At 41.4% G+C, this 66,953-nt stretch overlaps 1 protein-coding gene across 1 annotated transcript; it reads left to right on the forward strand.

Moving 5' to 3' along the window:
- The first annotated feature begins 17,145 nt into the window (after positions 1-17,145).
- On the forward strand, positions 17,146-44,375 carry LOC126384712 (shaker-related potassium channel tsha2-like). Its single transcript, XM_050035931.1, has 2 exons — positions 17,146-21,714; positions 39,919-44,375. Exon 1 carries the CDS (start codon positions 17,414-17,416, stop codon positions 18,854-18,856), a length of 1,443 nt encoding a protein of 480 aa, XP_049891888.1. The 5' UTR covers positions 17,146-17,413; the 3' UTR covers positions 18,857-21,714; positions 39,919-44,375.
- The last annotated feature ends 22,578 nt before the right edge of the window (positions 44,376-66,953 follow it).

Raw genomic sequence — 66,953 nt, forward strand, 5'->3', positions numbered from 1 at the left:
CCTCTTCGTTTGCGAGGACAAGGAGGGCGCGCAATTCCTTGTCTCTCCAGTTGCTCATCTTTACAGTGTCTGTCAGGTTTGTGTTTCCCTCTTGCTACTAGCTGCTCGCTAATTCCTGCTATCAGCTGTTTCCTGTTTATCCACCGCCAGTGGGTCGCACGTGCAGCGTCATCAACAGCTCCTCCCATGGCAGAAGGCCGCCTCAGCCTGTTTAATATGGGGTGCTGTTTGTAAAGTTTAAAAAAGTGTTGTGAATTTTTTAACGTCACCTTTTACCACATTTACAGCAATATTTCTTAACTTAGAAATATATTAAATAGTTAAATCTAAATATTAAATGTGGTACCTAAATGTTAAATGTTAAATCTAAATCTAAATCTAAATTTAAATGCTAAATCTAAATCTAAATGTTAAATCTAAATCTAAATCTAAATGCTAAATCTAAAAGGTAAATCTAAATCTAAAGGCTAAATGTTAAATCTAAATTTAAATGCTAAATCTAAATCTAAATGTTAAATCTAAATCTAAATCTAAATGCTAAATCTAAATCTAAATGCTAAATCTAAAAGGTAAATCTAAATCTAAAGGCTAAATCTAAATCTAAATGTTAAATCTAAATGCTAAATCTAAATCTAAATGTTAAATCTAAATCTAAATGTTAAATGTAAATACTAAATCTAAACGCTAAATCTAAATTCTAAATCTAAATCTAAATGTTAAATCTAAATGCTAAATCTAAATCTAAATGTTAAATCTAAATGCTAAATCTAAATTCTAAATCTAAATCTAAATGTTAAATCTAAATGCTAAATCTAGATCTAAATGTTAAATCTAAATTGCTGCCTGTAGTATAGGTCATAAGTCCCACACCCTCCATAGAAGGGACACTAACAACTCAAAGTACACGTCAAAGAAAATTTCTCCAAACATGTTTTTTGTTATTTTAGGTAGTTATTATCACGCTAATGTATGTTCAAGTGTTCATTTCCCCGGATAAGTTGGTTTTAATTCGTTATTTGATTCTATAAACACAGTCTGACCATCTCAAGCTTTTAATTTGGTACTTCCGTCGACCGGCAGTGTGAATTTGCATATTAGCTAAATATTTAGTTTCACCCAGAACATTTAGATTTAACATTGAGCATTAAGATTTAACATTTAACATTTAGGTGCCACATTTAATATTTAGATTTAACTATTTAGTATATAGATTTAACTATTTAATATATATATTTCTAAGTTAACAAATATTGCTGTAAATGTGGTAAAAGGTGACGTTAAAAAATTCACACACTTTTTTAAACATTGTTTGAAGCTGAATGTGGCAAAATGTTGATGTTATTTTCAGTGTGAGCCACTTTACAAACGGCACCCCATAGTTTAAACTTAAAGGGTTCCACCAATATGTCTACCCTACGAGGTGGAAAATTGGGCACCTCGGATCAACTCGCCAATCCGGCTCTGTGTGTCTAAATGCTTGCAGCTTGCCGGCAAAACGGCCCAACATTCGCCGAAAATCTGGCAGTGTAAAAGGGGCTATAGAGACGTTAAAGGGTGCCCTGTGTGTTGCTATGAGACACTGAGGGGCGTGATAAAGCGTTGGTATTTCACGACCTGGGAATGAAAACAGGTTGACATTTGCTGTCAGGAAACGTGATCAGCACAATCCATGATGTGGCGATGTCCTGTGGCCCAACAAGACTTTGCCCCATTGACTTACATGGCAAAAGAAAAAAGACAAGTCTATAAATCAGTGAATACTATTTAGTTCAATAGAATAATAGAATACGATTTTAAAAGTCTCGAAGAGCCACAAGAATAAATCATTTTATTCCCATTTAAGTTAGCAGAGCGCCAACCCAGAAGTAGCCAGCTCGCCATGTGGAAATCTTCAGTGCGCCTGCTCAGTGGGAACAATGTGGAACATCTGGGTAATTTTGCACCCATGAAATTGAGCTTTTTTGGCTTCATGCACCAGTGATCAGCTTTATTAGGAATAACCTGCGCCCCACCTCCAACACTGTATCCAGGTCTCTTTATACATCCATGGTTTCAACATATTCGCTAACATACAGTGCCAGCATTATTATTTTATTATAATGTTGGTCCAGAACCCAAAGATATTCAGTTTAAGATCATAAAAGACAAAGAAATGCAGCTAATTTCAACATTTAAGAAGCTGGAAACATTTTTTGTTTTGGCATTTTTGACCTTTAGGGTCCAGTGTGGAAGATTTAGGGGGAAATATTGGCAGAAATGGAATATTATATAATAAGTATACACAAACAAATGTATTTTAACCCAAAACATGATGTTTTTATCAAACCTAACTGAGCAACACATTTGCACTCGTCGTCAAAATAAACGCACCACATCGGTACAACAACAGGAATTGATGGGTTTTTTTTTTACTTCAATGTCAAACGCCCATGGTTGGGTTTAGAAAAAAAAGAACAGGGTTTGGGACGTGACCACCACTGAGAGTTGGTGTTGCTTTTTTGTCTTCATCATTGTAACCCACCCTTCTTAGATTTTTTTCAACCTCAACTTGTGTTTCCCCCTGACGACACACCAGTAAACTGTAAAAATATAAAATAAGTGAGCAAAGATAACAATGGAACAACAGTCTGTGCTCTGATAACCTCTCAGATCCTGCCATTCAGCATTTAGAAACAAACTGTACAAGTGTCGTCACTGCAGCTGTAAATAAACTACTTCAGCTCATCGCTGCGCTTCTTTATATGTGAAAACACGTCAGTGACGACTGGAAAAATGAGTGAAGTCATTGATTGTGATGGGACCTTCCTACAGTAATGAGAGAGCAATGAGAGTAAATCTTCTAAACTGATGTGATGTGATGGATTCTGCATCGACTGTGTAATTATGTTTCTCCACACGAGCTCTAATGTGCTCGTCGCTATTCTGCGGCTGTATTTGTGTTGGTGTCGGGGGGGAGGGGAGGTTATTCCGAGCTCTGTGTGTGTGTGTGTGTGTGTGTGTGTGTGTGTGTGTGTGTTTGTGTGAGATAGTCTGGCAGTTTCATCAACCATGCTAATAGAGTCTGGAGAGAGGTCACGGCTGCACATGTCTGCAGATGAAAATAACAGTATGTGAAACTGCTGTTTGCTTTTTGTAACGTCAGCAACACAAACTGAAACGTGAAGGTACGGTTCCTGCAGGGCTGCCAGCACACCTGTTCACAGCACATACACGGATGTGCTACTGTTTTGTCTCATCATACAGGAAAATCTTTAAAATCCTGAAAAATGTAAAGAAAATATGAAAAAAAAAAAAATAATGAAAACATTGGCTGTGGTTTCAGTTTTTAACCCAGCAGCCAGCGGTGTGAAACACAATGTTCATCTTCAGCAAATTAACCCTAAAACACAGTAATTAATATGACAATTAAGCAGACTAATGGGGTCAGACTATCTGACTTAAAATCACAAGTTAATTATCTCGTTATCTCAGGAGGACAGAGCTACTCTCTCCAGATAACAAATTAATGAGTTCAGCTTGAGAAAACAAACGGCTGTGTTAGAATTCTGTATAAGACACAATAAATCATGTTATTCTGAGATAATAAATTAATTTGATCATGTCAGCATGCACATGTCCTAAATAATAATAATAATAATAATAATTCAACTTCAAAATCTGAAACAAATTAAACCTGCACTCAGTGACATTTTGGAAAATATCATTTAATTGCATGACTTTTTCTTAAGTGCACACACGTGAGCGCGGAGCACAGAGAGGCAGTCAGAGCTACAGGCTACAGTGAGGCTAAAAACAGAGTTCAAATGACGTTTTTCCAAACAACTTTTTATGTCGGGCTGCAGCACACTTGGATCACTATGGATGAGCAGTATGGAGATACTTTGTGGTTTCAATTATGTGTTCTTGGACGTTAGTCTGCGGCGCCGTCTGCCATTAGGTGTGCTAGCCGCTCCCCCCGCCGATCTCTGCAAGTGATGTAAGGACTCTAAAACTTCACCTGAGCCTCCCTCAGCATGAGGGTGAGTAGATAATGGCTGAATTTTCATTTTTGGGTGCACTATCCCTTTAAGTGACACATTGGCAGCATTTCCTGCGTGATTGTGACACCAAACCTTAGTTTTTAAGAGACATTAGTGGCATTTTCAGACAATATCGTGTCACCAGTGGGGGTTTCAAGCGAGACATCTGCAGTGATTCCAGCGGTGATTATGCCACCAAAAGCGGATGTTTTTGAGCTTTGGCAACAATTCCAGCCAAGACTGAGCCACCAAAACTGGGTATTTTTAAGTGAGACATCAGCGTCATTTCCAGCCATGAAACTGAAGCTACTTAATGAGACCTTGGTGGTATTTTTAGATGATATTGTGCCACCACAAATGGGTGGTTTTCAGTAAGACGTCGGCAGCATGTCCAGCCGTAATTTTGCTACAAAACCCTGATGTGTTTAAAGAAGACATCGGCAGCATTCCCAGTTATGATTGTGCCACCAAAACTGGGTGTTTTTTGGCCAGACATTGGTGGAATATCCAGCCACGTTTTTGCCACTTTTTCTAACTAGACATTAGTGGCATTTTCAGTCAATATTTTGCCACCACAACTGGGTATTTTTCAAGTAGACACTGGCAGCATTTGTAGCCATGATTTTGCAACCGAAACTGGGTGTTTTTAAGCCAGACATCAGGGGCATTTCTAACTATGATTTTGCCACGAAACTTGGCGTTTTTTAAGAGACAGCGGTGGCATTGTCAGACAATATTGCGCCATCAAAACTGGGTGTTTTTAAATAATACATCAGCAGCATTTCTAGCCATGAATTTGGAACCAAATTTGATTATTTTAGAGAGACATCTGCAGCATGTCCAGCTGCGTCATTTCTAGCTGTGAATTTACCACCAAAAGCAGGTGTTTTAGAGTTAGTCATTGGTGGCGTGTCCAGCTGTGGTTTTGCCACCAGCACTGGACGTTTTTAGGCCAGACATTTGCGGCATTTCCAGCCATTATTAAAGCAGCTGTGCGAAACTTTTTACCATTTATAAAACTGTCCCTAGTTCGTATCACCCCCCCTTGAAGAGCCGCATATTTATTTGAACCCAACAGCGACAAAAAAGCCTTTCTCTATATGGCTATTTAGCGTAGCCTCGGTCGGGTCGGACACAGCGGAAGTCAGCAAACCAGAATACGGCACCCGGAGGTGGAAGAAAGTCTGCACACCCGCAGCGGCCCGCAGCCATTAAACCACAGAAGAAGAAGGAGCCGTGTTTACAGAGAGTGTTCTTCGAGTAAGCGGTACGCAACGGGCATTGCTGAACACATAACTGTTTTACCAGACGTATCTATAAGGACTTGGTTGTACTTTCGATGTCATGGCGGATAAAGAAGGAGCACCATCTAAAAGAAAAAGAACAGAAGAACAGAAGAAGGCTAAACGGGACAGTGATAGGGCTCGAGCCCAAACACGTGTAAACCTCGGTCGGGCATTCACCAAGTGGAGAGAGCTGAGAGATTTGAAAGGTTTTAAAACTGATCCCGAGTTGGCCCTTTGCCTAATCGACAGGTATGTAATTTTTGTTTTTATTTAGACAATATACCGCAACTTGTTAGATGTTGTTTCACTTCAATATATGACGACATGGAAGTTATAAGCAAGCTAAATGTAACGTTAGCTGATGTGAACCGCTTTTGTCTAGTAACGCTACAACAAACGCCACAAAATTATCTGTGACTGTGACCATGAACACAAATATACAGCAGGCAGTTGTCCTCAGTTTATAAGAAATTCAGAGCTACACCAGAACATTTATGAACAGCTCTTACTTTACTACTAACTTGTGTGTAACGTTAGCATGTTAGCATGTTAGCGTGTTTCCACTAATTACTTTGACTGACCTAACGTTAGTAACGTTAGCTTTGCAAGTGAAGGCTGCAGGTAACAGCTTTGCTGTGTTAGGATTAGATCAGAACAGAAACACGACAGGAGAATTTAATTTTGCTGTTTCCACTAATTACTTGGACTGACCTGACGTTAATCCTCTCGCTCTCCAAAACAAATGCATGCGGTAATTGCCGATTGCAGTCAAGATTTTACGATTGAAGCCGAATGCCAGCTGCAGTCGGAATTTTACGACACCAGGCTGTGGGTGTCATACCGCTTCGACCAAAGGGGGCGCTATAATCAACGAAAACGTAAAGTTCCGCACAGCTGCTTTAAGCCACGAACCTTGGTGTTTTTTGACAAGACATTAGTGGTATTTTCAGACGATATTGTGCCACCAAAAGTGGGTGTCTTTGGCTAGACCTAGGTGGAATATCCAGCCATGTTTTTGCCATGTTTTCTAACGAGACCTTAGTGGCATTTACAGTCGATATTTTGCAACCCCAACTGGGTGTTTTTCAGAAATACATCGGCAGCATTTCTAGCTCCGATTTTGTAACTGAAACTGGGTGTTTTTAAGCCAGACATCAGGGGCATTTCTAACCATGATTTTGCCACGAAACTTGGTCTTTTTTAACAAGACATTATTGGTATTTTCAGATGTTATTTTGTCCCAAACAGTGTTTTTCAGTAAAACATAGGCAGCATTTATAGACATGATTTTGCACCCAAACCTTTGTGTTTTTCAAGTGAGACATCAGCAGAATTTCCAGCTGTGATGGATGGGTGAGGGTGCATTTTAAAGCCAAAACATGATCTTTTCATACCAATAACCAAGTGGTTTTTGTGCCTAAACATAACCAAATGTTTACCACAGCGTTGGAGCGTTGGTAAAATACGAAGAAACAAAGTTTTAACCAGGCCCCCAGGAAGTATGCCCAATTGTCGTGGCCAAACAGTGGAATTATGGCCGTCACGTGAGGCCCTGTGGCCCAGTAGATTTACATTGCCAAAGAGACATCTGTAAATCAGTGCATTCAGTGAAATGACTCGTTTTACTATTTGAATTTGATCCATTTGGTCCAACAACATTTGGAAAGTCTAGAAGAGCCACATGATGGAATCAATTTATTTCCATTCAAGTTAGCAGAGTGATGAACCGCAAGGCAGAAGTCTCTAGTGTTGCCTGTGGGCTGCACAGTGCAGGAATAGTGTCAGTCATCCAGGTAATTTTGGCAGCTGAACTTTTTTGACCTCCTGCACCCCAGTGTTATCACTGTATCCAGCTCCTCTTATATGGTTTCAACATACGTACAAATGTGACATATCTGCAGAAGTGCACTGCTGGTGTTAACAGTCCTCCTGAATTTGGGAGCTCATGGAGGCGACGTGGCTTTATGGTTCAGTAGTTGTTGCAGTTGTTAATAACAGTTGTTATCAGGGTGGAGTGGGAATCTTGCATCTGCATCCTGCTGATTACTCCACAAGAGCTGTAAACGTCACTGGCATATATTTGTACTCATAGCAGGTGATTAAAGTTTCTACTAAAGGAAAGACATTTTATTAATATTCTGCTTTTTGCTTTAACTTCTTCAGGAACTCCCTGAGATACTCTTACATCATCGAAATATACACCTGAGTCTGGAGCATCCTGTCTTTAGACCCGTGGATTCTGTACGGGACCTGATTAAACCCAATTACTCTCCTATTCCTTTGTACACTACCTGTGTGGGCACTTTGCTTCGTACCAGAAAATGGGTGTCATATTGGCGTGTGGGAGCCACAGCAGAACCAACGTGACTTTACGATTAACTGAGGAGCTCACTCTGAGGTCGTTGAAATATGGCGCTTGGGCAGTGACTTGCCGCGTCAGAAACCAGCGAAAAAAGGCGGCCTTTAATGTCGGCATGATATGCATCAGGTTGCCATTATAGTTTAACGCCGTTCGGTGGCGTCGGGGGAAACACGGCAGGACAGGGACGAAAACTGGGGCAGCGAATGTCCAACTGGCCGACTGTTGGTGTCCGGTAAGATCCAAGCCAAACAGACAATGCATGTAACAGGCTGAAGTTGACACGGCGTCCCAGAATGTCAACAACCAACACACCCAGGGTACCTTGGACGTCGTATGTGGACGTAGTTGGTCGGAGTGAGAATGTGTTGCACTGAAACATTACCAACATTAACTCCATGCCGGTCATGGCTTGGAGGATGACCATGTTTTGTTCTGACTCTTGGGACGGTCAGTTGGTCGACCCCAGACGTCCTCAGGGTCCGAGAAGGTTCATATGTCACAAGCATGTCAGAGATATATTTGGGTTCTCTGAGTAACAGGATGCCAATGTAAGGATTTTAAAACTGGACTAATGTGGTTACATTTCCTAGTTTGCCAAAGCCAAAGTCGTTTTAAAGGCAGACAAACAGACGACTGCAGTAATCTAACCTCCTGGAAATAAAGGAGTGGGTGAGCCTCTCAAGGTCTCGCTTTGACAGTATGACATTTCAAGTGGATCACCATTAACCGGCAGTACGAGCTGCTGTGTTTTGTTGTGGAGGGGCGGACGCAGCAGGAAACGAATCCATCACTTTGCATGCTGGGACCCTGGTAGTGAACCGTGTAATCTCCTAATGCATCCCCAGGAGACGAGTGATTCCTGACATCGGTAACATCTGAAGACAGTCATCAGGCAGACGGAGACTCACTCACATTACCGGAGCAGTCACCTTGACCCAGCTGGCAGCTGTGAGCAGTAAACAAACAAACAAATATCAGGTTGTTGTGATGCGTCTGGTTTTATACTCCAGGGTTCATGTCTCTGACTGTAACTGAGCTCTGAAGTCAACACTGACTGTTTTCTGTGTTTGTAACGGATTGGGTTTCATTTGATGTCAGCAAACACACACACACACACACACACACACACACACACACACACACACACAACACACACACACACACACACACACACACACACACACACACACGCTTTCACATGTAGCTGAGGGTTTTATTTTAAAGGGCTGTCGTCATTTTTAATGTTCACGCCCGTTTTTGCATCCTAACTGCATATTGTTATTTTCCTTTGTCATGTATGACAGTTGCTTTATTCTGTTTCTGTTGTTAATAAATCTACATTATGATGGTTAAATAAAGAAAAAATCAATAAAACCAAAACCTGTTTGTCTTGTTTTGTAGCCTGATCAGATGTAAAAGACTTTAATATTATTTAATATTATATTTACATGGTATACAGTGTTATCATTATCATCATATTTCTTGCAGCTGCAACAACAGCATGAGTTTACTGTCATACATACAGACAATATTTACTCACATATATATTTTCTTATATTCTCATATTTGCTTATATGAATTTTTTTTTACTTTTGCATTTACACATTTAACTACGTATTTATGTATTTTCTTATTTACATTTCAATATATATTTTTTACATATTTTATTTCATATTAACATATTTTCTTACTTAGTTCCTATATTTACTGACTTTAATATCTCACATATAAACTAAATTTACTCGTTCTTAATATTTACTCATATACATTTTTTTTAGTTACTTATGTTCTCACTTCCTATAAATTTATTTTATTACATATAATAAATATATTTACTGACATTCTTACATTAACTTAAATAATTATATATTTTCTTAACTTAGGTAGGATATATTTAGTTACATATTTACAGATTTTCTTACTTAGTTCTGATATATTTACTCACTTAAATATATTTACTGATATAGTTCTATTTTTATGTTCTTATATTACTTACTTTTATAATGATATATGTTTTTACTCAATTAATTATGTATTTACATATTTTCTTACTTATTTTCTAATATATTTACTCACTTAAATTTTCACATTTTGATATATTTTGTAATGTACATTTTGAAATTACTTACTTATTATCTGCCACATGCAGAGGAGTTAGTTCGGCTCATTTAACAGTACAAATGAAGATAACTGATGTATGCTCCAGACTGTATCATGTTAAAATACAGCACCACTGCTCTTTAATGTGAGTCATCTTCAGTAAAACATGAAAACACTTCTTTTCCTTCAACCTTTATTCCTGAAACTGATCCATGGAAACGTGTTTTCTTTCTTTCTCTGACTCTTCGGGGTCGTTACTGCTGTGCCGTTAATAATTATAGAGCGTTCACAGGTCTTTAATGAATCCAGACGTGTCAATGACTTCAATTAAAGATTAATGTCTCTCCTGCTGAGATAACAGCGAATCCTCCTGATGCACTGAGCCAATTATTCTCCACAGAGATATGAACGCCATTAAAATGAAGCTAAAGCTTCTAACTTACACAAAAGATTTTAGAAAACGCTTTTTTCTGGATCATCTTCAAAAAAATACAACAACTACTGAGACTTTAAATCACAGATCATGGCTGTCGGCCACAGTCTCGTCATACGTCAGCCTGTTAATCTTGAAGATGAAACCTCTTTTGTTTTTTCGGTTCAGATTTGACAGAGAAAATCTTCCCTCATGTGGCGGAAATTCCTCAGAGATTCTCATCAGCTCCCTGAAACATTAACCCAGTTTCTGGTGATTTCCCCGTCAGGAGCTGAAACTAAGACGACCCTCAGTGTTCAATCATTCAGTTAGAGGACACAGAGCTTTGAAATATCCTGTGAGACTGTTACAGGTTGCTAGAGATACAATCTTCGCACCAAACAGGCTGGAAACCTGATTTTTATGAAGCAATTTTAAATTAAAACCAAAGGGGACCACGGCCAGATGAACCTGGTGATGTTTTCTCAATTTCTCTCAGATTTCTCAGATTTTCTTGCTCATGTTTTGCACGTGTTTTTAGTCGCAGTGCTAAAAGCTCTCAGTGCCGCCATATAAAAAAGGCTAACATGGTCTGTTCTGTGCAACACTCAGTGAAAGCTAAATATTAATGCTTGTTTTGTATTCAAGTTTTGTCCCTCTTCCTCATATTTTCTTGACCTCACACGTCCTGATTAACCGCCGCTCACTGACTGGAGGTGTTGATGAATAACAACCAGCTGTCTCTCAGCCCACTAACTGTCAGCTGTCACATCACGCACTGTAATTTCACCTAACTAGATTCATTTAATTACACAGGACATGTGATGTTACAGACGTGAGGCTCCCTGCAGAGCTGCAGAGGAGGAGAGTCACTGATCCCGGACCAGTGTGTAGACACCCAGCAGCTAATAAAATGAAACCAATTAGAGTTAAATTGAATCACTTCGATACGTCCACATTCCTGTAACTGATTTAAAGTTTAATGTCAGATTTCAGCCGACACTGTTGGGATGTGTCCTACATTATGAGGCCGTGTCATGTGTTCATTTCACACCCATCACACTCAATGTCCTAATTTCACACTACATTTATAATTTAAAGCAGCTTTAGAGTCCATGTATGTTCACACTGTTCACTAAACTCACAGGTTTCAGTTTGTGAATTAAATCAGACGTATTTTGAGTCTGTCAATGGACACCTTTGTCTTAAAGTGCAATTTTCAATTTTCAGTCCAGTTGCGGGAGGAAAATGTTGGCATTGTATGTTTCTGTGAGTCACAGATACGTTACCTTTGTATGTTTCATACGTAAAACGTCAACCTGAAGTGATAATATATGAGCTGACTCTGTCATCAGGAGCTGGAGGGGATGTTGGACGACGTACATCTAAGTAAGACGTCCGCCAAGCTGCAGACCACCTTTCAGGACCAAAAAAACAACACAACCAGTAGATTTTTAGCGAGTCACTGCTGTGTTTCTAGCAGCTTTTCAGCCCCCAAACACGGAGATATTTTTTAAGGGATCTGTGGTTCTTTGTCGAGCAGCTTTTAAGCACCAAAACAATGTTTTTAGGGACCTACTGCTTTTTTTTCCTGCAGACTTTCAGCTTCTAAACTATGTTTTCAGGAACACGCGGCTCCTTTACCTGTGGCTTTTCCAGCCTCCAAACAGAGGTGGTTTTAGGGACCTGTTGCTGTTTTTCCAGCGTATTTTCAGTGCCCTTACAGTGTTTTTAGTGACTTTTGGCTCTTTTTCCTGAAGTTTCTCAGCTCCCAAATGTAGGTCTTTTTTAGGGACCCGAGGCTCTTTTTCCTGCAGCTCTTCAGGCCCCCAAGTGTGGGTCTTTTTTATGGACTCATGGCCTTTTTTCTGGCAGCTTTTCAACCTCCAAATGTCGTGTTTTTTAGGGACCTGAGGCTCTTTTTCCGTGCAGCTCTTCAGGCCCCCAAGTGTGGGTCTTTTTTATGGACTCATGGCCTTTTTTCTGGCAGCTTTTCAACCTCCAAATGTCGTGTTTTTTAGGGACCTGAGGCTCTTTTTCCGTGCAGCTTTTCAGCCTCCAAATGTCGTGTTTTTTAGGGACCTGAGGCTCTTTTTCCGTGCAGCTTTTCAGCTTCCAAATGTCGTGTTTTTTTAGGGACCTGAGGCTCTTTTTCCGTGCAGCTTTTCAGCTTCCAAATGTCGTGTTTTTTTAGGGACCCGAGGCTCTTTTTCCATGCTGCTTTTCAGCCTCCAATTGTTGGTGTTGTTTAGGGACCCGAGGCTCTTTTTCCTGCAGCTCTTCAGGCCCCCAAGCGTGGGTCTTTTTTGGGGACTTGTGGCCCTTTTTTCTGGCTGATTTTCAACCTCCAAATGTGGATTTTTTTAGGGATCCATTTGCTGTTTTTCCTGCATTTCAGTCCCCAAACATTGGTGTTTTTAGGAACTTGTTGCTTTGTGACCAGCAGACTGGATATTTTAAGCCACAACATGTTTTCCTAACCTTAACCAGGTGTTTTTTGTGCTTTAACCTAACCACCCAAAGTTCCAGCATATCTTCTACAAAATAATGTACAAATGCTTTGCAGAAACATACAATGTCAACATTTTTTTCCCCTGGCAAATGGTTGGAAATTTTCTATTATCAGAGATGATCATTCACTCTTCTTGTTGAGTCCATGTGATGTGGTTTCAAGTGCCGAACCCTAATGTACAGAGAAACATAAATGTTATTATTTGCTTTTTTGAAAACTGGCAACAGATATCATATTAAGACCCAAACCAACAACGTGTTAGCCCGAAGAAACTAAAGTTAATTCGAAGATGATGTTACATAACAGCTAACATGCTGCTGGGGTTCTTCAGACTTGTTGACATGTTCTTACTGTGATGTTTGCGCTCACAGCGACCCCGTGGCCTCCAGGATTAGTCATTTTTCACGTCAGACTCCTGAACATGTTCCAGAACTGTACAGTTAAAAAAACAACATAAATTATAATGACAGCAACAAGCTTGAGAGGGTGGGAAATCCCCTCCATACCCTGTGTGTATTTAAACTGGATGGCAGAGTATAATGGTCGCTGGTAATGGGACGCAGAGTATCCCAGTGGTGCTGGCATGTCAGCTCCCAGTGAACCATTCATAACCAACAGCCAGTAATGTCCAAAAACAACCCGAGGACCGGGTCATGTGTGGTGTCGTCCAGCAACTGTTCATATTCTCATGGATGATGTCAGCTGGCTTCATCCTGCAGCGTTCAGCCTGTGGACATAAAAACTGGAGGAGAGATGTTGACTACGACTCCCAGGGTGCATTTCACTGACAAACATCCAATCACAGTGGTGAGCTGAAGCTAAAAGATCACACTTTGCAGAGAAATTTGCTGCCGCTCTGATTCAGACCTCTGACCAGCTTCTTCTCCATAGCAACAGCAGCAGAGGCTCATGGGTGTTGTAGTATTTAAAGCCATCCAGTTCAGGCTGCTGCTGGTGGTGTAATGGTGTGGGGGAGATTTTCTTAGTACCAACTGAGCATGGTNTTTCCAGCACCTTGTTGAATCTGTGACACCAAGAATTAAAAAGGGGGTCCAGCCTGGTACCAGCAAAGTGTACCTAATAAAGTGGCCAGTGAGTGTATGTGTGTGTGAAGTCTCAAAACGATGTACGGCCTCATAAATCTGACCAAAAAAATAGTGCAAATGCGTCTAAAATCTAGTTTGAAGCAGCTGGTCTGTGGTTTCATTCACCAGAACTCTGCTTTATGGATGTTTTTAGGAATAATTAGATGAACTGGTTGGAACATTTTGCAGATGAATTGAATCTGAACTGAACACGACAGCAGGCAGCTCCATGTATCCAAACACATATCAGCAAAGCCAAATGGTTGCATATTAACATATTCTTCAGAACATGCTTGTATTCGTCTCCTGCTGCCGAGATTGAAATCAGAAACCAGTTTATTTCTGCCTGCAGAGTATCGTAGAGGAACAGAGCTGAAACTCCTCCGCTGCCCTTTAACTCATCATCTTTGGGAGCCAGACGTTTGTCAGATTAATGTGACATTTAAGGTTTAGCCGTGACTGTAACTGTGACACGAGACTGAATAAGGCGACCTCGCTGCAGACGCTGCCGAGCGTTTCTTTGCTCCGAGGCCTCGCAGACGTTCCTGCGGTCCAACAGGAAACAGAAACCTGGACAGAAACGAGGACGACGAGCTGCCAGAGTATACACCAGAGACCTGGAGTGACATTTAAAAACATGTGGACACAAGTATGAAACTAGCAACTGGTGTGTGTGTGTGTGTGTGTGTGTTAGAGGCAATGAGCTCACAGGATACAGGAAATGAGGTAGTGCCAGACTGCAGAGGTCATCTGCAGGCAGCTGAAGTCGGGTTTTCAGCATGAGTCAGACTGTCAGGAGCTGAATTATGATGAGGCGAACACACACGGGGAGGGTTTGAATAAGAGACGTTTAAAAGTAGTTTGGAAATGTTGCATCATTAATTTTTAAAGGCTCTGTCCTCTCTTTGCCCCCGTGGCCCTCTGATTGGGTAATGATCCATCAGAATGAGGAGTCAGAGACCTTTGAACACAAACCACTTAATGTAATCAGTACTGGACAAGTGAAACTATTCAACAGGTTCAAAGGGAGAGTCGACCCCCAAATCAAAAACATATTTTCTGTCTTACCCATTATGCTTTATCAGTCTGGATAGTTTTGGTGTGAGTTGCAGAGTGTTGGAGATATCGGCCGTAGAGATGTGTGCCTTCTCTCCAGTATAATGGAACCACATGTCACTCGGCTTGTGGTGCTCAAAGCGTCAAAACAATATGACTACCTCCACTAACCGTATCACTGCGCAGAAGGAGGTGTGCATCTACTCATGGACGAGAGGCCATGTTAGTAAGCTTCAGCCTCTTCTCATTCCCAGGGTGTTGAATACCATTAGTTTGTTACAGTACAGCCCTCTGCGCGTGATATTGAAGCCAAAGGCCCCTTTAGCGTCTTTATGAGATGCACTGGGCTTTCAGCTACATCCCATATAAACCAGTGCGAGGCAATATTTGACACTGAGAGCAACTGACATAGCATAAAGAGCAAGAAAGTCTGAGTAGGTTGGGAGGAAGGGGAGGTGAAAGGGTCAAACAAAAGCGGACTTTCATCCCAACTCCTCGTAAGTGGACCTACATGTCAAAATATGACGCATGAGTTACCCTCCTGCGTCACTTTTGGATGTTCAGGGATGCCGCATCAGTTTAAGCTTGTTAAATGCATTTAAATTGTGTGTGTGTGTGTGTGTGTGTGTGTGTGTGAAGCCTTACGGAGTCGTTGATGTCACATGTGAGTCGTTGACCCACCCGGCCATCATGTGTCTTTAGGGTTAGATGGGTCCAGAATGGGTGTTAAGTGGTCTGGGGAGGGATCCAAAGACTGCATTGTAAGTGGGTGATTAGTGGTGTTGTGGGTCTATTGTGATGCATTTTAAGACATTGCGCTATTCAAATATGCCGTCTGAAGCCTCCACATTGTGCAGAGAATTTGTTAATCATAAAACCATGCTCAAAGATAATGCAGCAGATTTCCCCCCCATTTTTTGTATGATTATTTACAAGACGAGACAAACTTTTGCACATGTTCTTCCCACTTTGCGAGGCAGTTTAGTTTTATTTTCCACTGATTTTGGAGTTTCTTAATGTTGAAGATTTGTTTTAATGAGGAGCGATGAAGCTAAATAAGATAACACAGGTTTAGTTTACAGAAAACAATCTCATTTTATTTCACATCTTGTGTTTTTATCAATAAAATGAGTTTTCATTTCCATGAAATAACAGAAACATTTAAGCATTTATAGTGAAAGATGTTGGAATGTTTTCATGCATTTGTCTCCTGGTATAAAAATATGTTCATTCCACTGGAGCTTAGCTCAGAATTCAATCTCCAGGTTTTCTGTTAAACTCCTGTAATTTCTGAATGACTCACACACACTGTATCTTCTGCTCTCTGTTGGTTAGAGATGCAAATCTGTTTTTTCCTTTTCATGTCATCTCTCTTTTTTCCCTCCTTTTCCCCCTGCAGCTCCCTCGGGCCATTCCATGGGAAAAGAAACTTTTCCTGCGGCCCTGAGAGAAATCCAGCTATTTTAGGAAAACACGTCACTGCTTTGAGCTGCAGCCCAGAAACTCTCCCTTCTTTCCATCATCCAGCTTTGCCCCCCCCCCCCTTGACTTGTTGCACAGCGCAGCAGTGTTTACCTTCCATTCAGAGACATGTTGCTTTGAAACCCAGCCTTTTCATGTCTCACAGAGAAGCAGCAGAGAAGAATATAGCTGTCTTTATCTCGCTTTTCATGCACAGTGCAACATGCCTGCAGCAGACAGAACAGAGGCATGACATATCCTGCAAGTCGTGCACAACTTGTGGAGCAGCTCAGCCGCGTTCAGGGCTGTTGTGGAAACGTCAGCAAGGTTTCGTCTTGAAACGGCTGCAGCGTGACATTGCAGAGCCTCTTTTTTGGTCTCTTTCCCCTTTATGTGTGTGTCATTTGTGGATGAAAGGATGGGTGGATGGAAGAAGGCAAATCTCTGAGCCACAGGTATTCATTTAGGATCAAATATGAATGAAAAACGACAATTTCTTGCATGAGAATCGCATGTTTTTGCACGAAATTTCTCGCGCTTTCTGCCCTCATTCATAACTGCATGTTCGTATTTGCAAATATCACATTGCATTTCACCATAAACAGCAGCTGAAGTGATAACCTTGAGACTGTGCCACGCTGGAGACAACAGGTTCATTACGCACGACAGTTTATGTGCACGCAAAGTCTCCAAATTCCTGACATTTCCTCCTGAAATCGTCATCATTTTGTGCATCTTTGTTCCTAAATATCTGGATGAGATTCATTATGAGCATATGTGCGTGCATGTGTGTTTTTATTTCCCCCTCAGTGAGAGAGCGTGCACACACACGTCAGCTCGGGGAGGGCAAAGCCTGCTTAAGATGCAGCGAATGTGACAGTCGAGCCGATAGTCCAGACTACAGCAGCGCGTGGACGGGAAAGGTGAGCGTGGTGGGGGTGGGGGGGCACAAAAATGCCAGTGGAACCAGCTCACCCGCAGACGTGACGCCGACACACCGAGAAAAAAGAGGAAGGCACGCGGAGACGCTCAGCTGGTTTCCAAATACGCGCGGAGGAGTCGGAGGGGGAACAGAGAGGACTGAGGTGCGGGAAGCGTCGCCCTTGTCTGGGGGGGAAAGATGACAGTGGTGCCCGGAGAGAACCTGGATGAGACTGTGGCACTGGCCGCGCTGTCAGCCCAGGATGTGTACGACCCGGAGAGAGCCGAGAACCAGGAGTGCTGCGAGCGGGTGGTCATCAACATCTCCGGGCTGCGTTTCGAGACGCAGCTGAAGACACTCGCCCAGTTCCCCTCCACTCTGCTGGGGGACCCGCGCAAGAGGATGCGCTTCTTCGACCCGCTGAGGAACGAGTATTTCTTCGACAGGAACAGACCCAGCTTCGATGCCATCCTCTACTACTACCAGTCCGGGGGGAGGCTCCGGAGACCCGTCAACGTGCCAGTGGACATTTTCATGGAGGAGATTAAATTTTACGAACTGGGGGAGGAGGTGATCGAGAATTTTAAGGAGGATGAGGGGTTTATTAAGGAGGAAGAGCGCCCGCTGCCTGATAACGAGTTCCAGCGGCAGGTTTGGCTCCTGTTCGAGTACCCGGAGAGTTCCGGACCCGCCAGGGGGATCGCGATAGTTTCCGTGCTGGTTATTCTCATCTCCATTGTGATTTTCTGCTTGGAGACTTTACCGGAGTTCCGAGAGGAAGCCAGAACGTTTGACGAGCAGCTGGTGGTGAACGGGACCGTGCGCGCAAAGAAGCCAAACCCGTTCACAGACCCGTTTTTCATCGTGGAGACGCTCTGCATCATCTGGTTCTCCTTCGAGCTGCTGGTCAGGTTCCTCGCCTGCCCGAGCAAGCCCGCTTTCTTTAAGAACATTATGAACACCATCGATATCGTGGCCATCATGCCCTACTTCATCACGCTGGGGTTGGAGTTAGCGGAGCACCAGGGGAACGGGCAGCAGGCCATGTCGCTGGCCATCCTCAGGGTCATCCGTCTGGTCCGGGTCTTCCGGATCTTCAAGCTCTCCAGACACTCCAAGGGGCTCCAGATTCTCGGGAAGACCCTGCAGGCCAGTATGAGGGAGCTGGGACTGCTTATATTCTTCCTCTTCATCGGGGTCATCCTCTTCTCCAGCGCGGTGTACTTCGCGGAGACGGATGACCCGGACTCTGGCTTCAGCAGCATCCCGGACGCGTTCTGGTGGGCGGTGGTGTCCATGACCACGGTGGGTTACGGGGACATGTGTCCGGTCACCATCGGAGGGAAAATTGTGGGCTCCCTGTGCGCCATAGCCGGAGTGTTAACCATCGCGCTCCCGGTGCCCGTCATCGTCTCCAACTTCAACTACTTCTACCACCGGGAGACGGAGCACGAGGAGCAGTTCCAGTACACGCATGTGACGTGCGGCCAGCAGCAGCCGCAGTTTGGAGAGTTCAACAAGAGCGACAGCAAGCCGTCTCTGTCCAAGTCCGACTACCTGGACAGCGATGACGCGGACTCCATCAAATACACCAACTGCAGCCCGCACAAAGCGTACACCGGGAAGCTCACCGATGTTTGATTTTTGACCCACAATTACGCATCAGTGGCGCGCTGAGGGAATCTTTCCGTGCCATCAAACATCCCGCGCTCTGGTTTGAGTTTAGGTTGGCGAGCTCCTTATTTCTGCCATCAAAGGGATTCATTTCATTCACAGATGGATTATTATGAGATAACTCACATTTATCCCCCTGAAACAGTCTTCCATTACGCGCGCCATGAGTCAGAGGGGAAAGCTTTGAAACGATCAGCCTTTAGCCAGTTGTAGCACTTTATTGTTGTTATTATTATTAGCCTGATGTTTCTCTTAGTAAATGCGTAATTTATTGCCACAATAATGCAGGTTTAAAGTTTACATTTGCTTTTCTGTCTATCTGAAGCAACACAGGACCAATTTAGTCTAAATATACAGACTGATGCAGGAGGCACATGGTGGCTGTTTTTGTTATGGTCCCGCGCGCGCGCACACACGCACACCTGTTATTTCAGCCTCATGTATTTTCCATTCACTCTGCATGGAGCTCAGTGGTGGATCAGATGATGTGCAGCAGGCTGGAGGAATCACTTATCCTAAAATTAAACTTCTCTGAGCAGGCTTCCGTACAAGTCGCCTAAATGTTTAAATGTTGCTTCAGGAGGTTAAATCCTCACTTTGTAGAGAGGCATTATGAAATCAGGTGCAGCTTTTCCCAAACCAAGAGCGCCACTGTGTGGATGAGGAGGAGCCCCGCATCTCTCCGGTGGATGCAGTTTCTATAGCAACCTTCCAGACTTTTCTGTATTGTCTGCCACAGGAATGAAAGGACGCAGGCTGAGGCTGTGGAGACGAGGCTCAGCGAGGCCACAAAACCACCATGTTGTGGAAGCCTCCATGTTGTTTTAGCTCACCAGCTGAATCCGACACACGTTATTTTAATCTCCAACAGTAAAGATGATCAAGTATAAAATATTAGCAGGCAGGTTTGTGACCTGTTGTCCATGCAGCTCAGTCACACAGAGAATATGATCCACAGAAATGAACTGGCTGCAACAAGCTGAAAATAATGAGAAATGTTCTTCACAAGTTCCCAGAAACACAACTGATGTTTTAAAATCGTGCATTTTTCAGATTGAAAAATCTTAAGGAGTTACAATAGGAAAAAAAAAAGGAAATCATCCTGTTCAATAGATTCAATGATGATATTATGGATGTTTCAGAGCTCGACTGATACTGACACTTATTTAATATCTCTGCTGATATTAGACATTTATATTAAAGTGCTGTGATAAAATGTTCTGACATTTTAGTGTTAGTTTCTTATTGAAAAAGTACATTTTGAACAGCAAAACTTATATAAACTAAACGAAAAACAACAAAATCTGATAAAAAAAAGATGCTAAAAATGATCAATACAACAAAGTTAAGTCACATTTTGGCGGTATTTGTTACGTATCAGTCATGTACGGAGGCTAACAAGAGCCAAGATCTGAATTTTTGGTATTTAAATTGTGATTTGAATTTCATGATTAGGTATTCATTCAGTTGCAGAAGAAGAAATGACAATGGTTTGAATTCTCGTCTTTGGAATTGCCATGGGTGATTTCAAGTTGTGAATATTATTTCAAAAAAACAAAAAAAAACAAAAAAAACAACAACTAGGGTTCACAGATTCAGATATGAATCAGCATTAAAAAAAATAAAAATAAAAAAGCTTTCAAGTTGCTAAAGGGTCATTCCACGGAATCAGTGCCCTTTAGTGTCCCAAAGAGGTAATCAGTCATAAAAAGCTTGAAACAATGAACAAATATGTAATTAAAAAAAATATAACTTTGCCTGTAATATAACATAAAATTAAAGTCAATTAAATAATGTTTAAAATATTTTAAACAGCTTTATACTGGTGAGAGTGAGGTTTTTGGCCTGTCCCTCACTATAATAGTTTTACTTCAGCAGGACTTTTAATTTGTAAAAATTAAATCTAAAAATCCAAAAATTAAATATTAAACAAAAACAAACAAAGAAACAAACGATAAATATGCAGAAATATGAACGTTTCCATTTCCATGACACCTGGGCTAACCCTTGTGATTTGATCAAAAGCTCCAGAACAGCAACTAAACTGACCTGTTTCTTGTCAAGCCTGAATGGGATCATTTAGACAACCAATCAGGTTACGTTCTATCAGTCACATGATCCAAGAAAGAAACATTTAGGAGTGACTGAATTAAAGTTTTTGAAATTACAAGAAAGAATAAAAATAGCGTCCAAACTACATGAACTCAGACAGATTTTGTTTTTTTATTAAAATATTTCAATACCATTAATTCAGTCATATTTAAACTTCAACATTAGGTGTTCAGCCACTTGCTAAAAATTGAAATTATTTTGACATTATCAGACAGCCAGTATCAGTCGAGCTCTGATGTTTTAACTTCAGATTATACTCAAAATACAAAATCATTCATTCATCAAAATCTGTCTCCAATCGATCAATAATTTCGTGCATGCCCCGATATTTCACAAACAAACTGATTCAGAACTCTATGATTTATTGCACAGTGAAACATCAGGTCACCTCCTGCTGAGTTTAAGTCTCCATAATTAGCCACGACATGAAAGCACCTTACTCATCTGGACTCAATGGACGAATCACTCAATCAAACCTGATGAAAACAAAAAGAGGAGTTCTTGAACAAACTGAGGGGATTAAAATGGTCCCAGCAGACGTCACGTGTTCACCGTCCTGTTGGATTATTAGCTGATGGATTGATGGATGGAGGCCTGATGGAGTTTAACTGCTGAATCATCAACACAGACGGATCGATGGACGGACGGACGGATGGCTCTTCAGCTCAGACGACCAATGGAATCAGTACACCGAGGGCTGGTCACACAGAGAGGTGAGTTCAACCTGAACATGTTGTATTCAGTCTGTATTTGTGTTGATGTTTCTACAGTCTGATAATGAACGACTATTTCTGTCTGGGGTTGTTTGGTCTAATTAATCAGGTGACATATTCATGCTTTTGGGTCATGAAGCTGCTGCATTGAAGGTTGTCAGAAGAAACACTGAAAGGTTTTCCACATTTAAAGCTGCAGTGATGGATTGTTAACCACCAGGGGGCAGCAGAACACTCTGAATACACAGCATTGACATGAAGGGAGAATTTTAGGGTCATCTGCTAGAAAACTGTGAGTGTCAAACACTTCATTTCTTGCGTTTGGGTGATTATTAATTTAATTTTGTCAGAATAAACGTCCTCTTCAACTGCCCTTTTTTTAGGAGTCAAATGCAAATATTGAGGGGGGCGTGTCCCCCATGAAGTCTACACCTATGATTATAAATTTTGTCTCCACTAACTCCTGAGTGAAATATCTGTCTCTTCAGCTGCTAACGTTTCACTATGTTCACCAGCTGGTTTCTAACTATCTGTCTGCTGTTTGCTGCTGAGCAGTTCGTGTTCAGTGGTCTGACTCATATTTTGCATGACGTCAGACCAAATATCTGCGGGTAGGAGGTGATTTTAACGGGAGATTTTGGGCGTCTTTTCTTTCACACAGGGGCGTAAATATAGCCAGTGCAGCTGCAGTGGGGCCCATGGGGTGGGGGTCCTAACTACTGTATAAAAAAACTATTCAATTAAATGATTAATTTCTTACTTTCTTTGATGGTTTTGTCAGATATGCAGCGATGATTTCTGGGTAATATTTATGTTGACGTGGTCCAATGTCAAGTCTCTATTTGATCATGTGACGTGGTGATAAATGCACAAGAGTGTGCACTGGGACGTGTCCTAACTTTCTTATGTTGCTGCTTTCATTACATGGGTTTTTTTCAGACTAATGGAAAAATAACACCCAAAGACACAGTCAGGTGCTTTTTAGTTCAGATTAATGTTCTGGAAATTATATGGAAAAATAAATGAATAAAAATTTAAAAATGAAATAAAAGAAATAAAATTAAATTAAATAAAAATCCAATTTTTAAAAATGCATATTTAATTAGAAAATGCTTCATCTGCATATTAAAACAAACAAACAAACAAAAAAAAAAAAATCAGAAAACTTGGAAAACGTCTTTCCATAAGACTTCATTACATGGGTTTTTTTCAGACTAGTGGAAAAATAACACCCAACGACACAGTCAGGTGCTTTTTAGTTCAAATTACTGCTCTGGAAATTTTATGGAAAATGAATAAATAAAAATTTAAAAATGTAATAAAATAAAATTAAAAGAAATAAAATAAAATAAAATTAAATTAAATTAAAAGAAATAAAATAAAATAAAAATCCAGTTTTTAAAAATGCATATTTAATTAGAAAATCCTTCATCTGCATATTAAAACAAAACATTTCAGAAAACTTGGAAAACGTCTTTCCATAAGACTTCATTACATGGGTTTTATTCAGACTAGTGGAAAAATAACATCCAAAGACACAGTCAGGTGCTTTTTAGTTCAGATTACTGCTCTGGAAATTTTATGGAAAAAAAAAAATTTAAAAATGAAAAAAAAAAAAAAAATTAAATTACAAAAAATATATATATATATATATATATATATATATATGTATATATATAATATAATATAATATAATATAATATAATATAATAAAAAATAAAATGAAATAAAATACAATTTTTAAAAATGCATATTTAATTAGAAAATGCTTCATTTGCATATTTAAACAAAAAAAAAAAAACAACGGATAACTTGGAAAACATCTTTCCATAAGACTCAGTGATCACTGATCTTTATTAGGATGTTTCTCAGTGAGACTTCATAAACCAAATGTTTGGAGCCACTGTAGAATCAATGCATTCTGCTCACAATCACAGGGACAACCTGCGTCTGTGTTCCTCAACTTACTTTTGGTACAAATCAATTTGTGAACATGCACCATGTCCGGTGATAAAATGTAAATTAACAGGGTTCTGCTGCAAAATAAAACAGAGCGTTAAGACCAGATAAAAATGGAGGAGCCACTTTCAGGCGCTCAGCATTTCAGTTTATATGAATCAACTGATCAAAGTATTGATCACCACACAGTGACCTCAGGCCTCTGGTCTGCAGCCTCCATGTAGCTGTTGGTGATCCAGCAGTGCAAAAATAAGAATACCTACAAGTACATGTGAGCAGTTATTGAGTCCAGTAGTGTCAAAAGTGTTCAACACAACACAGCATTAGAACTGTACACTCACTCACAGTGGTTTTTTAAGTGATGCTTTAAGGCTGCTGTTTTAAATTAGGAGCAGACGAGAAACACAGGATGCTAATTATTTAAAGAAACTATGATTCAACAACTTAGTGACATAAAAAAGGATCTGGTAAACTAGACAAATCCAAAATAATTTAAGCTGCAGTGCTGTCTTTATTGCAGTTTGTTCTCTGTTGATGAGAAACCTTACTTCTTCACCTTCACTGAGAGAAAAGAACAACAGCTTCCCTCCTGTAACAAACAGTGTTACAAGGTTATAATGTGTGCAGACAGATTTAAACACTGCAGTACAGCTGTGAGCCTGCAGGTGGCAGCAGCTGCTGCAGAAAGTCTGCAGCTGCTGGAGAAACACCACAGCTGGATCCTTCTGCTGCTGCAGACAGAAACTGTCAGCTGCAGCTGTGTGAAGGACAAACTGATCTGCGTTTATTCAGAACTTCACTGTAAATGTCTTTAAATTAAAACACAGTCAGTTTGAGCTCCTGTGAACACAGTGTGGATGTTACTGCACTATGATGGAGCACAGGCGTGCCTCAGGACGTAGAGTTAGTTACTTTATAACAGTGTCATATATTATACAGTATATGGCCAAAAGTATGTGGACACCTCTGTCTGCTTATAAAGTTTGTGCACTTTTGATCTGTGGCTGCTTCTTATAGTTTGAGCTCACTCCCTTAAGGTGCCTTCACACATAATCTCCTTATTTATTGTGCGTTTGGTTTGTTCAGGCTGACGTGAGATCTGACAGTCAAACTGATGTGGACTAAACCAGTGGTTCCCAACTGGTCCAGATTTCTGCTTCAGGGTCCACACAGTTGAATATGTTCAGTGCCATACTTGTGTTTGTCGCTAAGATAGTTTGCTCTTTCTGTCAAGAAGCGGTCTGTTATTCACTCACTCTACAGCAACAAACAACACTTCAAAATAAAAGCTCTGTGCTGGAAATTAACTACTTAAAAATAAGGTGTATTTTTTTAACAAACTTGATCAGTTGGGACCAGGCCAATCAAACTCTGTTTGTGGTACGAAAGCAAAGCAAAAGAAACCACGATGTTTTATTTATGGGTTTGTGATTTTAGCATGAAGAGTGAGATAACGTATGATACTAAATCTGCTGATCAAGGGTACTGAGGGAAGTGATTTTAAAGCCTCAGTGTGTAAAAATGGTGACATCAGCGGTCAAATTCTAGATTGCAGCGCTCACTCACTCACCCCTCCCGTCGGGTAAGTAACGGTGGCCTCGTAGGACAAAAAGCCTTGCGCAGACAGCAGAGCTTTTCGAGTTTTTCAGGAGTATCTAGCGACGAGGTGAATGTTTATTTAGGAATTTAAACCATGTTACGATATGTTATAGCTTACCAGTGAGATATATGTTATCTGTGTTTTATTTCTAATTGTTTTGGTAACACGAGAAAACATTAGCACAGTAATGCTAAAATAACACGTTTTATTGTGATAGTCACGGCACAGTGCGGCAAATATAGGCTGGTACGATTATAATATATGCGTTTCCAGAGTGTTCTTCCACAGGACACAGGAAGATGAGGGAGAGGGAGAGGAGGAAGACCAGGGAGAGGAAGGATGCGGTGCAGGAACGGCCAGGCGAAGAGGTGTGTCTCAGCTACCCAGAGGGAGGAGGAGGAGGAGGAGGAGAGGGTGGCAGCCGTCGCAGCAGCGCGAGAGTAAACAACAGATTAGGCTGTAGGCTAGGCTAACCATTTAGCTGTAGCTCTGGGATAACATTAGCCAAGGCTAGGATAGCGTTAGCACGTAAATGTAGCCGTCACTTGAACTTAGACGAGAGGGGAAAGTAGTTGCAAACATGAAGCCAAAATGATTTTAAAATATCAGATTGAATTACCTGTCTAGCAGAAAGCAGGCAACCTCTGCATCCCTTGTGAAATCCTTCTCCTTCAGGAGTTCTTTCCACCTGGAATAAGCAGCGCCGATATTCACTCGCGTTTTGTCCCGTCCTCGCTTATCTGATCTTTTTCTTTTATTTGGTGGCGTGGTTTCCCTCTTACGGGGCAAAACATATGTGTGGTCCTCCATTTAAAGTGCGACAGAATCATAAAAGTACAAAGCAGGTTCATGCAGAAGCGCCCCGGATTGATCTTCACCTTAACGTCTCCAGTGACGGCAAGTTCTAGGTAAACGCCAAAGGCGACGCGCGTATGTCCCTGTACTGTATTCAAATATGGCGACGCAAGAAGGCAGCCTCCAGCAGACCGCGCCCTGCCTGTGTATATATAGAGAAATCATTCTAAGCCTATGAGAAAGCTTCCATTTGTATGTGAATTGCATTACACTTTAGTAAATATATATTTATGAAAGCAATAGTTGATATTTGCTCATAAACAACTTACACATTGTAACTTTAAAGTTAAAACAGGAAGTGTTTGTATGACTTTAGTTTTGTCTTAAAAAGTGAAATGAGACGATCCCACAGTCACTGTCCCTCTACAACACACCTGTTGTTCATCTTGTCTCTACCTAGCTGCCATTTATAGCAGATGATGCTCCCTTGTTTTGCATCACTTAAAGTATATCAACACACTTTTTGGCTTTTCTTTGCAGTAATCTCATTTTGTGTTTTTATTGCTCGTTTTAGAGCTGTATATTTTTTTTATTCTGTATTTTTGTTCGATGTTGTGTGTAACATATGTTGCTGCCTGTCTCAACCAGGACACTCTTAATCTCAAGAGCTTTTCCTCTGGTTTAGTAAGGGTTAAATAAATTAGAAAAATAAAAAAACTATAAGTTGATGAGTTCCAGTCACAGTCTGGGAGAGTAAGAAAAGTTTTTAAAGCTCTTGTATAAAGTCAGTGGGAACATGAACAGAGTCAGATTTTTGCTTTTAGTCTGGTGGTTCAGACTTCAGCAGTTTAACTTGTGGTTTCTTCACAGAATTACTTTTTAATTCAACATTTTCCATATAAAACTCTAAAAATGGGCAACAGCTGCCTGTTTTATGTTAGGTGTTTTTCTCATATTACATGGTATAAATATTCCCTCTCTGGATTAGTTTCCAGAAAGCCCACTTTTAGACTAAAATGCTTTCAACCACATTCATTTTCCACAATCCTAAATTTAAACTGGTGTCAAAGTGACTCCCTGGAGGAGGAGTGAAGTGACTTCAGGACTTGAAGCCCATCAGTAACTTTCTCAAACTGTTTCTATGTGTAAAAGAAAACCTGCTGTCCAGCTTCTCCTCTCACTCTGCCAACTTGTTCTGCGGCTTTTATAACTTCCCTCAGACCAGCTGCTCGTCGTCTCGCTGACGAGGACTCGCACAGGTGCTGGGAATCAACCTCGTTAAGCTTCGTCTGAGACAGGTGGCACTCAGTGTTCACTTTATTAGGTACACCAAGATAAAATGAATTCAGTATGTTACAACAGTCCTGCAGTAAAGGTCATGATGTTGAGTTTGTGTTTGAACTGGTTTAGAGAGGTGGACATTTAACAGCTGTGGATTGTATATGAATGTTGGTGCATTACTGTTCACAGGACAGTGCATTTAATGCAGTTTATTTATTGTCTATCTACCAGTGTATTTGAATTTCATTGGTTCATTTGAAACATTTTAATCAATATAAAGCTGCAGCTCTTTGCATTATTATGCTAAATTATCTCTTTTAACTTGTCTCACTGATTTTTAAAAACAGTGGCGGAGAGGCAGAGACTAGAGTCAGTGTTTGTCGGCCTGTCCAGACAGATTAAAACACAAGTTATGAATGTGGGAGTGATTTCAGACTCTGATCTTAATGTTATTAGTCATTTTAACAGGCTCGCAAAAACATTATTTCATCTGAGGAATGCTGCCAAAATTCAGCCATGCTGAAATGCTGACACATGCTTTCATCACAAGCTGCTTAGATTATTGCAGCTCTCTTTTTACTGGTGTCCCTAAAAAGACTCATTCAGAAGGCTGCAGTCAGAGAGAGATCATATAACCTCTCTGTTTGCACTGCACTGGTTACCTGTATGTTTAAGAATTGATTTCAAAGTTACTGATCTACGAAGTCTTACACAATCTGGCACCTTCATATAGCAGCGACTTCCTTTCATTTTGTGTTCCGACAAGTTCCCTCAGATCTTCCGCTGCTGTTCTCTCAGAGGTTCTAAAGCCAGGATAAATCACACGCTTAAAATGCTATTTTTGTGGAGGCTTTACTGTCTTCACAATTTATTGCTTCTTATCTGTGAAGTTAAAGTAAATCAAAGCTTTGTTTCCACTGAGGGAAATGGTTTCATCTTACAGAGACAGACAGGAGGTCTGCGTCACCGCGACGTGTAGTTACATTTCTGGGGAGGTGCACGTCAGGTCCACCCATCTGACTCGACCTCTCTGCAGTATAAGAACATCACAGAGCCTTCCTGTGCAGCTCGCAGACCTTAGCTGTTTGTTTTGAGTGTGAAGGTGACGTGGAGGAAAAATAAACCATGTTCAGAGTGCGCTTTTGAACCACAGGCCGCTCCTCCACCTCACATCCACCATGTTACACTTACATAACAGACTGAGAGCAGCAGGCCTGACAGCTCGAACAAGCATCATGCTAACTGACTGTGTCCCCGCTGGGAGGGTTTTTGGTCAAAACCTCCTCCTGTGAAGTCACCCCCACCTCCTCCTCCCTCCTCCCTCCTCCTGCCCTGCATGTCCTCTGTGAACATATGCAGCCGGTGCAGGCGGAGGTAAACAGGTTTCCCCTTGGATGACACTGCTGCTGTTGACGGGGCAGAGTTACACTCTGACAGCTATTGTTAGCGTCTTTGTCACTGCTGAGGGAATCTGTCCCGAAGCCTCAAGTGGCCTGCAGTGAGTTACACCACCACCCCCCCAACCCAACCTCCACCCAACCCACTCCTTTTTCCACTTCATGAAAGACAAACAGGCACAACACAGCGTGGAGGTGGAGACGGAGGAAGGACTGCAGAGACAGAGGGAGGGCAGGGGTTAAAACAAAACACACGATGGAGGAGATTTAAAAACATCAGTATTTTTACGTCATATTTAAAGGATAAGTTTGGTATTTGTCAACATGGAGCCTGTTTCCCCATGGTCTGTGTCGAAGTGACTTATGAGAACAGAAATATTGAAGTTGGTCCAATATTCAGAGACAGGCTGTTATGTTACTCAGGGCATGTTTACACTGTCACTGTACGTGATGTGTACGTGTTGTTTTTGCCAGGTGATAGGCTCAGATTGTTAGTCTATAGCACTGTTGGGACGGGATTAGTTTTACATGGGCACGTGGGGTAATGTCACTTTACCACAGGACGTCGTAATATTAATGGCCAATTTGCACGGGATAAGAAATATCAGTAAAACTACTACAAGTGGGAGGGGTAAATCCATTCACGCACTGCCGTCCCCTCCTGTCGTCATGTGCGTATGACGTTGCTTCCTGTGCGTACCACACTCGAACACACTTGAATCGTGTTCGTCGTAGGCCCACAGTACCTGAGGTTTCACACGGACTTGTCCGACTGTGAAGTGCAAAACTGAGTGCTTCTTCAAGAGCCTCCATGCTTCAAAACTTGCGAAAAACCACTTGTAAACAGGATATGACAAAATATCAACACACATATTTACTGCTGGTCTATTCGCAGGGGATTAGTATTACTTGAGGTAATTGTCCGGGACCCTTTTACAGAAGGTAAAAGTCGCTGTAATCTTTACTGACATCCTGCGGTAATGATTACTGACATGGCACATTCGGACGGGACTAAAATCTCGGGTAATTATTACTTTACCCCACGAACCTGTGTAAAACTAATCCCGTCCGAACAGGGCTTAAGTGTAAAGAGTAAGATCCTTTTTGTTTAACCAGAAACAGCTGCAAAGTCATTGTTGCAAAACCCCCCAGACTCCATTTAAAGAAATTCATTTTATCATCATTAAATGCATTTGCTTGAGTGGCGACAGAAACAAAATAAAACTCAAAGAAACCATCTTGGTTTGTCTTTCCACTGTTCCAACAATCACCAACTCTGGTTTGGTTAGAATAAACTTAATTCACACAGTAAAGCCCTATAGAGTGCCGAAGTCACGCCCCTTCCTGTGAAGCTCATGGGACCTTAGATTGGAAAAAATATGAATGGCAGTGAATGAGGACAGAAATATTATCTTTTGGTCCTGTTTGAGTTGTGACGTGAAATCCAAATATTTCGTTAATGAATTTAAAACATAAATTTTAAGGTCTAGAAAGTCATACTTTGTGGTGAAACTGTTGAGATATAAGCTTTTGAAAAAAACGTAATTAGAAAGACTACACAGGAGGCGGTGACGTCATAGCTTTCGCTCGCTTCCTGCAGCTTGGAGTGACTGCAACCTGGCACAAAACACACAGACATCTTCAATCATAAATCGATTAATCATAAAACAGTGGAATTTCAGCGGGGAGGCCAAGCTGCAGGAAGCGAGCGAAAGCTATGACGTCACACACGCGACCTCCTCCTGTGTACTCTTGAGTCTTTCTAATTAAAAAGCTTATATCTCAACAGTTTTACCACAAAGTATGACTTTCTTGACCTTAAGATTTATGTTTTAAATTCATTAACAACATATTTAGATTTAATGTTGCAACTCAAACGGGAACAAAAGATAATATTTCTCTCCTCATTCACTGCCATTCATATTTTTTCCGATCTAAGGTCCCATGAGCTCTACCGGAAGGGGCGTGACTTCGGCACTCTATTCGGACGGGATTATTTTAACGTGGAGACGTGGGGTAAAGTAATTATCACCAGGGATTTTAGTCCTGTCCGAACGTGCCATGTCTGTAATCATTACAGATAATGTCAGTAAAAATTATGGCGACTTTTACCTTCTGTAAAACGATCCGAAGAAAACACCTCGGGTAATATTAATCCCATGTGAATGCGATCCTCTGTAAAAATGTATGTAAATATTTCATCACGTCCTGTTTACAACCATTTTTCCACTGATGGAGGCGCTTGAAGAAGCACTTGGTGTTGTCGGCAGTCGTGATAGCGAACATTCTTCTAATGATCGTATAGCCCTACGTGGGAGACCAATCAAAAAGGTTGAGAAGAAAGCACTTTTCAGAGCCACGAGACTTCTGGTTGTGTTAGGCAGGCCTAATATGAATCCATATTGCTAATGGTTGTGTACACTCAATCCTGATCATGGGCAGTATTTCATATTGGGCTAACCATTAATTATTATTATCCTTCAGCTGATGCTTACAGGAAGCAACGTAGCACGCACATGCCGACAGGGAGGTAACGCCAGAGCGCAAACCGAGTTCCCACTCCCATCTCTGGTAGAATTACAGAGATTTCTTGTCCCGTGCCCTTCGGATATTTATATTACAGACATCCTGTGGTGAACTGACATTAGTCCACATCCCTATGTAAAACTAATCCCGTCTGAATAGTACTTTAGATATAAAAATATATGGGATGCACTGACTTACTGGCCTCAACCTATCACTAAATAAGATGACATTCACTGATGGCAGTGGTTGATGTTTTTGTGTTGTCTCACATCAATTTTGCACAGGTTAAAAATCAGGACTCAAGACTAAAGGTGTCGTGTCACCCTAGGGACGATAGAAAAAATGTCTGGGACAAACAGAAATCTCTCCCTGTATGCAGACGGGTCAAAAGAACGCAGTAAACGTGCTATCGACGCGTCACAGGAAGCGCCCTATTGTTTCCCTGATAAGGCTAAGTTTGTTCTGCACCCTCTTTTCTCCAAACATACCTTTGCTCATTGTGTCCAGAAAGTTCTGTTTTACCTTCATCAGTCCACAGGACTTGTTTCCTAAAAGCATCAGGCTTGTTCAGATGTTCCTTTGCAAACTTGTGAGGCTGAATGTTGTGGTGAGGACACAGGAAATGTTTTCTTCTGATGACTCTTCCGTGAAGCTCATATTTGTACGGGTGTAGCTGAACGGCACTAATTGTTGCAGTCAAATGATGGTTTTGATTTTCCTTCCTAACAATCTACGAGCAGCTGTCTCTGAAAGTTTTTCAGCTTGACCTCCACAGTAGTCTTCTCCTGCTTTGTGGGCATCAGTTATTTTAGTTGTCCGAGTGCTGGGCAGCTGTTGAGAGGAGCCCATGGCTGCTGATTGTTGGGACAAGGTTTCATGAGTCAGTTGAAACTTACATCACCTGGCCTTTCCTAACGATGACTGGGAACAAGCCAGAGCCCTAACAAGCTCATTAAGGTCTGAGAGCTCAAACTTTTGCATGGTGCTCCTTTCATTCTTATCATTATTATTATTATTATTATTATTTAAAAAAAAAAAGCATGTTGCATCTTTAACTTCATGTCTTTCTTCTACGTAATAAAATTTCACAGTAAAAGACATTTTGACAATACTGTTGTTCTGATTGGTCACTGAGACATAAAAAGGTGCTGAACCTAATTTGTAACTGAATTATAACATCTGTCTCCATCTGGTGCACAAACTTAAAATATCCTGCTGATGGACAGCTGAGAGTCTGTACTGAAGATAAGAACAGTTGTGTGTGAGGAGTGATTGATAAATCTGTGAGAATCAGCTGTTATCGGTGGCGTCCAGCTGTGATTCAACCTGCAGTTCAGTCTCCACACGGCTCCATGTGACACGCTGGAGCAGGTCGGAGGTCAGCGTTATTTAAAGACACTTATGTCACTTACACTTGATGAATTACAGTCACGGGACCTTGAGCCGCACAACACTAAACCATCAGTGACAGCAGCTGCTGAGCGGCAGTCACCATGGCGACGGGATCACAACATCCACATAACATAACATGATGCTGAGGTGTTTGGACTGTTTACATTGTTGTTGTAAGTCAGGAGCCAGAGTCCAGCTGTTTTTCTTTTCATGTGTGTGTTCAGTGTAAGCATGTGGAGGAAACATGATCACACACAGGTGACACTGATCAGATATGTATTGTGACTGTTACCATAGCAACAGAGGATACTGGATTCTGATTTGCTGGAGCGTTTGCTTTATTTTCTGTCATCAAGAGATTCACTCTGACAGCTGGGAGGCTGCTGGTTTCAGCTGCACCGAGGCTACAGCTCCTCCTGCTGGTCGGAGGAGAGAATTATTAAGGTTTATTCTAAGGTTGCACACTTATGAAGTTATTGCTGCTACTGTATTGATATATTCAAATATTCATGGTTTATGTTATGTATATTAGAGCAGAGCCCTGTACACCCTCCACTGTATGTTGCAGTTTTCTCCCAACTGTTACCTTTCGTCCCTTTACATAGTCTGATGAATCACATGTCATTATTGTGTGTGTGTTCAGGTGTGTGGACTGAGTTAGAGGCCGGCTGGATATTAAAATAAATATGTGTACGGTCAGGATCAGGTTTTGGCCGAAAGACTTAGCAGTGTGTGGAAGCGTAGGCTATAATAACTGGTACTGAATAAATTAAGTGGATTATTGTAACAACAGGATGCATCGATTTGACTGATTTAATTTAATGTGAAAAACACACGTAAGGTTGCTTTGCTGCTTCACAGTGACTCTGGTACAATAAGGTATTCGTTTTAACCATTTTCAAACAGATGCACAGTTCTGTGTAGTGTTTACCACTGTGGACTGCGTCTGTGGAAGGAAAGTGGGCAGTACCGGAAGTCACAGTGAGCTGGTGTCCAGCAGCAGCAGCAGCAGCTGTGTAACAGCAGCAACCTAAAGTTTGCTTATCTGGAGGGGTGTTGGGGCTGTCCGGTTCCCTGGAGCTGGGGTTTGTGTGGCTGACTCCAAGCTGCTGCGGCCACTAGCCCCTTTTACACTGACAGATTTTCTGCGAATGTTGGGCCGTTTTGCCGGCAAGCTGCGAGTGTTTAGACACACAGAGCCGGATTGGCGAGTTGATCCGAGGCGCCCAATTTTCCGCCTCGTAGGGTAGACATATTGGCGGAACCCTTTTGGTTTAAACAGACCGAGGCGGCCTTCCGCAACGGGAGGAGTTGTTGATGACTTGTGGGAGGAGCTGTTGATGACGCCGCACGTGAGACCCACTGGCAGTGGATAAACAGGAAACAGCTGATAGCAGGAATTAGCGAGCAGCTAGTAGCAAGAGGGAAACACAAACCTGACAGACACTGTAAAGATTCTCCCTGAAATTGGCCAAAGTCTCTCGTCACTGGCTAGATTTTCTAAAGTCTAAAAATGGAGGCAAAAGAAGGTGCAGAAGTCCACTTGAATTACAATATGCTCAAAGCCCTGTGAGGCCAAAATAAAAGTGCCGACCTCAGCTTTAAAGTCAGGTTATGATTAGTTTAAAGTCGGGTTTGCATCAGGGTAGGTTCAGGTCACGGTCTGGTTAGGATCAGGCTTGGTTTGTCACTTTTTGAGGATTTGGCGTTCATTTCAGGCCTCTGCAAAGTGCTGCAGCGGTACAAGCAAGATAAAATACACTGACCCATGAGGTCATCAGAAAATCATTTACTTGTGTCATTCATCATTTTTCAGTAACTCCACAGCTGGTGAAATGTGGCAGTCTGGTGAAGGTTGTAGTGCACAGTGGAGGGTTCACATTGGTTTGAACAAAGGTTTATGCAGCTGAGCGGCAGCAGGATAAACAACATTGTTTAACTAACTGAAAGAATTAATTAAGCACAACACCCTGCAGAGTGACATCAGTCAATTAAACCTCATCATTCCTGTTTCTGTGGCTTTATATTGATTATTACTTGATGTCCCCTTTCCTTTCCCTTTCTGGAGAACAGTCTATTTTTAGTGGTTACTACATGAAAAACTGTGCAGCCATGCTGAAAGATGCCAGCTGATAATACCTTGTATCTGCTGGAGTGAAGTGAAGCTCGACAAACTGCAGAGAGCAGTTTCTACTGGGTTGTTATACAAATGACATGCGGTACACAGCTGGTTGGGCTGTTTCTGTTTCTGGTCCGGATCACCGTCTGCTGCGTTGTCTTGTTTCAGCTCATCACGTCCACTCTGCTCAAGATTTTTATAGTAATATTATTTCCCACCAGCGTCTGTAGCTGACAGCTGAGATTAAACTGGGCCAGTAAAGTGAGTTTCTGGCTGGATTAAAAAAACCTCCTGTGGTCCCTGGAGGTTTAATCTCAGAGGGCCCCGGCTGGTGACAGTGCAGTTTGGTACAGGTGTGATGTGTTTCCTGTGTTGGTGCTGTGGCCTGTTGTAAACACGACAATGTTTAGAGTCCAACACGGTCTCAAAGCATCTTCTCCTGGATGTAATAAAGGAGCATCTCACAGCATTTCAAGGTCTTTGGGAAACAGAAATTCAAAATCAAAAGTATATTATGTGTTTATCCCAAAAAACAACTTACTACTGGCCAGTATACTGTCATTTCTAAAAGTTAAGTCTTCTAGTTCTTGGCTGACATGTTCACATTTTCACCATCTGCCCAACAGACGTCAATTTCCGATATTCATGCAGGTGTTTGTGTGCGTGTGTCAGCTGGGAGATGAGCAGCAAATTCATCATGTTCCACAAGATCTCTTTGCCTTTTAGTGTGAGGAATACTCAAAGTAAACTCACAAAGTGTCAAGACAACAGACAGAAAATACAACCGCACACCACAGTGCAAATGCGCCGCGGTGTATGCAGCCTGTTCCAGTCGCTCCTGCTTACTTTAACTTTGTTTTCAACTTTTTTCCTCTCTTCTTTATCTTACTTGTTCATCTTTATCTCTTGTTTCCATTCATGCTGTATTTCTATTTCTACTTCGCACGGAGCATTGGAACAAAAACAATTTCCCCCCGGGGATTAATAAAGTATTCTGAATCTGAATCTGAATCTGAATCTGAAAACAGGCCGAACAGGCCCAGGTCCAGGGGCCCAAAGTGTCAGGGGCCTTCGTGGCCTTCCAGCACATTCTCAGTCCAACCGTGTCACAATCACATTTTGGTCATGAACTTTCTACGTCTACATAAAACGTGCAAGGTACCCTGGGTGTGTTGGTTGTTGACGTTCTGGGACACTGTGTCAAGTTCAGCCTGTTACATGCATTGTCTTCTTTCAAGATACACATCTGTTTTCACAGGAAGTTTGCATCGGTGCAACACCACGAATTGACGTTTTTTTTCCTTCAACAACAAACACACATGGTTGGGTTTTAGTCTCGCCCACCAGACAATCAGAGATCTCCGCCCTCTGATAGTCTGGGGACACTCCTTTCTAAAGTGTGTTTAACACACTGGAGAAAACGGCCGGCNGATTTACTATTGGTTCTGCAACGTAGGGAGTTTTTTAAACTCTGAAATTATGTCTGCCCATCTAAACACAAAATCAGGGAGAAAGTCATCAGTCTTTAGTTAAGCAAAGTGTCTAAAGACTGACTTGTGAGTCTAGTTGGGTTTAGGAAAAAAGAACACTGCTCTCTGGGGTGAAAGTCAGTGTTTGTTGGACCCATCCACCACCTCTCCCACCAGCCCTACTCTGACTTTCGCCACCTTAAATTTCATCCTTGTCCCACCATGTTACCCCCTGACACCAACGGGTGCAGTTAAACCTTAACAGCAACCGTCCGGGTATCATGCCGACATTAAAGGACGCCTTTTTTGTTGGTTTCTGATGCCACAAGTCACTGCCCAAGCGCCGGATTTCGATGACTTTGGAGTGAGAACAGGTTTGTAAAATGTGACTCAATTACCGACCACAAATACACTCAATATTACCACAAAGAGAGGAACTGCAAAGAGACACAAAATAACCACAAAAATGAGAACAAACACAAAGAGACACAAAAAAAACGCACAATGACACCTGTCAAGTTGCAAAAACATGGATGCTTCACACGCATCTTCCCCTCGGCAGCACAGATCTACACAATCAGCACAGTTTCAAGATAAATGTCAGATTAGTGTCTGATCTGACCTCTGCTGATGTTGAATAATGGCCAGAAAAATGTTTTTGCAGAACATTATGATGTCACAATGAAGTTGACCTTTTGGATATATAATGTCATCCCTTCATAATTTTATCGTATTTGACATTTGTATGAAATTTTTGTTATAATTAGTGAATGAATTCTTGAGTTATGACCAAAAACATGTTTTGTGAGGTCACAGTGACCTTTGACCTGTGACCTGTGACCACCAAAATCTAATCACTTTTGATTTAAGTGTATATTTTTTATTTTCTATTTTGGCGTGAACTAGACTTTAATGCCATACTGTTGTTTATCATTGGTTTTTATCTGTTTATATTTTTATCCTCATGTTAAATGTTCCTTTGTTTTATTGTTTGAATGTTTTTGTAACACTAACGCAGGGCATCTATGCAAGAAGATTTTTTTTTGCCTTAATTACTCAAATATTAACTTTTTTAAAACCCAGTTGCATTTAACTTGTGTGTTTTTATGATTTTGGTTGTGGACTGAGGTAGTGTACATGTTGTGTTACCTTTGAAATCAAAGGTTTATTGCTGCTCTGTTGAAAAATGAAGTTTCCAGGGTTTATATAAAGGATATTTACTTGATTAGAAATCACTGCTTTTGTCTGAATTTCCTACAAAAAATAAATAAATAAAAATAATCATTTGGTTCTCTGGCACTATTTCATACAACCTGATATTTACTGTAGTGTCCCCTGCTGCTCAGGCTGCAGTGACCCTTTAACATTTGTTTGCTTCTTGTTGTCGGTCGACGTCTCGGTGTATGACAACAGCTCGGCTGCTCTCAGTGTGCACCATCGAGACAGAATAAACAGGAAGTGATGGCTGCTGGTTTGTCCTGTCCTTGGCTCTGCTTCCTCAGCATGTGACTATAGTGATGGAGATGGCCTGGAGTGTGAGAGAGTGTGTCTGTGTGTGTGAGTGTGTGTGTGTGTGTGTGTGTGTGTGAGTGTGGGCGACGCAGACACTGGGCAAGTAAAAAGAGACGTATAAAGATGTCAGTGTGCAGATTGTGAGTTCAACATGATGACTTGTTCACAGCGTGTATGTTCAAGTGTCAGAGTTTCCAGATCCAACGCAGTCGCCAGAAAAAATGTTGGCACTGCACGACTCTGCAGAGCACAGATATTTTACATTTATAGCTTGTTATGTAGCAGATACACTGGCGCTTTATGTTTCAACAGAGCTACCTGTCAAGATACTCCTTACTTTCTTCCTTGTCCTTAATGTAAAAAGTTGGGTCAGGGGCTTTTGTGGTCTGCCAACTATTTTACTATTTTACTCACCAGTGTCACAATTCCAGAGAGTTTATTCTTGGATGTGCAGGTCAGATCACTGTACCAGACATGAAGGTGAAACATTAAACACTCTCAACCATTGTTTGGTACACCAAATCTAAAATCTGCTGACTAACACCAAGGCCGCTAAGTTTCCTAAGAAGATAAAGTTGCTGTGAGCATCTCTTGAAAATATACTCAATACTTCCAGAGATGCTGCAGTTAGGTGCGATAACGTGACTGGACAACCAGGTCCCGCTCCAAAGTCGTTGAATACTGACGTTTGGGCAGTGACTCATGCATCTGACACCCGACAAAAAAAGCCGACCTTTCACATTGGCATAACACCCCCTGGTGTAATGGCACCAGGGGAGATGCGGTCAGACAACAACATAAATTAAGGGGGTGAAAAGTCAGAGTTGAGCAGGTGGGAGGGGTGGTGAATGTGTCCACCAATCATGGATGTTCACCTGGGAGGCCAGTGGTCACTTCCTGTATGAATGTAAAGCCAAACCCTGTTCTTTTTTCCTAAACCCAACCACGTGCGTTTGTTGTTGAAGGAAAAAAAAAACGTCAATTCGCAGTGTCGTGCTGACGTAGTGCTTTTATTTTGAAAGAGACTGTATCCAAACTGTACATTTCCTGTGAAAACAGAAGTGTATTTTGAAAAGACACAATGCATGTAAAGGGCCGAAGTTGACACAGTCCAGTCCATTTTATTTATATAGCACATTTCAAAAACACGAACTTACCAAAGTGCTGCACAAAAATACACATACAGAATATACAGAAATACACATACAAAATATACACGTCATAGATACGGAAGCGATACAGACAGTACAGCAAGCTCAAGGGATAAAAAGACACAGAGACAGGTTGGTGTACTCGTCAACCACAATCAAAAGCCAAGGAAAACAAGTGGGTCGTGAGGCGCGACTTAAAAGATTCTACAGTGGGGCCATTTTAACATGTGTAGACAGGTCATTCCATAGCCCAGGGGCAGCTACCAAGAAGGCGCGGTCACCTCTCGTTTTCAAACGGCTTTTTGGGACCACCAGCCGCAGCTGATCGGCCGACCTCAGTGACCTTGAGGGGGTGTACACTTTAGGAGGTCGACGATGTACTGGGGAGCTCGCCCATTCAGCGCTTTAAAAACAAACAATAAAATCTTAAAATCAATTCTAAACTTGATTGGAAGCCAATGGAGGGTTTTGAACAAGCTGCAAACGTGCTAGGGAGGCCTGGTTTAGCCCCACATACAGTGCGTTGCAGTAATCCAAACGGAAAGCACAGGTCTGATTTTGGATACAAGCCTCAAATGATAAAAACTGGACTTCACTACAGCATTTATCTGCTTATCAAGTTTAAGAGCACTGTCTATTTTGACGCTGGAAGTTTAGCGCCATCCATGCCTTAATACCCTTGAGACACTCAAACAGGGGCATCAGGGAGCAGTTGTTGAGCCTTTTGACGGGCAAGTAAATTCGGGAGTCGTCTGCATATATGTGTTAAGCGACGCCATGTTTCTTTAAGATAAGGGGCAGAAGATACAGAGAAAACAAAAGGGGCCCCAAAATAGAGCCAGTGTCCCAGAGCGTCAACAACCAACACACCCAGGGTACATTGGACGTCATATGTAGATGTGGAAAGTCCATGAACAAACGTTGATATGTGACGAGGTCGGAGTCATTTTCATCCCGAATGTGAAGAATCAATACTTTACTATGTTTTCTTTTTGTTTTCCAGGTGCAGAACGATGAGCCACACCTCCACCTCGTCAAACCAAAAGAGTACGCCATCCCTGCTTCCCCCGCACCTCCTCCTCCTCCTCCTCCTCTTCTTCCTTCCTCTGATGAAGGTGAAATAAAACAAACTCTGGATAAAAACACTGACACTCATAGAGAACACGGAGCTATGAGACGCCTTTCCATTACAAGAGGACACCCTGACTGATTTTTGCACAGAGCAAAGCTACAGTGGGACTCTGAGGTACGACAAATGTTACTTGAATCATCTGCAACATATATTTACAACATGTCTGCTGGCTAACGGAGTCCTCCATATATTCACGAATAGATGTTTTTTGGGAGACTGCTCCTGTTGCTGTAGAGAAAAAGAAACTTGTAAGTCCTTGTCTGTACGTTGCATATCATATTCAAACCAAAACATATTATTGCATGCTTGGAAAGTAGAGCATGTAAACAGAAGAAAACAAGTCTGACTTTTGTGTTGACGGCTCAACCCAGCACCGCTAATCTGAAACATGGGAACAACAACAACAACAACAACTCATCAATATCAAGTTTATTGAGATAATTCTGTTCGACTGGTGGAGTTAGTTGCTAAATCTATATTTTTTAAAGTGTCATACTGTATATGTTTTATATGGAGAGGAATTAGTTAATTATTTTGTAGATTTTTAACATTTTTGCTAACGTGTTTTTATTTTATTTAAATTTTTTTTCTTTCTTTTTTATTTTTGCCTTGGTAAAAACAGCAGCTCCAGAGGGCAGCTCTGATGAAAATGTCTACTTTAAAAAAAAAAGGAAAAAAACCCTGCCCCTATATGAAGAATGTTCGTGTGTAAAATTAACAAAAAAAAAGAAACGCATTTATTGCAGACATTTGACATCTGATTTTCTTTGAATATTTTTGATTGTGTTTGGCTTTTGATCAGAATGCTGTATATCTGTTATTATCAATAACATCTACCTCAGTGTCCGCTCATTAATGACAGAAGCTTTAACACCTGAGTGATGTCAGTGTCCCTGTGTTATCTGAACACTGTCATCAGACCTGGATTAAGTATTTAAATGCCTCTCGAATTTTCTGGTGCAATTCATGAAACGCAAACGCTCTATAAACTGCCATTTGATAACTCAGAGAAGCCCCAAAAAATGCTAAAGACGCTCCAGGATATGTAAACAAAACCATATTAACTAGGGTTGAATTATATGAATCCTTTTAATAAACATCAGATGTCATCCAGCCTGACTTCAGCAGAACAGCTAAGAGCCTGACAGCACCATTTTCTTTGCACATTTTAATTTACTGGTGAAATTGTTTCAGAAGTCTGTGTGAGCGAATGTGACTGTTTTTGAATTAATCGTTGATTTAAGGGCAATAATGTGTTGCAGAAGTTTCCTACCATTAATAAATGGAGTGGGTCAGCCTGTCTTAAAACTGTAAAACCTAAACAAAGTAGTTTGAGGTTTTAATGGAAATTAAGTTTTATGTCAGCTGATGGTCCAAAATGCTGTTTCAGTGGTTTGATCAACCCTGACAAGAGCCCAATCCTCGGGTGATGTTTATTTCTTGTAAATTTCAGACACGTAATTGGTGACACTTGTGGGAAGAATTTTGGAAAACCTGTTTCAAATTTGAGATGGGACAATGGATTCTAGTTTCGCAGCACTGATATCAGTTTCTAGGATGTGTTTAGCCTAGCTTAGCATAAAAGCAGGAAGCAAATGAAAACTGCTAGCCTAAAAAACAACTTAGATTCAGGATCAGTTAGCACTGGCGCTACTTTGCGACCAACAACAGCCATGATGAAAGTGATCAAACTTAGTAGTAGTTTAACATATTTGAGATCCAGAGATTTAGCTGGCTAGGTTGTACATGCTAACGTTAAATGTTATTAAAGCCACCAATTACATAAATTACTGGACAACTATCTGGCAACGTTAGCTAGCTTGCAACCAACTTGACTCAAAAGCATTGACTAACAGTATAGATAAAGACATCTTAAATTTTCACTGTAAAGAAAATGATCAATTTTTGTAGATTAATTATGAGTTGCTAGCTGAAGTTAATTGAATGAAATGTTGACATGAAATGTTGGCGCTGCAGGGGGTGGCGTCACTCTGTGATGTTAGCTCAGTTATTCTTAGGCGTATGCCAAGGCACCTGTAGCCTAGCTTGGCAAAGACTGGAAGCAGGCCGAAACTGCTAGCCTAGCTCAAAAAATGAATTCACTTTTCATTATATAATGATTATTGAAAAGGTGTATGAAAAGAAATGTAACAGTGACATATTGTGGTTTTAAAAGTAGTTGCCATTGCAGCTAACTTATTTGTTGACCAATGACTGCTAGCATCGCAAAAGTCCCATCTTTATGGTCGGGTTGCCTAGTTTTAGCTCACTCTCAACTCTACGTGCTTGTAGCTAGCAATCTTATTTTTATTTTGTTCCTACAATATGTAATAATGCTACTTTGTTATAGAGTGGTGCAGAAATGAGTCCCAAAACCCAGAAATGAGTTAGCATTTTAGCACTACATGCTCTTGTCTTAAAGTCAATGGGTTTTTGTTAAGCTGCCTGAAATAACATCTGTCTGTGGTTAACACAAGCCTAAGAGACTACGGCCATAAAATACGTCAGCAAATTCCCCCTGTCATAAATTTTGAAGCTTTTATACATCTTAAAAAGGGTGGTTGTTCGCAAGTGGCTAAATGAGACCTCAGAACGTCGTCATGCCGAACACAGCTTTAAAGCCTTGTTGTGCTGGCGACATTGAATCATGAAACTGTAGTGTAGTTTGCTTATAGTCTAACTTTAGCTTTTTACTTCTGGCGATTCATGTGAAACTCCAAAAGTTATAAAAGCGGAGTTAATTTGTGAATTTTATCTGATTGAACAAAATGTGTATCATTAAATCCCATTGGCTTTCTGACAAAGGAAACAGGGCAAAGTTAGCTTCCGCGTTGGTCTATGAAGAAACGTCATCCCTACAAAATTTGGTCACTTGATCAACCACAGGTGAGCAGTTTCCTCCTGCTTCCAGTCTTTGTGCTAAGCTAGGCTAAGCACCCCCTGGACCATCTAGAGATGCACAAAATGATGCCCAGTCCATCTTCTCACCTGATTCTGGGGAAGATGATGAACAAAATCATTCCCCAAAATGCTGAACTTGTTATTATCATTGTCACAAATCAGTGAAACTGGTCTGTAAAAACTTGTATCCATCAAACCCGAGCATCAACTCTGCAGTTTGGTCTTGTTGTAATTCTGCTTTGCTTAAACATAAAAACAGCCGAGGGTGATTTCTGGTTGACAGAGGCACTGATGAGCTGTGACTCAGCATTAGTGGTGATGATTAATGTATTCTGCATACTGTATGTGCAACAATTAAAACAGCATTTCCCCTGTGAGTGCAGCAATGTCCTTGTGACTACATTTCAGCCAGGTCAGATCACGTAATATTCACTACATGTAACATCTATTCATTCATTCATTCATTCTCGACTGCAGAGTTCAGTTTCAGGCTTGTCACCAAATTGTCTCATTTTCATGCAAAAAGAGGACGAAGCAATAGTGTGAGTGATTCCTGTGCTCTGGGAACTTCAGTGTGGAAGCAAAATGCATTTTTGATTTCTTTCCTTTTTTCCCCCTGTTTTTTATTTCCAGTTACTGTTGCTATTTTTATTTTGTCAATCTTCAATTGTGATCTATTTTTGATAAAATAAATATTTTATCCTGATCAGCTTCAATCTTCATGTGTTTCAGACGACTGCACATGCAGATGTGTCTTTTTCTGTTTCTTGCTGGTTTTCCATGTGCCATAGACATTTACACAAGACGGCAAGGCTGGGTTTAAACAGTACGCCTGTGGGGTGTGTAAATGTGTGTTTTGTTGGGATAAAATGTCATCACATCTGTATCACCTTCATCCATGTAGTGGTGAATGAAGTAGTGGAGAGGAAGGGACAGATCTTTAAAGTCCAACTGAAATTAAATTTCATTTTAAAACACACATCTACAAAATACATATCTGCCCTTTAAACAATTTGTCCTGTGTTCTCCTTTGAGAAAAACAAAATAGAAACCAAAAGGCAGAAATTTATACTTTACATTTTTTGGTTTCATGATGACACCCCCTAGTTTTGCATAATTCAACATGCCCATTGCATGTAGGCTACAGCACAAATTAGTTTACTTTGACTCTCGTTCACTATAGTGTCACAACGGCACTCTCCCTCTTCACCTTCTCACAGCGGCACTCTCATTCTCTAACAATGGCATTCTCTGGCTCCCTATAGTAGCAAGGAAAACACAGACACACTGTTGTTCCCTGCAGTTCAACACTGGCACTCTCTTGTTCCCTATAGTGCTACACTGGCATTCTCTTGTTCCCTACAGTGCAACAGCACTCTTTTGTTCCCTGCAGTGCAACACTGGCATTCTCTTGTTCCCTACAGTGCTACACTGGCACTCTCTCATTCCCTACAGTACAACAGCACTCTCTTGTTCCCAACAGTGCATCATTGGCATTCTCTTGTTCCCTACAAATCAACACTGGCACTCTCTTGTTCCCTACAGTGCAACACTGGCATTCTCTTGTTCCCTACAGTGCTACACTGGCATTCTCTTGTGGCATTCTCTTGTTCCCTACAGTGCTACACTGGCATTCTCTTGTTACCTACAGTGCTACACTGGCACTCTCTTGTTACCTACAGTGCAACACTGGCACTCTCTTGTTCCCTACAGTGCTACACTGGCATTCTCTTGTTCCCTACAGTTCAACACTGGTACTCTCTTGTTCCCTACAGTGCTACACTGGCATTCTCTTGTTCCCTACAGTGCAACACTGGCACTCTCTTGTTCCCTACAGTGCTACACTGGCATTCTCTTGTTACCTGCAGTTCAACACTGGCATTCTCTTGTTCCCTACAGTGCAACACTGGCATTCTCTTGTTCCCTACATTGCAACACCGGCGCCCTCTCGTTCCCTACACTGCATCACTGGCACTCTCTTGTTCTCTACAGTGCAACAGCACTCTCTTGTTCCCTACATTGCAACACTGGCACTCTCTCATTCCCTACAGTGCAACACTGGCATTCTCTTGTTCCCTACATTGCAACACCTGCACCCTCTTGTTCTCTACAGTGCAACACTGGCACACTCTCATTTCCCATGGTGTAACACTGGCATTCTTTTGTTCCCTATAAAGCAACAGGGGCACTCTCATTCTCTATGATGTAACACCGGCAGTCTACATTTAAAAGCATTATTTTTACTTAGGGAGCAGTAAACATGCTTTCAGTTGGAATTTAAAGTTCAGCCTCAAAGAGAGATCACTGTCGTCAGTGGTGGTCAGTGTTACTGAATTATTACAGCAATCTCAGAATCTCAGCAGGAGGTACAAAATGTCAGCGCCCCACAGATACATCTCCTGGTCATATTGAGACAAACCATTTCTCTCCACTTTTGGCAATATAGACGTTGTAGGCATGGTCCTTTGCCCTCTGTCATCACCTTTCTCAACCACAGTTAGTACCTTATGATATCCTATCAGTGGGTAACCACAGTAGCCCCTCACACTTTGAAGGAAAGAAACTCATTTAAGAAAGAAGGAATCACAGACTCAACATTTAAATGTGCATCATGTTTTGTGTGCTTCAGTATGCTGAAGGAAACAGTCAGTATTGTTTGAAGGGAATATAAAGACATATATGAAAATAGATTAAATCCTGGGAGTAATATTTTCCTACAGTATTGGTAGTATCTGCTATAACGACTGTCTGGATTATAGTAACATGAACAGTCACAATAACCTCTAATATATGTATTTATTTTTTTATTTAGGGTTCCACCCCCATCCCTGTTGGGCCCTGCAATATCTGACTGAAGATTTCTCCCTTTTTGGAGGAAGAAATTAACTTTAAAAGCACTGGACGTTAAAACATTTACTGTTTATAATGTTAACGTTAAGCAGAATCGTCCAATAATAAAGTCCTTACATTAACAATTCATAAACCTGGATATTTATTTGGGGAGTTTAACGAGACACTGATGCCAGAATCAATTTGCGACAAAATATCTAATCCTAAACATACCCATTACTTTGTAAAAATACTTAAAGAAATGCTCATATGATGATTTACAAGTGGAAATTTGTAACCATAAAAAAGATGCTTTTTAAATAAAACAGAATATAAAGAACAAGGTAATCAATGGCAAGGATCGGTAGTTATGTTTTGTTGTGTCTCCACCTTTTAAAACCAAATCTATAAACTGACCTTTGACATGGAAACCATAACAACGTTAGCGTCTGAAGGTGTGCAGAGTTCGGAATCGAAATGCTAAGTTGTGAAATGCTTCATAGGTTTAGCTGCAAATTAATGCAGACAGAAAACCAGCAGATGTCACTTAGAAACATGCAGTAACCACAGTTATTCATCGATAAGCAATAATGCATGAAGAGTACAGTATCATCAGCAAAAGGTGATTTGTCTGGTGGTCCATATATGTGTATAAAAAGTTGATAGTGCCTTAATCATAACCTGATTCAGTTACTAACCCTATCAAATGCATCTGACGTACCATAGAAGAAGAAAGTGTGTATTTATATTAGCACTGTAGGGAGGCAATCGACTGGTTGCACATAGAAATATTGTATTGTAAATTAATGTATTGAATGTACAGTAAGAAGTCTTCCTGGTTGGTGTTTTGAGAGGAAAGAAATATGGAACAAGTTATCTTATTAAATAATTATTTTGTTTTATCATGGTGAATGAACATTTTTGTTCTTTTTTTTAAGTTTGTTGTTTAATTTTAACCCTTGATATTGTCCCTAAACATAATGAAGTAAATTGTGATGTTTGGATTACAGGTCTACAAGAATGTCTGCAATCATGTCCACTTTGAGCTTCCTTAGTTTAACGTTATATTGTAAAACTCTGACATTCCTCACCTGTCTTATCACTTTAATTTGGCAGCTCATGAGAGTACAAGTGTTGACTGCGATCTTCACTTCGGGCGCCTTCATACAATCTTTTGTTTTTCACAAGCGCATTTTTTCTTTTTTAGTCCGGCTGCAAAGTAATGACCAGTGTTATTATCGTCACTGATCAGTAAAACTAAGTGAAAGTTAATTGAGATGAAAGTGAAACAAACATTTTGTCTGAACTACAACACTGACACCAGATTTTAATTTAATTAGGGCTGATTTTCTCTCACGTATACACACATCCCCAGAGACTTTTATTGTTAATATTTTGTGTTTTACCAACACATTCTCACTCCGACCTCGTCACATATCGATGTTTGGTCATGGACTTTCAACGTCAAGATATGACGTGCAAAGTACTCTGGATGCGTTGATTGTTGACGCTGTATCAACTTCAGCCTGTTACATGCATTGTCTGTTTTCAAATACACTTCCGTTTTAACAGGAAACGTACAGTTTGCATACAGTTATGTTCAAAATAAACGCCCTATGTCGGTACAACACTGCTAATTGATGCTTTTTTCCTTCAACAACAAATACATGTGTTATGTTTAGCCAAGACATGCACGTGGTTGGATTTAGGACAAAAGAACAGGGTTTGGCTTAACATTAATAAGGGAAGCGCGTACCGGCCTCCTGAAAGATGGTGGTTGTTGGACTAATCCACCACCACTCCCACCCACCCTAGTCAGACTTTCACCCCCTTAACCTACGTTGTTGCCCAGCTGTGCTTTCCCCTTGTGCTCTTACAGAATAACAGCGACCGGCTGCGTATCATGCCAAAATGAAAGGATACCTTTTTTTGTTTGTATCTGACGCCGAAATTCACTGACCAAATGCTGGTGTTTGACAACTTCAGAGTGACTCCGGGTTGGTTTTACAAACCGATCTAAACTTAAAACTAAGCTGATGTTTAACTTGAAAGTTCATTATTCAGTTGTTAAAAAAATCAACTCAAATCTATTTAGTATGTTTTCAGGACTTTCACTAGCATCTCTTAGTAATGAAGCTCTGGAAGATGTTGGTAAGTGAACTTTGAGTTTAGACTGAAACAAGACTGTGAGAAAGATTGCAGAAAAAAGAAGAAAAAATAACTATCATAGACCTTTACCGGCATGAGTGTAACAAATGCAATTTGTCTCCATGTATTTGAGGTCAGTCCTGTATTCATTCACTGAACTGTGTGTTCGTCTCATGGTGTTTTCCTGCTTCTGCACTGAGTCCTGCTAACAGCTGATACAACCGTGATGAAAAAAAAAAGAACCTTTCTGTCTGCAAAACCTCAACTTGTGTCCTCAGTGTTAAAATCTGAAATATTTTATTTTTGTTAACTTGAGTATCTGTGTATTTCACTGTATGACAGGTATAAAGTTATATAAAAAAAAAGAGAACAAGTCTTTCATAATGTAAAATATGTTTGGCTTGGGATCGTACATACTGTATATGCACAACAGAGTCATTCTGAATAGTTGTGACTAAGTTTAATGTGGCCTTTTCTTTCTCTTTAATGTACTGCAATGTTGTAAATGATTTGTATAATATGACATAATGTATATTAAAGTTAACGAGGCTTTATGTTTCTACCACCTATGTTTAATAAATAAATGAACTGTGCTCAACTGTACAACATGCCCCCTTTGTTTCTACATTGTTCAGATCAGATTGTTGTGTTCGAGGTCACATGTAGTGTCTACAGTGTATTACAGTGATACTAAATTAAAGAAATTACTCTTATAGGTGAAGATTTTAGTTTCAGTGGCTTTTGTATTGTTTCTGTGGATCCACAGTGCTGCAGGCCCAAGACAAGTTTCCCCACAGGAGCATGAAGTCGTATCATTTTCTAACTTCTTGACTCCTATTTGCAGAGTCATGTCGATGCAGCAGGTAGCATGCTTTAATGCTACTCCAGCCATCTTATGCCTCATTCAAAATGAATGACTCGGCACTGCAGGGAAACAGATCCATTACATAAAGAAAAAAAACTGCTCAAAGGGAGTCGGCAGAGACTGCAAATGGAAAAACCACAGCTGAACTCAGACCATTAGTACTGTGAACTGCTGAATCAGCAGTCATAATTGTTCTCAGCCATTCATCCATCCATTCTTTTAGTGCCGCTTGCAGGTACAGGACATAATAAGGCTAAGTTGAGCAGCCAAGACGTTTCTTTCTACTGATGCATCCTCCAGCTCTTCCTGGGACGTCCAGAGTTCTTAGACTACATGGAAAATACAGTACAATTCCTCCAACATGTAATGATCTATTCCTGAGTTTCTGTCTAGTTGCCTAAGACTCGGACAACCTCTACATGACGTATTCAAACCACCTCCAGCAGCTACTTTTGATATAAATGAACAATGGTTTTATTCCAAGTTTCTCCTGGATGTCAAGGCTCCAAACTCTGTTCCATGGGGTGAACATAGCCACCCTGCAAATATGTGCTGCTTGTATCCACAGTCTCATTCTTTCTGTCACTACTTATAAGTTAGGACTACAGGTCAGGGCTGGGACACAGTTCAGTCAGGACCGCTTTAGACAAAGAAAACTTTATTTCTATTGCAGTATTATATTTGGCGGTATGGCTCTGCTCAGGGGCCCCTCTGCCTTTCAGCGCACCTACGTGGAAAGCCTTAAGGCGGAAAGCGCACACCTCTCTGCCCTTCCATGTGCATATAAGGAGAGCCTGAGGCAGTGAGAACAAACCTCCCTGCTCTTCCATGTGCCTACATGGAAAGCCTTAAGGCGGAAAGAGCACACCTCTCTGCCCTTCCATGTGCATATAAGGAGAGTCTGCGGCAGTGAGAACAAACCTCCCTGCTCTTCCATGTGCCTACATGTAAAGCCTAAGGCAGGGAGAGCAGCAGCAAAGACCCCTCAGGACCAGAACAGAGCAGCATCAATGACAAACAGAAATGACATTGATAAGTCAGACACAGCATGAAAAGGAGGAGCTGGGGTGGAGGCAGGTTGCAAAGCAGCTTGCAGAGGAAGCAGCAACAGTTGGCAGGCTGACAGTTGTGGTGTGTTATGGGACTAGTGTAGCCTGGAGCCTGTAGCCTGCAGCAGAGATGAGGAGCAGGCTACAGAGGGCTGGTAAACTCATTTATTTCTAAATGAGCTTACCATTTCCAGATTCACATCTCCAGATTCATTTTTATTTTCAAACTTCTTGTCTTCAGCCCCAACCAATGCTGACGTCACTTGAGGACATTTACTACAACAGGTCCTAACTGGATGCAATGCAAGTGAACGTCAGCGACTGAATCAGTTTGACTACGTTGTTTTCTGTTAGACTGTCCTAACTGTCGCGATGCCATGTGATGTGGCACGTCGTTTTGAGCTGAAGTTTAATCTGATGCTCTGTTTCTATCTTTATTCTGTCACTTGTGTTGAAAGCATCGCAATGGATGAGGAACAGCTGATTCTCAAGGTTTAAATGAGGAGTTACCAACAGGATACCTCTTTATTTCACTACAAAAACCTAAATAAGCCAGCATCTGGCTGGAGGGAGATCGTCAGGAAGTTGAATGTTCTGGTAAGAAGTGTGTGGGGTGGTAGTAAGCTAGCTTGTTTTACAGAGTGGACATGGTGGTATGATATAGTATGGTAGCTACAACAAGTTACCTTAACTCTTTCACTGCCAGGCATTTTCAAAACAACATCTACCAGCTTGCCAGGCATTTTCCAGCTTTTTGACTGATTTTTGTAGACTCACCATATATTATGTACTATTAGTATATACACATCCACCAAATGAAAGAAGAGAGTCTCTAATTTCCAGCAAAAAAACTGCGTGTTTCTAACTTGTTCCAGTCTTGAGTAATTGGCTATTGAATATAGGTTAGTTTAGCCCCAAAAGCCATTTTGGCACCAAAATCTTGAGAAAAAGAGGCAGTCATTTACCAGTACAATTTTTTTTATGTACACGGTTTCCCCCATGATCACCAGATCCTGAGTCTGGGCTGGCAGCAACACCCTGTCGCTGCTGATCAAAGGGCGAGGCAGCAGATGTGAGCTGCGCCTCTTCAGCCTCCGGCGCACCAGCCTCCAGTGGAGCCCGGCTCAGCTCAGCCTGGCCCGGCCCAGTAGCACTGGCGTTTCGTGGTGTTAACATCTCGACAAGAGTAAGTTGCTTGAGGGCAACCCCAGACCTCGAACGACACCACGGCATTGTACCGTTCAAACCGTGATCCAAAGTCCGTATCCAAAGTCCGTAAAGCCAAAGCCGGTAAAAACAAAACGCCGATATCCTTAGTCCAAAAAGCCAAATCCTTTTCCGTAATCCTAGTCTGTAACACACTGTAAACTGTAATCGCTGTTGTCTCTGATCTCGTACCTACTCCCACAAACCAGATGCACCTGCTCTTCCCCCTAACCTCCCGGACGAGTCCGCCCCACCCTCCCCGGCAAAACTAATTAGTAAAGTAAATGCGGAATAATTACGTTATACTTTTGTATCTCTCTATCCAAATGCATTTTTCTGCGCTTTATTTTGAAGATACAAGTCTGATCTTCACAGAGGAGTTGGACAAGATGTTCAGCATAGCGTTGCAATTAAAAAAAAGCCTAAGACGAGATAACTCGTCTTAGGCAGTGAAAGAGTTAATATCATTGTTGCGAGTATCAATAATAAGGAAGTACGTAATCGCCCATCTTTTCTGGTTTGTTGGATCCAGTGTGGACAGAGAGCGTCGCAATGCGGCGCGATAGTCTGATAGTCTGAGGCCCAGGTAGGACTCGGTGTCAGACTTCACACAGCTCCACTTGAAGACGATGAAGGCTTTATATTACTTTCAACATATGCAGTCGTCTATAACTCCCAAACACCTGGAAACACACTGAAGTCATTGTATTATCATAATCAGTGTTCACAGTACTTATGTTGAGCTGAGATGACTGGCTGCTGCTGTAGCCTTATAGGTAATAAATAGATGTAATGATTTGTAACGATCTTCTTCAAATCTCCACCAGAGTGAATAAGATCATTCCCCACAACGACAAACTCTGCTTTTAAGACACATTATTACAGTTGAGCTCCTTCAATCCGATTTTATTTTTAAAATCTGAAGAGGCACAGTTGTCCTCTCCTCATTAGCATAACTTTATGACTGCAGCAACATTTGATCAGTGGCAGTCTGATCGACTGAACGGGCGGCTGAGAGACGAGATCACTTTGCCTTTGTGTTTCTGAAACGCAGCTCCGCTCCACATTAATAATTGATCGGTCCGAGGTGGTTTCACTTCTCCTGTCCCATGAGGCGAGCCATAACAGGAAGCAAGAATACAGAAGGTCTGAGTGGAGCAATCTGTGTGCTCATGTGTGCAGTTTGTGACTGTCCTCCTCATGACCTGCATGAATCAGAGCTGAGGGCAGCTCAGTGAACCATGGTCTATACGCCTGGTTTATCAAGGTAGAAGTGTTTGGTGTTGTTCCTGAAGGAGGAAGTGTTCAGGCTGATTGTCTGCACTCTTACATTTCTATTAAGGTGGAGGACATGTTTATCAAAACCTCTGTTGTTGAATATTAGCTTCATTATACTATTTCTGAATACAGTTTAACACTGTGGTGTGATGCAGAAGGTCCCAGTCTCAGGATCACGACCCCACCTTGGATCACGTTATATGCAGGAGGGTAGATTTCTAATACTGATGTTGAAATGTTGGTGGACTTTAAAGAGGCAGAATGCTCAAATTTGATGCATGCATTGGTATGGCTCAAGCCTTTCAAACATTGGGTACTACATATCCCACAGTACAACTTACTCAGTACGTCGATATGCACAGTTAAGTGGAGCTGCAGTTATGGCTCGACTAGGTCATTTTATTGGCCTACTGTCCTTGTCCCAGTATACAAGCACGGGAGGGGAATCCATTTATTGAGCCAAGTATGTGCGACTCCTCTACGATAGGTGGAGATATGCCCCCTTTCAGCTTGTTAGTATTTGACCTTTTTCCTGTTGACCTATTACGTCACAGACCAAACAATGGACAAACAAGTTAGCTACGGTTAGCTAGCTGCTAACTGGTACCATGGTGGACAACTTTACAGCTCTGTACATTTGGTATGGGCTTTACTTTTTCTTCTTCTTCTACTTCTCTTACACATTTAATGCTATTGGACTTCCGGGTCAAAGCCCGGAGCGGAAACTGTGGAGCATGCTCAGAGCGCCCGGTCAGTTTGGGTCTGATTGACTGTATACATGCAGGAGTCACATGATCTGGGTGTGCTAGTCCAACTTAGCAAAACTCGATTTGGTACGATTTCAGTGGGACTAACATGCTTACATATATTTTAAAAGTCTGGTTTTAGCCGGACTGACACAGTAAATCAGTTTTCTCTAATGTCATGTTAATGTAGTGAATAGTGTCCATGTATTTTCCTCAAATTTTGCCATGTGCGGGATGTTCCTGGGCATAGGGTGCAGGTGAGATCAGGACTAAGCAACATGCATCCAAAGGGAAGCTACGAAAATTGCAGACACAGCGCCGAAAAATGCACATATAGTGAGGCGACACTCCGACGAACAATGCTGTTGACTGGTGATATTGTTTGCAAACAGTAGCTGAGAATTCCTGCACAGTATACCTTTAAAAAATCTCCGAGAGTCTTTGAGATAATTGGGTAAGCACCAAAGTGTTGATCAAGGGAACATTTTAACCAGATGGTGGCGCTGAAGTAAAGTAATGTAAGTAATGTTTTTCATCCTTTTGGAAACATTAAAACGGCCATCACATTCTCACTCGGACCATATATCAGCGTTTGGTCATGGACTTTCTTCATTGAGATATGACGTCCCTGATATGAGGTACCCTGGGTGCGTTAGTTGTTGATGTTCTGGGACGCTGTGTCAACGTCAGCCTGTTACATGCATTGTCTTCTTTCAAAATACACGCACTACGACGGTACAACACCTTCGATTGACGTTTTTTTCCCTTCAACATCAAACGCAGCTGGTTGGGTTTAGGAAATAGGAACGAGATTTAGCTTTACAGTCTTACAGGAAGAACACCAGCCTCCTAGGTGGAGGTCAGTGGCTGTTAGACCCATCCACCACCCCTCCCGTCCACCCTACATAGACTTCTGCTGCTTTAACTTTCATTTTTGTCTCGCTGCGTTTCCCCCTGACACTGCTGGGCACTGTTAAACAATATCAGAGTCTTCTCAGTGAGACTAGGTTAAAAAAGCCACATAAAATCAGCTCAGCAGCTGTTGAGATATATCTCGCTCTAGATGGATGGATGGACCGATCAGTGTCGCCACTCTCAGGCCTGTGGAGTCTGTGTGTGCAGGGTCCTTTGACACACTGGCTTAATAGTCAATGAGCAGCTTTCTTCACTTAAACAATGAGTTTAATCAGGATCAGCCGAGGGCCTGACCACACTGAAGAGTTAACCAAAGGCTCTGTGATACGTCGATGTAAGAGAGGTTGTTAGACGACTAATCTTTGCTTCACACACAGCCATTACTGGGCTTTATCACGGCCACAAAGTTCTCTCATCTCTCAAATCTCAACTGGGATTAGCCAGTAATCCAAGGACATTCCCGTCCATTTGAAGATGGTGAGTGGCCACTAGTCATTAATCTAGGCCACAGCCGGAGTCATCAGTCACATTACCCTGTGATCGCCCTGTTCACATGGGCTCGTTTGCTCTCTTTCGCCTCAGAGGAAGCATTTTGTTAGCCAACTGCACAGTCATCCATGACTGACTGATATGAAAACACAGCATTCCCTCTGTATTAAAGGCTCCTTGCAAAAACATTCTACTCATTTATCAGGCACGTATACAGATTTTTAAAAAGCAGTACACCAGTTAGACTCACTTTACAGGCAGATTTTGTGTTTTTAGCTGCAAAATGACACTTTAAATCACAGTTTATGGTTAAGATAATAGAATGTCAAGAAATAAACAGACTTACGGCAGTAGCTCAGTCCATAGGGACTTGGGTTGGGAACCGGAGGGTCGCCCGTTCAAGTCCCCGTCCGGACCAAAATATGGAGCGTGGACAGGCAGCTGGAGAGGTGCCAGTTCACCTCCTGGGCACTGCCAAGGTGCCCCTGAGCAAGGCACCGAACCCCCCAACCGCTCGGGGCGCCTGACCAAGGGCAGCCCCCTCACTCTGACATCTCTCCACTTAGTGCATGTGTAGGTCCACTTTGTGCAAGTGTGTGTGTGTTCGGACCTGTGTGTAATTGACAGAGTGAAAAATTGAATTTCCCCTCAGGGATTAATAAAGTATATAAAATTAAAATTAAAAATTAAATTAAATTAAATAAAAATTACTGCAAAAATAAAGAATGCAAATACACATTCCTTATGTTGCAAACAGTATTAAAATGCCATTTTCTCTTTGCAGCTCCAGCTGCAATATAAGTTGATATGAATTTTAGGGAAAATGGGAAATTTTATTTATATGGAAGCACATTGTTGCCACAACAGAATACATAACTAAACTGATGTGTATCAGGTGATAACGTGAAAAGTTTCCTTTTATAACAAAATATTTTTCAAGTTTTTAACAAGATATTTTCATGTTATCCCGTCATATAAAGTTGACACTTTTTTCAGAAAAAAATAAACATATATATATATATATATATATATATATATATATATATGTATATACATACTATTTATCTTGTTATAACATGTTACAATAATAAAAAATCATGTTATAACATGAAACATTAACATCATATATATGTGTATATATATATGTTTTTTTACAAGGAATGTTTCTTGTTATATTTTGATAATTTTCTATGATGTCATACTGTGAAAATATATCTGGTAAAAACATGAAAAACATTTTATCATAGCAAGAAATGCTCCACGTTTTTACTCGCATGGCAGCAATATGCTTCCGTACATTTACAGAAAAGCTCAAGGTAAATTATTACTTCTTGATTTATTGATATGTAGCTATTATTAGAAACTTTATTTTCCATATATGTCGAATTATATGCTGATTGGAGGAAAATTTAAAAATAATTTCAGATTTTTTTTGCTGACCTGCTGAGCAATTAATTGAAATTAATCAACTAAATATTGTCTTTTTTTTTGTTTCAAGTTTAAAATGTTTTTATTTTTATGTTTTTTAAATGGTCAGAAACATGAAGTTACTAATAAAATCCTTGTTTTAAGATACAAATATATATCTCACTGTCACACCAGCAGGTTATACATTTATGATATTCTGAGGTTGTGTGTTAGAGGAACAGATCTGCAGTAAAACAGATACTCCAACCATAAAAAGGTTTGTGTTTTTTGTGCAGGCTGGAGGGCAAAGCAAGGTCGATTCCTCTCTTAACAGAAAGTGTAGGGATTTTTTTTTATTATAATTTTTTTTGGGTCATACCATTAGTGAGATGAGCCAGAGGGGAGAGGCATGAAAATACGGCACAGTGCACGTCAGCCTAGAGAGGGTCCATACACACACACACAGACAGCAGTATTAGCTAATATACTACACAGGCTTAATTGCATAAACTGACGTACTGACGGGGAAACTGCTGCATCTCCTCATTTAGCGTGCACCACCAACCCCCCCTACACCCCCATCTGGATGCTAAATGGTGCAGACTGGCAGGACTCTCAGCAAAAATAGATTCCAGAATCCCCTCAAAGAAAGAGGAGCTTTCTAAAAATAGCTCACACACACACACACACACACACACACACACACACTAAAACACCATGCTAGTGACATGCTGCATGAAGGGATTCCCTGAAGGTTGCGTTTGGTTTCAACATTTACATCTTTATGGTCGGATCAAACGTACAAACACATGCAAGATTAAAAGGGAACCTGGTGGCGTGGGCTCCACATGCTTACATGCAGTAATTATAATCCATCTGTTTTTAATAATTTATGTCTTATATATATATATATATATAACATAATAATTTGTACTTTTTAAATTGTATTCATTCATTTGACAGGGACGTTACATACAGGCATTGTTGCAAATGCGACTGATGCATTAGACTAGAAGAGCCATCAAGAGTATTTATCACTCCAGAACTCCTGGTGGCGCTGTACTCAACTAGACACCAAGCTACAATGTTAACATAGCTGGCAGTAGATTGCTTAAAACATTCTCATCCGACCTCGTCACGTGTCCACGTTTGGTCGTTGACTTTCCACGTCCACATATGGTGTCCAAGGTACCCTGGGTGTGTTGGTTGTTGTCAACTTCAGCCTGTTACATGCATTGTCTGTTTTCAAAATACACTTCTGTTTTCACAGGAAATGTACAGTTTGCATACAGTCTCTTTCAAAAATAAAAACACTACGTTGGTGCAAAACCACGGTTTAACATGTGGTTACTTTTAGCCAAGACATGCACGTGGTTGGGTTTAGGAAAAGAGAACAGGGTTCGGCTTTACAATTATATGGGAAGCAATCACCGGCCTCCCAGGTGAAAGTTTAGTGTGCGTGACTTGACGCAACTCCATGTCTGCGCCTCTCTTATTTTAATCTTATTTATGCTACAACAAAAGTCGCTGGCTGTTGGACCCATCCACCACCTATCCCACCCACCCTACTCTGACTTCGCCCCTTGAACTTACGTTGTTGTCGCGCTGCGTTTCTCCTTGATGCCACGGAGCGCTGTTAAACAATAACTGCGAATGACCACGTATCATGCCGATGTGAAATGACAGCTTTCCTCCTCACTGGGTGTGGTTACATGATGGCTTCTCATTCGGAATTAAATAAATCTGAATGAAATCATTCGGAATTAAAGTGTTTCCAGGTAGTTTACGTGGGAAATATTCATTCTGAATGAAGGTTTACACGAAGATCAGTTTAATCGCCTTTATTCGGGTCTGCGCAAGGTTTGGGGCAGGGAAGGTTTCTGATTGGATAGGGGGCAAGGGCAATGTTACGTGATTATGTTTACTGGAAGAAAACACTGTAGTCCTCGCTCCGGATAACAAGATGCTTGACGACGCCGTTCTTAGTGCCTTTTTCGGGCTTGTTTTGCTTATATTCTTGAAGCAGCAGTACGACAACAACCTTGTTCTGCTAATGCTTCGTCTGTTGAGGAGGAGAAGGGAGGTAGAAGGTCGAAGAAGGGAGATAGAAGACCGTGCTGTGGCGAATGGAAACCGTTCAGTGCAACGAGTCCGACTGCTCTATCTCAGCCCGTTGCTGTGCACGCTATATACGTCATCGCGCCAGAAGGGCAAGGAAACGAGCATGCGCAGAAAGACCGGAATGAACTTAAAGAGGAATGAGTGTATACAAGTGCGAGAAATTCTTTCATTCGGAATTAGAAACAGAATATTCCAGCCCCTTACATCGGATTGAATTTTCAGTTGCATTGGCCATTTTCATTCCGAATTAGGTGTTTACGAGATCACTTTTAATAGGAATGAACTTTAATTCCGAATGAAAAGGGAATTAAACTGTCCATGTAAACACACTGACCAGGCGCCGGTATTCGATGGTATCCGGCGTTACTGTAGAGTGCTGGAAATTGCGAAACTCAAGTCATGAGATTTTTCTCCATCTTTTAGCTCAAGCAGTAATGAACAGCAAACGTCTCGAGGTGAGACGGTTCTCTTAACATTTCAGTCAACATGGACACATAAAAAAAAGAAATATATATGAACATATACATTTCCAACTGAGCAAAAGTCCATGTGCTGGATCGGGATCACGTGCTTTGATAGAAAGAGCAGCTACTAAATGGACCTTGAGGTGAAAATATATTCTCAACTGCTGTTTTCAAGGCCGAGAGAAAAACGCTGAAACTTAAAGCAACACAATGGAGGATTGTGCTTTTTACTTCAAGGGGTCCCCCTACAGACGAAAAACGGTATTGTCTGTTACAACTGTCGCACAAATCTTTCTGCGTGTGCATTTGTTGACAAGCCAACGACACCGGTGAACTTCCTGGAGCTGGCCGTGTAATGCTCGATCTTCATGTCTTCAGAACAGGTAAAGTTAATCAATTTTATGTTTCAAATTTCAATTTTATGTTATGACACTACTGTGGTCATTATGTGGTTACGTTAAGGCACAAAACCCCCAATATGTTATGGTTAGGAGAAGATCATCGTGTTGACCCTGCCTTAAACAGTACCAGGCTGCAGAAGTGCTCACATTCCTTCAAAATATTTACTGTTGTATTATTTCTCTGCATCTTCCTCCACATGCCTCCTGATGTGTTAGCTGCTACAGGAGCACCGCTGTTCACTTTAATGATGGTGTAAATGCTGCCTGTCCTCCAGCTGTGTGGGGGTCAACGTCGAATTTAAATATCTCTCCCAAAGAGCCATGAGCGCAGCAGCCATGTCCCCAGCAGGAACGCCGCCAGGGCCTCATTAAATGCCGCTGTGCACTTGCCTCACTGCTCCTAAACATGATGCATCATGGGAAATAGTTTTGAAAATATATCAACTCTTTTAAATTCTGACAACTGATGTTTTCTGAGGCGGGACTCCAGGTGGTTCGATAATCAAGCAAACGAAAGGAGCTAAAGGCTAGATGAATGGTTCCCAATCTGAGGGTCGGGACCCTCCAAAGGGCCACAGCATAAATCTGAGGGGTCACAAGAAAATTACTGGAAAATTCAAGCAGAAAAGCAAACACTGTGTGCTAAATGATACATGGTTTTATATGTTTTGTTTCTCTTTTTTTTTTTCTTTGTGAAGTTCAACAGTAAGTGAATGCATCACCATTCAAATGCACCTCAGCACGCAATCACTTTCTCATGTCAGCCTGAAAGTCTGAGCTCATTTGATCACGTATTCAAAATATATGAAGTCAAATGTTTCATTTATATTTCCATAATTGTGTACTCTGCATGTTTTAATTATGCATCATGCCGAATGCCTTGATCCAACCACTGGAGGGATTTTATGGATTCTTGTCTCGTGTACTCGTGTTTAATTCATATTTCTTGCCTTTAGTCTCTCACGTATACAAACAAAGAAGTAAACAGACAAACCCTCTGAAACTGACTGCGCTCCTCATGCTGTTCTCCTTCTCTGCAGCGTCCCACTGTAAGATCTGACCTCAGTGTTATTCATGCTGTGTGCAGGGAAGCTGTCCATCCTCCTGCTGTTACACTCTATACTTCATGTATCACAGACATCATTTATTTATTCATGGTGCAGAGCTTTTTGCTCTCAGCAGAGCTCAGATCTTACAGTCCGAACACATGTCAAGTGCAGTTTCTTCAGTGGCTGGTGAAGATCGTCTGCAGTAACTCAGCTGATGGTCAGAGCATTTGAACCTTTAGTCTTTGAAGAAACAGTAACTTCAGTTCACTGGAAATTACTTTTGTCTTAAAGTCTATGTGGTGGTTCAGTTTGGTTTGTGTAGTCCAGTGGTGCAGCAAATATTTGGATCCTTTAATGAAGTATAATCACTAATGCTACACTGTAAAATACCCAGTAAAGGTAAATGTCCTGCATAAAACATTAGTTCAGAAGGAAAATATCATGTTTTGGCTTAAAATATCCCGTTTGGTTGCCACAAACCTGACTGAAAAAGCCCCGATGTTTCATTCAAAATACAGGATTTGGTCGCACAAACACAGTTGGATATGTCTCACTGTGAAAATATTGTTTTGTTGTCAAAAACACAACTGGAAATTATCCGACGTCTTGTAAAAAATAACCCATTTTGGTCACCACAAACACGTCTGGACATGCCCCAACATCATTAAAAAATGTACAGTTTAGAAATTTCCTGATATCTCGTTAAAAAAAAAACTGGTCAAGTTGTCACAAGCACAGCTGGAGATGTCCCAACATTTCATTCAAAATACCCTCTTTGGTCGCAACAATCATGGCTGGAAATGTCCCGATGTCTCCTTAAAAGCCTATTTTGTTGCCCCAAACGTGGCTGAATTTGACTATTGTTTACTGAAGCGTACTCTTAGATTAAATACTTACCTGCTGCATTCTACTGCCCGTAGTTTTTAACTACACACTGCTGATTTATGCCTTTTATTATTCTACTTCTTACTGCTCTTAGATGCAATGTATTGAGCCTGTTTTTATTTTATATTACTGTATTTTATTATCACTATCATTCTCAATTTCTATTTCCCTTTTTAATTGACTGTTTTTATTGTTTTAAATTGTGTCTTGTTGCTTTTAATGTCTCTGTAAAGCACTTTGAATTACCTTGTGTTGAATTGCTATACAAATAAACTTGCCTCGCCTTGACCCAATGTCTTGCTCAAAATACTGGGTTTAGTTGCCACAAACATGGCTGGAAATTGATATCTTGTTAAAAAAAACTGGTCACATTGTCACAATCATGGCTGGAAATGCCCCCATGTCTTGTTAAAAATAGCCTGTTCTGTTGACCCAAACACCACTGGAAATGTGCCGACGTTTCATTAAAAAATACCCAGAATGGTCACTATAAACATGGCTGGAAATGTCCCCATGTCTCCTAAAAAGCCTACTTTGTTGCCCCGAACGTGGCTGGATTTGACCCCATGTCTTGTTCAAAATACTGGGTTTAGTTGTCCCAATGTTTCATTAAAAAATAGCCTGTTTTGTTGCCTCAAACACTCCTGGAATTGACCCAGTGTCTTGTTAAAAATACCCCTGTTAAGTTGCCACTAAGACAGCTGGAAATGTCCCTACATTTCAATAAAAAAAGCCCAGAATGGTCACTATAAACATGGCTGGGAATGTCTCGATGTCGTTAAAAAACAGCCTATTTTGTTGCCCCAAACGTGGCTGGATTTGACCCCATGTCTTGTTCAAAATACTGGGTTTAGTTGCCACAAACATGGCTGGAAATTCCCTGATATCTCACTAAAAAAAATGGTCGAGTTGTCCCAAGCACAGCTGGAAATGTCCCAAAATTTCATTCAAAATACCCTCTTTGGTCGCCACAAGCATGGCTGGAAATGTCCCCATGTCTCGTTAAAAAATAGCCTGTTCTGTTGACCCAAACATGGTTCGATTTGACCTGACATCTTGTTAGAAATACCCAGTTTAGTTTCCACAAACACCACTGGAAATGTGCCAACGTTTCATTAAAAAATACCCAGAATGGTCATTATAAGCATGGCTGGAAATGTCCCGACGTCTCCTAAAAAGCCTATTTTGTTGCCCCAAACGTGGCTGGATTTGACCCCATGTCTTGTTCAAAATACTGGGTTTAGTTGTCCCAATGATTCATTAAAAAATAGCCTGTTTTGTTGCCTCAAACACTCCTGGAATTGACCCAGTGTCTTGTTAAAAATACCCTGTTTAGTTGCCACTAAGACAGATGAAAATGTCCCAACGTCTCCTTAAAAAATATTCGGTTTGGTCACCACAATTACAGCTGGAAATATCTTAACATCTCATTAAAATACCTGGTTTGTTTGCCATGGGCACTGCCAGAAATACCAATATGTCTCATTAAAAAATACTTGGTTTTGTCATTGCAAACACAGCATAAAATGTCCCGATGTCTTGTTCATAAAATACCAAATCTGGTCGCCACAAATGCAGCTGGAAATGCCCCTGGTCTCAAACAGTGCTCTGCTGCTTAGCAGTCCTCTCGCCTAGGACTCACACCATCCAGCATCCTCTCCTCCTGATGAGAGTCTCAGCTCATATACAGGCAATCTGAACAATGTCATACAGAAGAAATGTACAAATCTAACATATCTGTGTGTGAGCATGAATCTCCACAGTCATTTCTTGGTAATTTGGCTGGTATTTCTTGTTGAAGAACAAAGTACTGGTGGATTGAAGTCACTGTAAATACCACATTTATATAAAGTAGATCATTTAGAAATAATCAGTGTATTGTGTTGATGTACCTTTTCCCTGCCCCTCTCCCTCTGGGGTCTGCAGTTATCTGAAAACACTGATCGGTTGTCAAACCTGCCAGCACGTCTCAGCTCCCGCAGAGTCTCCCCCGGCATCAATGTGTCACTGCACTCGCTGACTCGCTGCCATCTCAAGTGCTCCTATTGATCAGCTCATTGACAACATGTCCCATTCAGGTCAGTGTTATGGTGATGAAACTGCCATTTGGACATTGACGTGGTCAGCTGACGTTTCTTTATTTACACTGAAGCTCGAGACCGATCGTAAATGATGTCCTCCAGACAACAAAACATCAGACTGCTCCCTCGGGTCTCTGCGCACAAGCCATGCTGGCCTCTGTTCACTCCTCTGGCTCAGATATAAAACAGCTGGTGCTGGCCTTCATCCCCCCGCCTTTAAAAACACTTTCCCTTCTGACTGACCACACTGAAACACCTGGAACATAGTCACATCAATCAGCCAGTAATAAATAGTTAATACATGAATACATGAATTATAATGAAGTCAGAGGTCAGTCAATGTCACCTCTGACACGGAGCAAGCTCCTGATCAAAGGGTCAGTTCCAGTTCCCAAATGTCATTTATACAAGTAGTGTTTATGTTAATTACCTCTTCATGTTTATAGTTATCATTTAGCTTGCAAGCTAACGGATGAGAGAAAATTAAGCTAATAGCTTTTGTAGAACTTATTTCAGTGTAAATATAATTGATCTCCAATGCACAAAAATGAGATTCTGAATAATTCTGTAATTTTGAGAGGTGGTGAATATTATTTTCATCTACAGAAGGGCTAACTGATTAATCCAAAATGTTTGCTATCCGTCCATCTCAACCTATTTGTTCTATTAAAATTAGCTACAGCCTATACGACATTCAAAGCACATCTATGATTCAGAGTGTGAGCCAGCGTTGTCTGCACATGACTCTCAAAATGGAGGTGGCTGGGCCGACAGCCAGCAGATAACAGTGCTGACTTAATAAACAGTGCTAACAGCTGCAACAGTGTTAAGCTGGGGAGGCTGGGCGTCAGAGTCCTGCACAGGTACATTTTTGAAAACCTGCACCTGCCCATACCCGTAAACCTCGGCACCAGAATGAACCCATTACCTGTCACTATAGCCCCTTTTACACTGCCAGATTTTCAGTGAATGTTGGGCCGTTTTGCCGGCAAGCTGCGAGCGTTTAGACACACAGAGCCGGATTGACGAGTTGATCCAAGGGGCCCAATTTTCCGCCTCGTAGGGTAGACATATTGGTGGAACCTTTTTGGTTTAAACAGACCGAGGCGGCCTTCCGCCACGGGAGGTGCTGTTGAAGACTTGTGGGAGGAGCTGTTGATGACGCCGCACGTGCGACCCACTGGCAGTGGATAAACAGGAAACAGCTGATAGCAGGAATTAGCCAGCAGCTAGTAGAGGGAAACACAAACCTGACAGACACTGTAAAGATGAGCAACTGGGGAGACAAGGAATTGCGCGCCCTCCTTGTCCTCGCAAACGAAGAGGCCATTAACCGTCAGATGGGACGGTGAAGGACGGACCGACTTACGAGAGAATCGCCGAAGGACGTCACTGTTTACGTCACACGCTGAGCTACACGTTTTGTTACTTGCTCACGCCCCCCATTGCCCCGAAAAAGGCGCATTCTGTATAAACAAAAGTAGGTAGGCGGCATTTTGCTACACTCCCCGATTTTGTTTTTATACTGCCAATGCTGAAAAAAGACTGATTGGGCTTTCCTGCAAATTTGCACAACTCCTGGCTAGACCCCTTATTAAACCCACCCAGGCTCCAGCCCCTCGCATTCAGCTGGTTCTCCGTACTTGAATTGGACGTCTCTTTGACTGGATGGTGAAAACATTCAATCACTGCCAGGTTAGGAAACATGTTAGCATGCTCCTTCCACCACCATCAAACCTCCAAAGGATCCTCCTTGGGTGTCTTGAACTCCATGTAGGCTGCCACCTCATCCTCAGGCTGCAAAGTTTCATGGCTTTCAAAATATAACACATATACTGAACATTTTTTAATTTGTTTTATTATGAAAATTTTGAAATATATTTTTGTTCTCACCCACTGCCCTTCTGCATGTAGTTCATTGTTACCCGGGTATTTATATATATATTTTTACCTGTTACTCAGCTTTTTGAGGGTAACCTGGTGCAGGACTCGGGCGTTATGCTTTCGCCCCATTGGTGCAGTACAAAGCAGCAACAATAAGCTAGCCAATGGGATACAAGTATGCACGCATAGCTGGACTGTCCTACCACAGCAAAGAACACAAAGGCTCACATGACAACACACGCAGAGGTAGCGCGACTTCATGCTCTGCACAAGATGCCATTACTCCACTTTATCTTGATATAGCTAATAGCTGTGTGCTGATATGAGAATGTTCTGATTGTCGTATACAGGACCTTTAGATTCTGGACTGAAAACGTCACCGCCTCTGATGTTTCTGCATTTTCCTGCTCTTACACATGAACCTCATGACATCAGTATTTTCCCAGCCTTTCCTTTACATTCCCTCCGTCATCAGCAGCACCGTTACGCTCCGTGTCCGTTATCGCCCCCTCCCCCCCATCTGTCACTTCGCCTCCCTCCTCCCTCGCTGGCTCTCCCATGACGTGACTCTAATAATAGCTCCCTGAAGTCGGGGCCCGGCAGCCCCCAAGGGCCATGTGTTGGTCTTGAAGGGCACGGCATGAATTGGCCACGCTCTTTTCCCTGCATGCTATTGGGCTTATAAATAGCACTGGAGAAAGAGAGGGGATCTGCAACGGCATTATATAAGCATCCCGTGTGTTTATGAATGAGGAGGGGGGGTGGTTGCTACATTCATAAGTCCTTGCTGCTGCAGCTGCTGCAGTAAACACCCTCCTGCCACCGCTCACTCATGCATGTGTGAACATATTGAAATTTTGCATGAATAAGAGATAAAAATAGGATTCATCTGTCATCTAATCACTTCTACTGTAGCTTAGCTCCGAACCAGCCCCAACACAATGTACAGTATGACATCCTCAGAGACTTAAAGCAGTTTGATGAACGGGCATTAACTTTGAAACACTAAAGGTCAGAGGGAATCCAGTTTACACAAGCTGTTTTGTCAGGAAATAAATCAATCATACTGTAAGCTTCGTCTCGCAGATATAAACAAGATTAGCCTGTGAGTTGATTTTTGATTTATCAATGGCCGTAGACCAAAATACTTCCGTATGCAATCAGACGTGTAACCAGTTAGAGCAATGACAGATGTGACGTAGTGCTGAGCGTCAAGACAAATGTAAACAGAGGAGCTGTGACGGTGTAGCATCAATCTGTCGGTGAACGAGTGTTGCTGTTGTTGCCATCAGAATTTAAAAATCACCTCCAACATCCACAGTCGTGTTCCTGATATGAGGCTGCACAAATGCCGAAAATGACTTCAACACATTAAGTGTGAAGACTCTGCAAGTTGTCAGTCATCGTATCAAACTGGACCCGTATCAGATAAACCGTTCTGATCGTCCCACTCTGGGCCTGTCGGCTGGAAATCTTTCTGAATGCGAGTGGGACCAAACCAGACCCCAGGAGCAGCGCCAGGCTTTGACATGGTGGCCAAATTTGGAATTACAACTTCCTGGTCTATTGTATGAAGCCATCGGACCCAAAATACTTTTTTTCCTCAGCGTTACACGTGAAAGAAACGTTTGTAAATCAGTGGAATCACTTTTTTTAGTGTCACAACCCCTGGAAAACGACATGTTCCACAATCAAGATTTGTTGTATTCAGTTCGACAGCATTTTGAAAGTCAAGAAGAGCTGCATGATTAAATCAATTTATTCAAGTTAGTATAGCACCAAACCTGACGTTAGTTGCTGGGTAGGCGTAAGTCTCAGGTAAGCTGGCCCTATGGGACCAATGATGCAGAAGACCCAGGAAAATTCATACTGTGGCAATGAGCAAAATGAGCTCCAGTGAACGATCAGAGTTGTACATTAATTGATTAATTATAAGAAACTATATTTCCATCAGATGTACCTTCACAGGCCAGCATTAACTGAGTATTGCGTGCATGTGATTACATTTAATTTTCCACCATCCTCACCTCTCCCTCTCTCTCGCTCGTCTCTGGAGGTTTTCAGGGCGATGTACACTGAGCCGTGAGTGAGGAGATAAGAGGGATGTAGGACGAGATGTTGGCTGTGGAGAGAGTGCAGGAGAGGGTGGGGGGGGGGGGGGGGGGGGGTGGAGGGGGCAAGTCGGAGG

This window comes from Epinephelus moara, chromosome 23 (genome assembly GCF_006386435.1).
Source record: "Epinephelus moara isolate mb chromosome 23, YSFRI_EMoa_1.0, whole genome shotgun sequence".
NCBI lineage: Eukaryota > Metazoa > Chordata > Actinopteri > Perciformes > Serranidae > Epinephelus > Epinephelus moara.

Bases quoted from the DNA above. Each gene is read 5' to 3' on its own strand.
- LOC126384712 (XM_050035931.1), top strand. From the start codon at position 17,414: ATGACAGTGGTGCCCGGAGAGAACCTGGATGAGACTGTGGCACTGGCC.